Raw genomic sequence first — 72089 nt, forward strand, 5'->3', positions numbered from 1 at the left:
CAACCACCCCTCCATGAGGAATTCTATAAGCTTAACCTTCACATAGCTCCTCATGGTTCCCTTTCTACCTTGGTGGCAAAACCTAACCTTAAGGATCAAATCATAGAGGCTCAGAAGCATGATATGGGAATTTCCCGAATCAAGTAGAATATTTCCAAGGGAGTTGCTGGCTGTTTCTCTATGGATGAACGAGGTGTTGTTTACTTTGGAAACCGTTTGGTGGTTCCCAAATGTCAACAGATGCAACAACTGATCCTTAAGGAGGCCCATGAATCCCCTCTCACGATTCATCCCGGTAGTACCAAGATGTATCAGGACCTACGCCAGAGGTTCTGGTGGACTAGGATGAAGAGAGAAATCGCTCAGTATATTGCCAACTGTGACGTTTGTCGTCACGTTAAGGCAGAGCATCAAAGACCTGCTGGCACCCTTCAACCTTTAGCTATTCCTGAGTGGAAATGGGACAAAGCTGGTATGGACTTCATCACCGGCTTTCCCAGGACCAAGAAAGGAAATAATGCTATCTTCGTAGTCATTGACTGTCTTTCCAAAGTGACTCACTTCCTACCTGTTCAAGAGAGTATCACTGCTAGTCAGCTCGCTGACTTATATATCTCCTGAATAGTGTCACTCCATGGTGTTTCACTAGAGATCAATTCAGACCGTGGCAGTCTTTTCACCTCTCATTTCTGGGAAAGTTTCCAAACTGCCATGGGCACCCATCTTTCCTTCAGTACCGCTTTCCACCCTCAATCAAGTGGTTAGGTGGAAAGGATCAACCAAATTCTTGAAGACATGCTTAGAGCTTGCGTTATCTCATTCGGGATGGATTGGGAGAAATGTCTCCCCTTTGCCGAGTTTGCTTATAACAATAGCTACCAATCCAGTCTTAAGAAAGCACCCTTCGAGATTCTGTATGGACGAAGATGTCGAACACCTTTGAACTGGTCAGAAACCGGTGAAAGACAAGTCTTTGGGCCGGATATGATCCAGGAGGCAGAAGAGCAAGTTCGCATCATTCGTGAGAATTTGAAAACAGCCCAATCTCGTCAAAAGAGCCAGTATGACCGCCATCATAAGGAAGTGGCTTATGAAGTTGGCGACAAGGCTTACCTTCGGGTTACTCCTTTGAAGGGTACCCATCGTTTCGATATCAAGGGCAAGTTGGCTCCTCATTACATCGGTCCTTTTCGCATTCTCGCTAAACGAGGAGAGGTTGCCTACCAGTTGGAACTACCCCCACATCTTTCTCGAGTTCATGATGTCTTCCACGTCTCTCAACTCAGGCGTTGCTTCGCGGATTCCATCCGCGGAGTGGACCACGAAACGCTTGATCTCCAAGATAACCTCACTTATCGAGAGTACCCCGTTCGCATTCTGGATCAAGCAGAGCGTGTCGCTCGACGTCATAACATCAAGTTTCTCAAGGTTCAGTGGTCTCATCATGCCGAGAGAGAAGCTACTTGGGAGCGAGAAGATCGTCTTCGACTTGAGTACCCCGCTTTCTTTCCGCCAACTCCTGAATCTCGGGACGAGATTTTTTTGAGTGGGGGCGGGTTGTCACATCCCTAGTGCTGGTATGACCTAGGCTTGCTTTGCGCATCATGTTTAAATTTCAAATGAAGTTAAAATGGGAATGTTTCAAACCCTAGCACCAAAACAAATTCAAATAGGTTCAAATTAAAAATAGAATTTCAATGAACCCAAAATGCTTTAAAAAAATGTTCATGGTCTTTGGATAATGTTGGGAAAAACAACCAGAGGTGATGCACATTTTTGCTACACATGTTGGATATTTGAATCAATGCATAAATATTTGATTTGGAGCTGTTTAAATTATATAAATATTTTAATGGCTCCAAAAATGTTGGGAATTGGTGAGGGCCTCTGGAATAATATATCTAGATGCCACAAATATTTTCAGCATTTATGGAAATGTTTTAACATTTCTTTTAGATGCAAAACAGAAGACAGAAAAGAAAAACAAAAAAAAATAGAAAACCCTTACCTGGCGCTCACCTGGCAGCCCATTTGGCCGGCCCAGCCCACCAGGGGTAGGGAGGTCGTCTTCCTCCCGCCAGTCGGATGCACGGCGCGTGCCCGACACGCGCACGACCGCCGCACGCCACCTCATGCTTCCCGCCGCTGCCTCGACGCCCAGGACGACGCCACGCAGTCTCCCCGACCCCCCTCTCACTTCCTCTCGCTCCTCCCCCTCCTCTTTCCTCTCCCCGCAGCACACCTGAACCCGCTCGTCGCCACCGACGCCGTTCACCACAGCCACCGTGCCCCTCTGGGCCTCTCATCTTGTCCCAGAGCTCCGCCTCGCCGCCTACTACATCCTTAATGAGCCAGGCGACCCGGGAAGCTCTGCATCAACGCCATCTCCATCTTCTTCATCGTCGGCCACCAAAGCTCGCCGGCGTGGATTCGCGAGATCCAGACCCTCCCCGGCCTCGCTGTTGACTCTGCTGGATTCGCCGTGAGCCCCTGTTTCTTCCCCCTCTCTTCCCGTGCTCGTCCGCGCCTTCTAGCCACCGTGGCCATCGGAGCCGATTGCTCCTCACCGCCGGCCATGTCGCCACCGCGGCTACGGCCGTGCAAGCACGCGTCCAAGCTTACCACTGAGCTCACCGCACCCCCACGAGTCCAACGCGCCTAACCACAGCCCCCTAGCGCCCTGCAGTGCCTAACCCGCATCAACCGAGCTCCGGCCGCCGCCGTGAGCCCTGCTCCGGTGAGCTCCGTCCACCCCACGGCCTCCCACCTGCTTCGTTAGATGCGCGCGAGCGCCAGCCACCCTCAGCACCCATCCGCGCGTCGAACGGACGCCGGAGCAACGTTTCCGGCGAGCGTCCGCCGTGCGGTTTGGTCGCCGCCGGCCAACTCCGGCGGGCACCAACGTGGCTGTCATTAGCGCTAATCCCGCAGCCTAATCCACCCCACCAGCCCCTGACAGTGGGCCCCAGGCCAAGTCAAACCCTGGTCAGTGCGGGTTTGACCCGGGCTTAACCACTGTGTCACTGACGTGTGGCCCCCACACGTCAGGTTTGACCTTGTCAGCCCTGCTGATGCCTCTGTGATGTCACGCTGACATAGTAATTGATTTTCTGGATTTTAAATAATTCAGAGAATTTCAGAAAATAGTTAAAACTTCTAAAAATCATAGAAATTCAACCGTAACTCGAAATGAAATAATTTATATATGAAAAATTATCAGAAAAATCCAATCTATCCATTTATGCTACTTTCATGCATGATCAACCAACTAATACCCACTATATAAGTGAAAACGTAATAATGGCATGTTATATACTTAATTTGGGGTTTGCATATGAACCCTTGGTTCATATGGACTTCAACCAAATTGATGCTAGATGCATTAGGGCAAATCATACCATCTTTGAAATTTCATCTTCATGCATCATATTGTTGCATATGGTTGTTTATTGATTGCCGGCACTGTCCCTTCTTGATAGATTCTACTCCGGAAGGTGTCCCGAGTATCTATCTGAGGAGCAGTGCTTCTTCGTGGATCTATTAGGCAAGCAAACCCCCTTGAGCATCTCGATAAATCCCACTCTCTCGCTCCTGCTCCTTTTACTGCATTAGGACAACAACGATTCAAACTGCTACTTTCTGCTGTGGTAGCTGAACCCATTCCTCTGCATGACCTGTCATTGCCACAGTAAATAGTTGAAACCCACTAGCATGAGTAGGAGTTGCTTGAGCCTTGATGTGCCTGCTCATCCATGCTTGTTTTCTTTATGCCAGCTATGCTTAGACTTGTGTCAGGTCTGATTCATCGGGAATGAATCGGAGTGGTGAACATGTCCTACCGACAAAGGCTAAGTGTGTGAACACGTTTTGGTGAAGGTAGCGATGAGAGGCCATGTAGGAGTACATGGTGGGTTGTCTCATTGGAACCGTCCCTAAGCACTGAGTTCTGTTTATGTTATCCAAGTCCAGTTACTACCACACATTGGGTTCCAGTTATCCGGCTCCTCTCGGCTTATTAATCCACTTAATCTCTGTCCAGGAGTTGCAACTAGTCTCTGGCGTTTGTAGGTAGTGCTATTTGTCTACCAGGTGGTGTCTGACGGGACGGGCTTGCGACAGACTAGGCACCGTGGCACAGTGTACCAAGTGGCACCCGGATGGTGGGCTTGGGAACCCTGCACACATCGTTTGGGGCCGTGAGCGAGACCCCGGCCGGATCTCCTTGCGGATGGAACCCGAATAGGCGATAAACCTGGACGAGAGACTTGTGTGGTTAGTCAGGTCGTGGCCGACACCCTCGCCCGGCTTCCGCTGAAGGTTGCCGAGGTACATGACGTGTACAGGGCTATAAGTGGCGAGAGCGTGTGTGAAGAAGTACACCCTAGCAGGGTCAATATTATCTATTCGAATAGCCGTTTTCCTCGGATATGGAAACATGGAGGACTTATGTAGTACATAGACAACTTGAAGTGGATACTCTAAAATCCGCAAGATAAGCGTGAGTGCTATGGATGGCCATCTCGTAGGGAGAAGGGAAAGGATCCATAGTGGAGTATTGATATGGTGAATATGTGGACTCATGTGCGTCTTCTCACCTCAAAGAAGTTTCTGATACTCGTAGTATAGGTTTGCCACTGAGTCAAAGTTGGCTTGCTGCTGTAAAAACTCCACCACCCCCTTTGTTGATAATGTTGCATGTGTAGATAGTTCTGATGTAAGACTTGCTGAGTACCTTTGTACTCACGTTTGCTTATTTATGTTTTGCAGTTGGTTACACTAGTGACTTCGACGAGTAGCTTGTATCCCAGCTACGATCTTGTACCCTTGGGAGGGGTGTTTAGTCAGGCTTCTTATTCTTCTTCTTTTGTAGTTGTCTGTACTCAGACATGTAATGCTTCCGTTGATTGTATGCTCTGAATGATGGGTCATGAAACACCTGTTTGTATTGAATGCTATGTGGCTCTTCTGGGCCTTTATCTATATGAGTTTGAGTTATGTTGTGATGCCATTTTGTACAGCACATACTTGCATGTTATGCGTACGTGTAACGTGTATCGCTATGTGTGGGATCCGACAACCTAGTTGTTTACGTCTGGTAGTCTCTCTTATGGGGAAATGTAGTCTTGTGCTTCCATGAGCCATAGTAGTCTGCTACAGCCCGGTTCACCGAAGTCCTGCTAGCCCAGCACTACTACTCCGGAACACTTGACTGACCGGCATGTGATTCACTTCGTTCCTGTGTCTGTACCTTCAGGGAAATGTCACGCAGTGACATCCGGAGTCTTGCCTAGCCTGCTACAGCCCGGGTTCCCAGAGTCCTGTTAGCCCAGTGCCTAGCCTGCTACAGCCTGGGTTCCTGGAGTCCTGTTAGCCCAGTGCTACAGCCCGGATTCATACGATGTTGACCGACATGCTCGAGGTAGATTCATGTATGCCTGTCCCTGTAAGTTAGTGCTACTTTGGGTTCACGACTAGTCAAGTCGGCCCGGGTTCTCCGTCATATGGATGCTAGAGACACTATCATATACGTGAGCTAAAAGGCTCAAACGGTCCTGGGCCAGGTAAGGTGTCACCCGTGGGAATACCGTGCGTGAGGCCGCAAAGTGATATGAAGTGTTACATGCTAGATCAGTGTGACTTAGAATCGGGTCCCGACATCCATCGAGGCCGTGCCACAAGGAAAACGAGGAAGAGTAGAACACGGTAGGTCGCCGCCGCTCGGGTCCAAGTAAGGCCACCGCTGCTACCCTCCGGTTGCTGGCACTGAGCTGTACATCATGGAGAAATTCTATGATTACACGATGATTGAAGAGCTCTCTGTGGTTGAGCAAGCTCATGAGATACTGTCATTTTCTAGAGAACTTGAGCACTTCAGTTGTATGCTACCGGACAAGTTTGTTGCCGGAGGTGTCATCACTAAGCTTCCTCCTTCATTGATCTCATTGGCACTCTTGATGTGGAAGAAAAGGAGAGAGAAAAGGACACATGTGCTTAAGGAATTGAGGGTGGATCTAGTGCTAATCTGGTACAGAAGAAGAACTTCCAGCCCCACAAGTTCAAGAACAAGGGCAAGTTTGATGGTAAACCATAGTTTGATGGGAAGAGCAAGGTTGTGCAACACACGAACTTCAAGAAGAAGAATGACAAGAAGAGAGGTGTTTGCCATGTGGGGATCCTGAACATTGGGTTCCTAGTTACCCTAATCGCTATGACAAGCTAGGCGGGTTGACCACTGACGGCCGGTTAGCTTCTTGGCGGCGACGTGGAGTCGGAGAGCTAGGTTGGAGAAGGACGCTGCTTCTACTTAACTGCTGGTGTAGTTGGCTGACTGACACGTGGGCCCAACAGGCATCTAGGCCACATGTTAGTTAAGCAACTGCACCTGTAGTTAAGTCACTGAAGCTTCTGTCCGGCTCAGCTAGACACAGGTGGGTAGCTTCAATTAATTAATTATACATCCAGCGCACCCCTTTTTAGTTGAAGAATGTATGCAATGCAATGAAATCCGACATGTTTATATGAAATCCGACCGTGTATGAATGAATTTATTTCGATTAGTTCGAATTCTTGTATCACTGGCATTGGATGAACATGCAAAACAATACATACTAGCATTATTGCCACGGTGATCACCTCGTTTGCAGCAGTTTCACATGTACTCCCTCCGGTCCTTTCTAGTCTGCATACAAGTTTTGTCTGCAGTCAAAGTATCTCTACTTTGACCAATCTTATAGAAAAAAGTATGCAATTTCACAATGTGCGAAGTAAAAAGGAACAGAAGGAGTACAAAGAGTTTGAGAAGCTTTTTAGCGTTCATGTACATTGCAATCAAACACACAAGCCTCGCAATTCATAGAGAACATTCATAACAATCGATGCTTATGCATCTCAGTGATTCACATGTCAGAGCCAATATTTACTTCACAACTAAATAATAAAGAAAAAATGGATCGACACTGCTGACAGCAAAGGGCGTCCCATTCGAAAATATCAAATGCATGTCTTCTTGCTAAAATCAATGAGCAAAATTTGACAAGGTTGTCACATTCCAAAATATCAAATGCCTACGATTGTTGAATGGGTAGGGTTTGCCATCAGTTCAAACATTGACATGGCACCTCGTGCTAAATAAACCAGTTCTTCTTCTTGTGTAGTTCCACCAAAATCAACCAAATTCACTCAGCACCTCCTTTCTTGTGGTGGAAATGAATGATTCGATGTATCCATGAACATTTTGTGCAGTTCCCATTGAAATCAAGCTAAGCACCCTTGTTTGCACAAATACAAAAAAAGTGATTAGTATAAAGCAAACTGTACTATGAATTGATAGTTTAAACAGGCACCTATATGGTCCATGTAGAGCACACTTTTAGAAAAATGGAACTCACCGGAAAGAATCCTAGATCAACATTGTACTCACGCATCAAACAAGAAAATGGAGATTTGTCGGTCCTTCTAAGCTGAAGTTAGTTTGGTCTTGTGGGGGGTAATGTAACCATCCTTCAACTGCTCCTTTTGATGAGAAGATAGACAGGGCTTCTTCATCCTAGCATAATCGAAACTAGTCACTTCACCTACTCCATATTCTTCTTCAGAGGAGAATTATCCCATTGTGCAAAGACAAGAGGACAACTAAATGCTAGCATCCCTGTTTGCTCAAAAAAGGAAAGGAAATATTTAAAACAACACAGATGAAGCACTTCTCAAGGACAATACCACTTTTTGATGACAGTATCTAAGCACTAGCACAACACCAATAGAGATGACAAAGCTCAATCATATGGATGAATTCAGTGGGCGAGTACCAACCTTTGTCGGGAGGCTTATTGTGTAGAGCATATATATGAAGCACTTCTTTGGAACCATCTGTTGCTATCTACTGTGGTGGGCATGCTTACTATATACTCCTCGATTAGTTTAATGTTTCCAACATCTTCTTGTGCAGTTCCACTAAAATATATGGTTTCTTCAAAGAAGATCCCTGTTTGCACAAGTAGAGATAATTACATATTACATTAAGAGTGGCAAAACAATTGCTCGTTCTAGCCATAGAAATAAATTAAGATGCAAAACAATATCATTACTTGTGTCATCACAGTTTCAGTGCTTCATTACAGCACTGGGAGTTGATTTTTGTTTTTGTTCTGCTTGTTCTTCCCCTTCATCACTTGGTTTAATAACAGACAAGCTTCTCCTTCAACGTAAGATTTGGCCTATCAATTAGGTTGCACAAGTATAGCACTAAACAATGAAATTAATTTTCTGATGAAAGTGACAAAATATAGGCCAACAGTTGTGAAATATGCTTATATTACCTCAATGGGATAATTACGGTGCACATACAGATTGGAAGTCTTGTCTCCATTTGTGCAGTTCACTAAAATCAAGCAACATTACTAGACAAGTAGCACAACATATTAAAGCACACTGCAGAATCATGTGAAAGAAGGCTAGTACTGACCTCTCATGATGGGAATTCAAACAACTCACAAGAAGTAGATCTGAACCAAATTTGCCAACATGGCTAGGAAGTAAGATCTCCTCTTGTGCAGTTCCACTAAGATCAAGCAATCAAGCAACATTGTCGGTGTGACATTTTGGTTGAACTACACAAAACACTCTTAAAACAAAAGTGTTTTGTGCAGTGCAACAAAAGGTCACAATGGCAATGAGGTGAAGTAGATAACCCTGTTTACACAGAGGTGCAAAGGAAACAACTAGTGGTCAGTAACGGTGGATGACACAGAAGCCAACAAAAAGAAGCATCTACCTTATCTAAATGGGAAAGAAAGCAAGACAGTAGCATTTCTCAAACGGTGGCATTGACTAATACTAACATGTAATTTGCTTTTAACTATGGAATTGCATCAATTTTCCAGCGGCATTATTAGAGGGTGTTTGTTTAGAGGGAAATTTTGGTGGAGGGACTAAAAAAACTCCGTGTCAGTCCCATACAAACCAAACAGGAGGGACTTTTAGGGACTAAAAGTGGGCATTTTGGACTAAAGAAAGAAGACCCCGAGGGAGAGTCTTTTTGGGACTTTTTCCAATAGTTTCCCTGCCACGCATCGCACCTTGTCTCTATTAGTTCATTACTAGGGGTAAGATGGTCTTTTAGCATGTCATTTAGTAACCTTTAGTCCATGTTTAGTCCCTGGAACCAAGCACGTAGGCACTAGTATAAAAGGGGGCTTTGGTTCGGCCAGAAAACAGCATTAATACCGGTTGCATTACGAACCGAGACTAATGTGAGCATTAGTCCTGGTTCAAGCAGCGAGGGCACGGTACAGGCATTACTCCCGGTTCAAATGGGACCTTTAGTCCCGGTTCGTGCCATGAACCGGTAGTAAATGGTGCGATGCCCATTAGTACCGGTTCATGGCACGAACCGGTACTAAAGGGCACGATACATGCATTACTCCCGGTTCAAATGGGACCTTTAGTCCTGGTTCGTGCCACGAACCGGTAGTAAATGGTGCGATGCCCATTAGTACCGGTTCATGGCACAAACCGGTACTAAAGGTCTAACCTTTAGTAATTGGTTCGTGCCACGAACCGGTACTAATGGGGTTGAGACCTTTAGTACCGGTTCGTGCCACGAACCGGTACTAATGGTGCAATTTTCAAATCCTACCCCCCCCCCCTCGTGTATTGCCTTGTTAGTTTTGTAAAAAGCAAAAGAAAATGATAAAAAGTTCAAAAGTTAAAATCCTTCAAGATTTAGTTATGTTGCAACATCCACTAGTTAGGAAATTTTGAAACTTAAATTTGGACATGTTTTGCAAAAAGTGTATGGAAAATGTAAAACGGCTATAACTTTTGCATATGATGTCAGAAAAAACGTATAATATATCAAAATGTTCGGCACAAAAATCCTCATTCGATTTTGACAGCGTATGGCCTATTTGCAAAAATTTTAGAATCCTCAAATTCCAAAAGGAAAAAAAGTTATGCTCAAATTTCAGTTTTTTTTAATTTTTGTTAAATCTGGTCAAACTATGGTCAAACTACTTATTCAAGAAGTATTAGTGTTACTAAATAATTATTCAAGAATATTGGTGTTACTAAATAATTATTTAAGTTTTTTTGAATTTTGGTTAAATCTGGTCAAACTGTGGTCAAACTGTGGTCAAATTACTTATTCAAGAAATATTAGTGTTACTAAATAACTATTGTTTTTTAGAACAATAGTTTCAAACTCAAATAGTGAAATGTGTGACTTCATGCTCAAGCTAAACTCCTGAGGGTTAATAGGATTGACATCTTACTATTGTCAGGAAAACAACAAGTGCAGACTTGGAAACGAGGGAGAATAGAACCCAGAAGTTAAGCGTGCTCAGGCTGGGGGAGTGGGAGGATGGGAGACCGTTCAGGAAGTTAGATGATTTGGAATGATGAGGGGTGATTAGAGATTGAATTGAGTAGTGATGATGGGTGATTAGAGATTAGAGGTTAAAATAATTCAGAAATTGGAAAATCCGGAAAAAAATTCAAAAAAAAATCAGAAAAAATTCAAAAAATCCTTTAGTACCGGTTGGTGTTACCAACCGGGACTAAAAGGTGGACCTGCAGGCAGCAGCCATGTGGACGGCCTTTAGTCCCGGTTCGTATAAGAACCGGGACTAAAGGGGGGACCTTTAGTAATGACCCTTTAGTCCCGGTTGCAGAACCGGGACTAAAGGCCCTCTAAAACCGGTACAAAAGGCCCTTTTTCTACTAGTGAGGGACTAGGGAGTTTTTAACCAAACAGGGCCTTAGATTTACAACAACTAAAGAGTTGCACGGGACAGTGGATGCACCAGCACCATGTGCATCTAACGATGTACTGGGGTGATGCACAGTCTGTTGCAACAAAGAACAAACATGCAAGGAGCATATTTGTGTTGGTCCCAGTTTTGTTATCTTTAGACACCTTTCCCTATGTGAGCGCAACAAATCTAGTCCTGCTCAAACTCTACAGCCTTGTCCCCCAAAACAAAAGATCAGTTCATTACAGATGTGCGTACTATGTTTGTCATTGTTTTCCCTAGTCGACCAACGTAGGTGCTCGATAGCTAGTCTATTCTAGTACTTTCCCCCTTCCCTTCCTCTTTGTACCACGTCTTAGATTCATGCGATACAACTTTCCCTACTATTTTCCCACTTCCTTTCCTTTTTGAACCACGTCCTAGATTCATGCTATACAACTTCCCCCACTACTTTCCCCCATTCCTTTCCTCTTTAAACCACGTCCTAGATTCATGGTATACAACTTTCCCCACAACTTTCCTGTTTGATCCAACACCTAGATTCGAGTGTAGAAGCGGAAAAAGCCCACATGCAGCTAGAGCAATGCATGTGGAATAAGTAAATTATACCTTATGGTTCTTGGGGTGTGGTTCGGTGGGCCATCGAAGGCTGTTTGGCCCACACTATGTACGGCGGCGAAGATGAAGTGGTCGGAGGCCCTCCCGCGCCGCCGCTGGGTGAAAGTGAACAGCTGCGCCGGTAGTGGATTCCCTCCCTCACCGACGGCGACAGCGTTAAGCCTCCTTTCCTTCCCAGCGGATGGATCCTGCCATCTCTTGACCAGCAGTGAGGGGATAGAGAGAGAGAGGCCAACGAAGTATTGTTTAGACCTGGAGAGAGTGAGAGAGTGTGAAGAGAGCAACTACAAGCAGACCAGCAGTGAGGGGAGAGAGAGAGGCCAACGAAGTCTTGTTTAGATCTGGAGAGGGTGAGAGAGTGTGAAGAGAGCAACTACTAGCGCTGAGGCTCCAGCGTGTATATATATACTGGAGAGAGTGTGAAGAGTGAAAACCCTATAAAGCAAGCGCCGAGGCTGCAGCTGATCGTATAGCTCCGTATCCATCCATTTTGAGCAGTCAAAGAATCCTCCTGGCATGAATTATGCTCAAGTGTAGTCACCCGAGACCTCAAGTTTGATGAGCGAACAAGCTAACCAGCTACACAATCCTCCCGTTATGTTCAACGAGAGGAAAATAACCTTTTACACATTCCTGCATTCGTGTGACAAGCATGCCGTGTTTTTTTGTGTGGGAGTCATTGGGATTTAAATCATAATCGTGTCATGTGGCTTTGGTGGTAAGACTATCCACAGTGGTGCAGAAATAATGCAACCTTAGTCACCTTACCTCTCTCCACGTAGTACGTTGGGTCCCACCAGTTAGAGGGTGAAACAAACAAATGAATAAGAAAAATTAAAAGCGCCAGCGGTGTATCTTACCTCACACATCTTGTTACTGCTCGGGAACATTGTCCAATTGATCCCTCTGTTCACTCACGTACTATTTTAAGTGAATCCTTATGATAACATGCACACAATTTTGGGCACTTGTATTCGACCTAAGTCAGTGTGCCACCGTATCTCGTATGACTCCCTCCGTCTAGGTGTAATAAGTCACATTAGAAGGTGCAGCGGGACCAAGGTGCAAGTAGATTGGAGGAGATGGAGAAACTTGACCGGTCATTCCTCCAATCAAAGCCCGGATTTCTGTCTCTAAATGCAACAATTAATCCAAACAACTAAGAGATGCCATTTTAGCTACCATGCAGGGCCACGTATTAACTCGCATGCAAGCCGACTTTGATTTCTTGACTAATCAATGCGTAGTTGCGCTCCATGAATTGGGTTTCCGGGGGAGATAACAAGGCAGAGTAAGGAGCGTTTGGTTACATTGCTTAGGCTGGTCATAGTGGTGAGTAACCTGGACTAGTAACATGCATATGTTACTAGTCTATGTTACTACAACGCGAAGTTTGCCGTCGAAAGCGAGCCGATCTAGCTCTCCTGAGCTAGCAAGGTTTTTCTAGCCCACCCAAGCTAGCTGGCCAACAAAAGCTAACATATTTTAATAGTTCCAAATGACTAACCTTTCCCGGCTATGCTGTAAGCTGTTCTTGCCAAGGATCCAAACGCTCCCTAAGTAACAACGCACGCTAGCAACGAGGCCAGGAGGTGATTGAGATGCGAAGTTAATGGACGACGCCTAAACATTTTGGGAATATCTAATTTCCGTAAGATGACTTAACACCTAGACGGAGGGAGAACTACTCCTCAGTCCAGGTTTGATGGAATATACGTCACCTCTTCGCTTCTTGTATGTACTCCAGTTGTATCTCACTTCCTGTGGCTTCGCACTCGCACGATTTTTCTATTCTATGAACCTGTGTGTGCGTGTGCATGTGTGTGTGTGTGTGTGTGTGTGTTTAACAACATGTGTGTGTTAGACAGAGCGACAGATCGACCTACTCCTACAAAGAGATGGTGTGTAGTATACGATTTTAGCCGCGAGAGTCGGTGCATCCTCTCGTTTCCGGGCGTCCGATAGGGATAGGCGGACAGCTGCCATGCCCGCTCCTGACCAGCCTAGCCCACCCAAAGCCCCTCCATCGCCCGCGCGCTTCCCGCTCGAAACGGTCAGCGCCTCTCCACAGTATCGTTGCCGCATTCATGCCCAGGCAGAGCGGATGCGACCTCTCACTGGCGCTTGCATTAAAGGGAGAAGCAGATTCAAGAGTGATGGTTGCTTCATCCGTCCAACTTACTGCTGGGTCTATGTGATTTGACGGCTCAATGGTCATTATTACTGAGGTGCTAGGACTGCTGGATTTCCCGCGCTTTCGGCAAAAGGAGGTACTACTAGATTACAGTTTTCTCCATTCTTACGGCGGAGGAGTGCAAGAGCAATGAAAACACGCAAGCTCAGTGCCCACCTCACACTATCACCATATTTTCTGGACATCATGCGGCACCTAACTCTTTACATAGTACTCCCTCCATTCCTAAATATAAGTCTTTGTAGAGATTCCTCTAGGTGGACTACATATGGAACAAAATGAATGAATCTACACTCAAAATGCATCTATATACATCCGTATGTGGTTCATGGTGAAATTTCTACAAAGACTTATATTTAGGAATGGAGGAAGTACTAGTATAGTACGTACTGTAATTTATCACTAAGGTACTACAATGCTATGAAGCTTCCAGCTTCTGTTACATGTATCTTGCGTCCAAGGTTGCCCATTGCAACATTTCATCAAATACAAAGGAGACTAACATGCATGCTACTGCATCTCAATGATTGACAGATCATAGCAACTATGTACTCCCTCCGTTCCAAAATAAGTGTCTCAACTTTATGCAGGGGGTGTTTGTTTCCAAGGACTTTTTAGTGTAGGGACTAGAAAAAGTCCCTCTTAGACTTTTTAACAAAACAAGAGGGACTAAAACTTGCTTTTTGGGACTTAATGAAGAAGACTCCCTGCACCCATTGCCCCGCCACCCCATGGTGTTGTTTGGTTGTTATTTTTCTGTACACAGGGGGTAACATGGTCATTCAATAATCTCTAGGGAATGACTAGGGACTTTTTAGTCCCTGAAAACAAACAGGGAGGGACTTTTTAAGGAGTAGGGACTTTTTAGTTGGGACTAGAAAATGTCCTAGGACTTATGAACCAAATAGGGCCTCAATATGGATTACACATGGAGCAAAATGAGTGAATCTACACTCTAAAATACATCTATATACATCAGTGTTTGGAGTATGTACTAGTAGTTAATATTGAAATCTACTAAAGGACATATATATATATACCAAACAATATGATAACCTGTCTAACCAAGGTAGTAGGGACGAGGAGTAAACGGAGGGAGCAGTAAAATTTTCTCCTCGTCCCGCGAGCCACCGCGCGCGTGGGCGAGGGAGCAGGCATAAGGCGTACAGTACTACTACTAGTAAGCAAGATTCACCTCATCGTGCGAGCCACCGCGCCCGTGGGCGGGGGAGACGGCGTACTAAGCAAGCTTCTCCTCATTATGCGAGTTGACGGGACACATCAAAAGTACTCCAGTGTATAGAGCCTTGCCTCTAAGGTATGCCCCACATGGTTTGCGTCTTTTCTAACATAACGGGTCAAGTCGCAATTTCTTTGTTCACCCGTGGTAGACGATCCTCCCTCCATCTAGTGGACAACCAGCACATGTGTCAAATTACCATGTCGGCTGCCTTTTCATACAGAAATGAGCTCCACCGTGTACCCGCGCGGGTGTGGTTGTGAAAGAGACGGAAGTACGTGCACCGTGCGTGCACCTCTTCTCTTCGTGCACGTCCCCCACCTATGTGGGGTGTGTGTGAGAGATACAAACCTAGACAAATGGCGTGTGCGTTCGTAAGTGTTTTTTGTTTTGGGGGGAGGTTGGTTTCATGAATGTATTTGTGGGAATATGTGTCGATGACATCTCAAACAAAATTTTGCATGCAATGTGTGTGAAATGGAGGCCTATCCATATCATATATAGAGGGCAGGGCGATCCACGAGAAGAGAGGGAGGGGTCATAGATATCGATAGAGTCGAAGAGAGGATCAAGTGGGTGGGTGCGAGATCGATGAAGAGAGCCATCGAAATTGTGTGTGTGCAAGTCAAAGATATAGGGCGACTGACCTACCAGAACGTCAGAGGGCACAGGTCAAGTTTGTGTGTGGCAGGGAGACATGACTAGAGCGCTCGATGTATCGATGTGTGTGTGTGTTGGAGGGGGTGGAGGGAGGGTTAGGCAGAGGCCTAACTATAAAGGTAGAACGACTCGTATATGTGTTGAGAAGGAGAGACCCAACTATGTCTTGAGGGAGATCGGTCGACATCCATACATAACTGAAGGATGGGACAGAGAGAGAGAGAGGAGAGAGAGAGGGAGGGAGAGGGGTAGAGTGCTGGATGGGTGATGGAGTTGCTTCTCGAAGATGGTGGGAGAGGCCTACTAGACAAACTGAGGGTGGAACTGCAATATTATCAATAAGAGTGGGGATATGTTTCTGTGTGTGCCTGTGCGTGATATATCTGTCGGGACGCATCCATGGATGATGAAGGGGAACCATGTGTTTGGTAAGATAACCTAACTAGATTGGTAGATCAATTGTTGTTTGTCGGAGGAAGGGAGAGACATAACTAATGAGGTAGATTGATCGATGCATGGGGAAATACGTGTTATAAGGACCTAGCTAGCTATATGTATAGTGGGAGATCGGTCTGTGTACGTCCATTTGGTAGAGGCAAATAAGTCCCGGCGAGACGGATAGACAGAGAGAATGGAGCTAGGAGGTAGTGCGAGAGGCCCAGCTACTAGCTAGCTAGGGGGAGGAGTCTGCGGTTGTGAGATCGATGAAAAGAGGGGCGAGAGTTTACACGTGTGTGGGACCGTATGAGAGACACGAGGCAAGGACACATAAAGGAGGAGATTGAAGGTGCGTGTGTATGTTGTAGTCATACATCGATATGCGTCCGTTGCATGGCAATCCTTAATCAGTCACATCGATATCTATTAATGGGCATCTCCATAGCCCGTTGATACGCCTAGTTGATGTGAGACTATCTTCTCCTTTTTGTCTTCTCCACAACCACCATTCTATTCCACACATAGTGTTATGTCCATGGCTCATGCTCATGTATTGCGTGAAGATTGAAAAAGTTGGAGAACATCAAAAGTATGAAACAATTGCTTGGCTTGTCATCGGGGTTGTGCATGATTTAAATATTTTGTGTGGTGAAGATAGAGCATAGCCAGACTATATGATTTTGTAGGGATAACTTTCTTTGGCCATGTTATTTTGAGAAAACATGATTGCTTAGTTAGTATGCTTGAAGTATTATTATTTTTATGTCAATATTAAACTTTTATCTTGAATCTTTCGAATCTGAATATTCATACCACAAATAAGAGAAATATGTTAGAAAGCATTCCACATCAAAAATTCTTTTTTATCATTTACCTACTCGAGGACGAGCAGGAATTAAGCTTGGGTATGCTTGATACGTCTCCAACATATCTATAATTTTTGATTGCTCCATGCTATTATATTATCTGTTTTGGATGTTAATGGGCTTTATTTTACACTTTTATATCATTTTTGGGACTAACCTATTAACCGGAGGCCCAGCACAAATTGCTGTTTTATTTTGCCTATTTCAGTGTTTCGCAGAAAAGGAATATCAAACAAAGTCCAAACGGAATGAAACCTTCGGGAACGTTATTTTCTCAACAAACGTGATCCAGGAGACTTGGAGTGGGCATCAAGAAACAATCGAGGAGGCCACGAGGCAGGGGGGCGTGCCTATCCCCTTGGGCGCGCCCTCCACCCTCGTGGGCCCCTCGTTGCTCCACCGACCTACTTCTTCCTCCTATATATATCCATGTACCCCCCAAACATCCAGGAGCACCACGAAAACCTAATTCCACGTACCCCCCAAACATCCAGGAGTAAACCTTCTGTACCCGAGAGATCCCATCTTGGGGCCTTTTCCGGAGCTCCGTCGGAGGGGGCATTGATCACGGAGGGCCTTTACATTAACTCCATGGCTTCTTCGGTGATGTGTGAGTAGTTTACTTCAGACATTCGGGTCCATAGTTATTAGCTAGATGGCTTGTTCTCTCTCTTTGGATCTCAATACAAAGTTCTCCTCGATTCTCTTGGAGATCTATTCGATGTAATCTTCTTTTGTGGTGTGTTTGTCGAAATTTGATGAATTGTGGGTTTTATGATCCAGATTATCTATGAACAATATTTGATTCTTCTCTGAATTCTTTTATGTATGATTGGTTTATCTTTGCAAGTCTCTTCAAATTATCAGTTTGGTTGGGCCTACTAGATTGAACTTTCTTCCAATTGGAGAAGTGCTTAGCTTTGGGTTCAATCTTGCGGTGCTCGATCCTAGTGACAGAAAGGGAAGCGACACGTATTGTATTGTTGCCATCGAGGACACAAAGATGGGGTTTATATCATATTGCATGAGTTTATCCATCTACATCATGTCATCTTACTTAAAGCATTACTCTGTTCTTATGAACTTAATACTCTAGATGCATGCTGCAGAGCGGTCGATGTGTGGAGTAATAGTAGTAGATGCATAATCGTTTCGGTCTACTTGTCACGGACGTGATGCCTATGTACATGATCATACCTAGATATTCTCATAACTATGCTCAATTCTATCAATTGCTCGACAGTAATTCGTTTACCCACCGTAATACTTATGCTCTTGAGAGAAGCCACTAGTGAAACCTATGGCCCCCGGGTCTATCTTCCATCATATTAATCTTCCAACACCTAGCTATTTCTAATGCCATTTATTTTACTTTGCATCTTTATTTCTCTTTATCATAAAAATACCAAAAAATATTATCTTATCATATCTATCAGATCTCACTCTCGTAAGTGACCGTGAAGGGATTGACAACCCCTTTATCGCGTTGGTTGCGAGTTTCTTATTTGTTTGTGTAGGTGCATGGGACTCGAGCGTGATCTCATACTAGATTGATACCTTGGTTCTCAAAAACTGAGGGAAATACTTACGCTACTTTATTGCATCACCCTTTCCTCGTCAAGGGAAAACCAACGCAATGCTCAAGAGGTAGCATGTTCTTCCAATTCTTGTGAACAAAACACCCATATTGGCAGAAATCCTGTGTTTTTAAATTCTTTGTTTTGCACGTGCATTCATATTCTATTCATGTCTATTTCCTATCCCTGCATTGTTAGAATCCTCAAATTCAAACAAGCCCTTACACAATTACTTCTGTTATAGATATGTGTCAAAGAAAACCTTGTGTGGTCTGTCCTGCTCCTGTGGTGCTGTGTTCCACCTCAACTCAGCTGCTCCGACGATAGAAGGGTTCACCACAGCAGGGATTCGCTCTCCAGACTATCTTTCGCCACCTCTGATCTTCTTCCACGCCACCGGCAGCCACAACAACTTCATTACCATTATCAACTGAGCAGATGACCTTGAGGACTACACGGGTCCGCAAGAGAGGTCGCACTCTTCTGTGTCTGCTTACGTTATAAATCGCTTAAGATGATGACATGCTACTTTATCATTGTGTTCACCTATTAGACTCCGAGTCAGGTCCAAACTTATGCTGAAACTTGAGTTTTTAAATGGTTGTGGGGTACATATTGGGGCAGAAATCAGTACTATCTATCTACTATCTGGTTAATCTCGGGTGTCAACTATAAGTTTCATGTTGGGTGCAAACAAACATTAAAGGAGCCATTATCTGTATTTTTTAACTAAAGCTATTATCTGTGTGCTATCATTGGTTTTGGGTCTATCCACAGTTTGCTACCTTCACTCTGGATTTGTGCATGCACTCCTTACATAATCTCACTATGTTTTATTCCTATGCATGTCAGTTATTGTACACAATGGAACTGAACATGTAGAGCAAAAGAGACGAGCCTTGCGTGGCAATAAAATTTCATGCAGACGTCGGTCCATGGTGGGCGCAAAGGCAGCCCCCCTCCACCAATTTCGGATCATAATCAAGAGGAAGATAATGGTTCTAAGGGGGATTCAGAAGCAGAAGACCACTCCTATTTACCCCATGAGGTCTTCACTCTAACTTGGCATGCTGATGTTGGTAATATCATGCATATAGTGCCTTGCATTGCTTACTGTATACATCAAAGATGTCATCTGCTTAGTTTAGACATGCTTTGTTTCAATGCCATCTGTTTAGTTTCTTTGTCGTATATGTGAATCATGCAATGCCATCTTGTTTAGACAGGCATCATATATGTGAATTTTGCAATGCCACCCTCGTTAGCCAGTCATCTTATATGTGAATTATATCATGACATCATTTTTTATTATGTGTTAAATTTGTCAACAATTTTAGTACATTCAATTACTCTTCCTGTGCATCAGCCATTCGGCACGGTCATGGAAAAAATCTGGAGTGGAAACAAGGTCTTCAGAGCAGACAATGATATCTGATGAAGCGCATGTCTTGCCGGTTACAGATAGCTCCTCAGAGGAGGATTCAGAGACAGATGACCAGTCCTATTGCCCCCCCCCGAGGTGCATGCTCTAACTTGGCAGGGTTATGTTGCTCATATCGTGCGTATGGTATCTTGCATTGATATGTCATTTGCTTAGTTTAGACATGCTTTGTGTGAATGCCACCTATTTAGTGTCTAATTAACATGTATGTGAATTATGCAATGCCATCTCAAGACATTATATATGTGAATTATGCAATGCTATCTTGTTGCAAGGCATTATATATGTGAATTATGCAATGCCATGCTGTTTAGCCAAGCGTCATATATCTGAATTATAGCATGCCGCCCTTTTTTGTATTTCTCATTGTTTTTGTCGATAATGTTTGTATATTCAACTAGTCTTCCTGTGCATCAGCCATTTGAATTGGTGATGGAGAAATCTGCAGTGAAAACAAGGTCTTCAGAGTAGACAATGCTACCTGTTGAAGTAGATATCTTGCTGGTCACATATAGCTCTTCAGAGGAGGATTCAGAGGCATATGACGAGTCCTATTATCCCCCTGAGGTGTATGCTCAAACTTGGTAGGGTTATATTACTCATATCATGCATATGTTGTATTGCAATGCTTAGTTTTTATATCATATACACAATATTGAATGCCATCTACTTAGTTGACACATCTTATATGTGACTGCCCTCTGCTCACTTCCTTAGTATATAAATCATATATTTGAATTATATCATGCCATGATCTTTACATAGACAGCATGTATCTGAATTATGGCATGCCAACCCATTTTCTAAAGATATAATATAGTTATATCATCTCATCCTGTTTACATAGTCATCATATTTTGAATTATGTCATTCTATCCGTGAATTATATCATTCCATCATGTTTCCATCGACGGCATGTTTGTGATTTATGGCATGCCAACCACTTTAATAGACACATCGTATAGTTATATCATGTCATCCTGTTTACATAGTCATCATATTTTGAAGTATGTCATTCTATCCTGTTTAGTTAGCCATCATACATGTGAAATTGTGTCATGCTATCATGTTTAATTAGCCATCATATATGTGAAATTATATCCTGCTATTTTGTTTGGTTAGACCACATAAATGTGAATTATTTCATGCCCTGTTTTCTTCCCTACTATCCATTGCATCTGTCTATCTTACAATGTCTGTACATTCAATTACTTTTCTTGTTTATCAGCCATTTCAATTGGAGGGGGTGACGACAGTATTTGTGAGAGTAAAAACAAGGTCTTCAGAAAAGATCGTGCTACCTGTCGATGGAGATAGAACCATGGTTGTACTTAACCAAAAACCAGCCCCACCACACATAACCCAGACTCACGCAGATTGTACCCCTACCCAGTTGGACAGAGAACCAGCTACACCTCTTCTAACCCCAACCCCAGCAGATAGTAACCCAGTTCCCATTGACACAGCACCGTCTCCACCACAAAGCACCCAAACACGAGCAGTTAGTAAGGCAACTGCAGTGCCCAAAGCATGAGGACCACCACTCCGAACCCCAAGTCAACGCTTAAAGCAGAAGAAGAACTGTTCTCAGGTCAGATTCTGTAGCTATGGTTCAAACTAGTTTGCTCTTGCATCAGTGTATTTACTCATACCAACTAATTTCAAATTTGAAGGATGCAATTGAATCTCGAATGGTGCAACAGGTATGTTTTATACCTGTTTCTTTAACGTGTTTGCTGTTGTAACTTGCTCTATGTTGAGTTCAGTTTCAATTGAATAAACAATTATGTTCTCATGCCATGCACATTACAAGTGTTGTTATTGCTGTGTAGTTTCCCACACTTTATATTCTGTCTATGCTGCTTTGTCTTAAATAGATATGATTCGAACTATATCTATCTTGATTTGGCAACATAAACTAGAATGATATAGACCATACAGTGACCATACTACATAGATATATGTTTGCTTCATGCTGTTATCCTATCCACCTTACTACTGAACTGGTTTACCAAAATGAGTTTCATATACTACATTGTAAACTAGTGATGTGTTTGTTTGTTTCTCTTTTAGAATGCAGATAAAATATTGGAGAAGAGTACCCCGTTTTGCAATGGTAAAGGAAGTAATGCAGATAAGGTTCAAGATAGTGAGACATCCCTGTTGGTCTCCAAGAAAGCTGATAGAAACTATATTGAAGACACTGAGACAACCCCAAAGTCCTGTCTTGATGTAGTGTTCGAGTTACTGGCTACTAATGCTGGCACCAGCTCTTCGAACTCGCTGCCTGAATCAGTTCGGCTTCTTGAGTCTCAACTTGAAGTTGAAAGACATCAATCAGATGTTATGCGACAGGAAGCCAAAGGACTGAGGAAGTCCCTGCAGAATTCAGATGCATACTTTCTGGCGCAACAACAAGTGCTGGAGGATTTAAGCGCCAAAACAAGAGGAAGTTAATAAGCTTGCTAAGCATCTTGCCAGCATTATGGGTACCCAGGATATTGTTTCTTGAGCACTTCTGAAGTGGTTTCAGTTTTGGACTTGTTTTGCTGCGGCGTTTATATGCTGCTTTGTTCCCTATATTTGCACTGATGGCGAACTTTGATGCCAAGTGGATGTAATATGTGTAATAGCCGTGATAGCCTAGCGTAAGTTGCTTGCTAATTTATTTCCTTATTGTCTTGTTTATTTGTTTTCTTGTAATCAGTGCAGTTCGTTTTCCTCGGTTTGCTAGTGGCCGCAATAACCTATTTTTTAAAACTAGGCCACAATAACCATGGGCTACATATTTTGTAGCGACCAGACCTCAACCAGTCTGATCTTTGCGCTCCAGTGTCATCCCTGGATCAGTAATGCTGACACCACACAGTACTTGAAGGATTTATAACAGACTAGCAATCACACACTTATTACATCGAGTGTCTCAAAAGAAAACTTATTACAATAAATATGGCTTAAGGCCATCTAATAACGATAACAGCGGAAGGCTTGGAAGATAAGTGAGTCCATCAACTCCAACGGCATCACTGAGTATAGAACCACGACCTAAAGGCACCTTACTCGTCGTCTGAAAAGTCTGCAACATGAACATTGCAGCCCGAAATGGGTCAGCACATGGAATATGCTGGCAAGGTAACACATAGTGAATAATGGAAGAATAAGACTATAGTACATGCATATTTGGCTGGTGGAAAGCTCTATGGTTACAGTTTTGTGTAAAGCCAATTTTTCCCTACTACAAAGGAATAAATTTTATTTAACTATCATGGTAGTTGTTAAACATTGAGAGTGTAGACACCCTCTCAATCCCAATTAAGCATCAGCATTAACCCAACAAAATTAATTAGAGTAACATGATGAGATTCACATGATAATCCAAGTACTAGATACTCAAGATGTCCATAACCGGGGACATGGCTAACCATGATTAGTTTATACACTCTACAGAGTTTTGCACACTTTTCCCCACAAGACTCGATCTCCTCCGTTGGGATTCTCGCACTACATGGTGCTTGAGAAACGGATGACCGAGACATAGTCTTTCAGAAGCGCTTGCACCTTATGAACGGGTAGACCGTACCAACCTACATCCCCTACATCTACTAGTCTACCATTGTAAGAGTTCGCACGACTTAGTCAACTATGCTAGAGCCCATAGTAGCTTGTGGCTGCACACGGAAGTTTCTAGTATGAATAATCTCATGATCCCTTTGAGCCTGGGTGGCGGTCCAAAAGAAAAACAGGCAATTGCTGGAAGACCCAGGTGCCTCAATTCACCCAGATGTGTGTTTAAGTTGCCACCTTAGATAAACCATTAATTTAACAATCTCACATCTGTCATGGATACACTCACCCAATCCACGTCTACTAGCATAGCATAGCGATAAGCAACGTAGAAGTAACTCCCAAAGGTTTGATAATAAAACAGGTAATAGGTACTATCTCATGTACTTCCCAAAACCCACAATTTAATTAGATCCTAAACATGCAATGTGTGAGGATTGATCTAATGCAATAAAAACTGGGTAATAGGAACCATGATCAAAGTGTTACTTGCCTTGCTGATGATCCGTGAAACCTAGGGATTCGAGGTAGCAAGCTGCGCAATCCGGGTACTCTATCGCAAACAAACATGCATACAATAAGTACACATCTAATGCACAGGTAAAACTCACATAAGAGATCTAACTAGATAGTTCAACTTAAGAACTCCGGTTGGCAAAAAGAATCAAATCGAACGAAGCAACGAAAGACAAACGGCAAAAGAAACAAACTCCGTTTACTAATCTGAATCTAGGTCAAATTTTACTGAGACAAAAACTTGTTTGAGTTGGTTAAACGGAAAGAGGGTTTCGAGATGAAACTCCAGGCGCTTGAATCGCCTGATTCCGATAAACGAGCGAAAAGTTATACTAGAACGAAAATCGGATCAGAAATCGCGGTCAGAAATAATCGCGGAAAATCCGAGAAAAAGAGAAACGATGAACAAAATAATGAATGAACGTTCGTTTTCTGGAACTTAACGATGAACGCGTTCGTTAAAATGAACGAACGAGCGAATGCTTGCTAAATAAATATACCGGAAAAAAACCGATCTATTTAAAAAAATGAAAAGTAGGGTTTTCTAAAAAAACAAATCGGTTTTTTTCTCAGAAAACCGGGCGGCGGCGGCTACCTCAGCTCGGACTCCGGCGAGGCGGTCGGCGGGGCTGCGTGGGCGGGGCGGCGGCTCCTGGCGGCGGCGCGGCGCAAGGCGGCGGCGCGGCGCAAGGCGGCGGCAAGCGGCGGGGGCGGCGTCGGCGGCAGGGCTGCGTGGGCAGGGCGGCGCGGCTCGGCTCGGCTCCAGGGGGCCCCTGGTGGCTATTTAAAGGGGGAAGGGGGGCGGCGGCCTGGCTTGGGGAGGGGGTCGGGCGACACGGGCGGCTCCGGCTCGGACTCTGAGTCCGGCGGCAGCACGGCGCAGCAGGCGGTGGCTCCTGGCGGGCCGGCCTGGCTCGGCTGGGCCTTTGGCCCAGTCGGGCGCCGGTTTTTTATACTTTTTTCAAATAATTTCGCCGGACTAAAAAAATTCTAGAAAAAAATAAATACAAATCTAAAATTGCCAAAACAAATTTTCACCGTCTAAATAAAATATTTAGAACATGATGAACATTTTGTTGGCCCTAAATGCAATTTTTTGAAAACATGCAATTTTTCTAAATTCAAAAAACAACGAAAAACTCTGAAATAAACCTTATTTGATTTTATTATTAAATCCTCAATATTTCTTTATTTTGGGAAAGTCATTTTATTCCCTCTCTCATATTTTTTTGTAATAGAAATAATTAAAGATAAAATAAATAAAATCAAATGATCCTACTTTTCAATATTTGAGAAAACTCAAATATGAAAATAACGAAATCCTCAACTCTCTTCGAGGGTCCTTGAGTTGTGTGAAATTTCTAGGATCAACCAAAATGCAATAAATATGATATGCATTGATGATCTAGTGTATAACATTCCAAATTGGAAATTTGGGATGTTACAAACCTACCCCCATTAAGATGAATCTCGCCCTCAAGATTCGGGTTGGCTAGAAAATAGGGGAGGGTGGTCCTTCAGCAGATCTTCCACTCGCTCCTAGGTGGCTTCATCCTCCGTGTGGTGGCTCCACTAAACTTTGCAAAACTTGATAACCTTGCTGCGGGTTACTCGGCTGGCATACTCAAGAATCTTAACTGGTTTCTCCTCATAGGTCAAATCACTGTCCAACTGAATCGCTTCCAGTGACACTGTATCCCTAAGAGGTATATCAGCCATCTCCGCATGGCACTTCTTCAACTGGGAAACATGGAATACATCGTGAACTCCTGACAATCCTTCGGGCAATTCCAACTTGTAAGCTACTTCTCCCATACGCTCCAAAACTTTGTATGCTCATACAAAATGTGGCGCTAACTTTCCCTCAACTCCAAAGCGCTTAACTCCTCGAAGTTGAGATACTCGAAGATAGACTCGGTCTCCGACTTCGTAGACTGTCTCCTTGCGTTTCAAATCTGCGTAGCTCTTCTGCCTGGACTGGGCTACCTTGAGCCTATCACGAATCAATTTCACCTTCTGTTCAGATTCCTTAATCAGATCCGGTCCAAACAACTGGCGGTCTCCAACTTCATCCCACAACAATGGGGTCCTGCACCTCCTTCCGTACAAGGCTTCAAAAGGGGCCATCTTCAAACTGGATTGATAACTGTTGTTGTAAGAGAACTCTGCATATGGTAAATTGTCGTCCCAACTAGATCCATAATCTAGTGCATAAGCTCTCAGCATATCCTCCAAAATCTGATTGACTCTTTCGGTCTGTCCATCTGTCTGTGGATGGAAAGTTGTACTGAACTCTAGCCTGGTACCTAAAGTTTCGTGCAACTGATTCTAGAACTTTGAGGTAAACTGGGTTCCTCTATCTGATACAATGCTCTTTGGAACTCCATGCAGACATACGATCCTGGTCATGTATATCTTTGCCAGCTTAGCACTGGTGTAGGTAGTCTTCACTGGGATGAAATGAGCTAACTTCGTTAAACGATCTACTACTACCCAAATCGAGTCATAGCCTGAATGAGTTCTGGGTAAACCCGTAATAAAATCCATGCCTAACTTATCCCACTTCCATTCGGGTATTGGCAATGGCTGTAACAATCCTACTGGCTTCTGATGCTCTGCCTTTACTCTCTGACATACATCACAAACTGCTACATACTCCGCAATATCCTTCTTCATTCCGGTCCACCAGAAAATATCCTTCAAATCCAAGCACGTCTTGGTATTTCCTGGGTCAATCGGATATGGTGAATCATGGGCCTCTTGCAGTATCAACTTCCTGATCTCCGGGTCATTGGGCACGTAAACCCAGTCTTCAAACCATAGGGTATCGTGCTCATCCTCACGAAATCCCTTAGCTTTTTCTTTGCTCATTTTCTCCTTTATAGAAGCAATCTCCTTGTCAGTCTTCTGGGCTTCTCTGATCTTATCCATCAAAGTAGATTGACTCTCTAATGCTGCTACATAGCCTCTCGGAACTATCTCCAAACAAAGCTCACGAAGATTTTCGGCTAACTGCCTTGGTAAATCTCCCGTCATTAGGGTATTGACATGGCTTTTACGGCTCAACGCGTTGGCTACTACGTTAGCCTTTCTGGGGTGATAATGCAATCTCATATCATAATCCTTGATGAGCTCCAACCATCTCCTTTGCCTGAGATTCAACTCCTTCTGCATGAAAATATACTTCAAACTCTTGTGATCCGTGTACACTTCACAATGGTTTCCAATGAGAAAATCTCTCCAAGTTTTTAATGCATGCACTATGGCTGCTAACTCCAAATCATGTGTGGCATAATTCAACTCATGAGGCTTAAGCTGTCGTGAGCATATGAAACAACTCTTCCCTCCTGCATAAGCACTGCTCCAAGTCCTCGACGTGAAGCATCGCAATAAACCTCATAATCCTTGTTCTGATCCGGCAAAATCAACACAGGTGATGTAACCAAACGTTTCTTCAACTCCTGGAAACTGGCCTCACATTCCTCAGTCCATTTGAACTTGGTATCCTTCTTCAACAACTCCATCATAGGCTTCACAATCTTTGAGAAATTTTCAATAAATCTCCGGTAGTATCCTGCGAGTCCCAGAAAACTCCGGATCTCTCCAACTGTTGTTGGGGCTTCCCAATTTGTCACAGTGTCAACCTTGGTGGGATCTACTCCTATACCTTCTCCGGATATAACGTGTCCAAGGAATCCAACTTCCTTCAACCAAAATTCACATTTGCTAAACTTGGCATATAGCTGATGTTCTTTGAGCTTTCCAAGTACCAAACGCAAATGCTCCTTATGCTCCTCTTCATTCTTCGAGTAAACCAGGATATCACAAATGAACACTACAACAAACTTATCCAAAAACTCCATAAATACTTTGTTCATCGTGTTCATAAAATAGGCTGGTGCGTTAGTCAGACCAAATGACATAACGGTATACTCATACAGCCCATAGCTGGTGGTAAAATACGTCTTAGGTATATCCTGTTTTCGAATCTTCAACTGATGGTATCCTGATCGCAGATCGATCTTGGAAAATACCTTAGCTCCTTGCAATCGATCAAACAGATCATTAATCATCGGTAGTGGGTACTTGTTCTTGATGGTTACTTCATTCAATCCTCGATAATTAACAACCATCCTTCTTCTCCACTAAAAGTACCGGCGATCCCCAAGGTGAAGAACTTGGGCCAATATAACCCTTATCCAGTAACTCCTTATTCTGCTTCTTAATTTCCTCCAAATCCTTTGCGGGCATCCTATATGGTCTCTTAGATATTGGTCCTGTGCCTGGCAAAAGCTCAATCAAGAACTCAATATCTCTATCCAGTGGCATACCTAGCAATTCCTCTGGAAACACATCAGGGAAATCCTTCACTACTGGTACTTCCTCCTGCACAACTCCTGTTAAGCAATTTACTTGAGTCCTCTTCGGCACATGCAGGGATACATACTTTATCCTTCTTCCTTCTGGCGTTATAAGCAAAATTGACTTACTGGCGCATTCAATGTTCCCTTCATACTTCGATAACCAATCCATGCCTAATATCGCATCCAATCCTTGAGATTCCAATATTAGGTCCGAGGGAAATACATAGTTACCAGTCCTTCATGGTAACCGATCACACCATAGACTAGCCATATACTCTGCTCCAGGCGAGGTTACTAACATGGGTGACCTAAGGGCTTGGGTTGGCAGTTTATACTTATCCACAAATCCCCTTGAGATGTATGAATGCGATGCACCAGTATCAAAAAGAACAAGTGCAGTAAATTAATTAACCAAAAACTTACCTATTACTGCATCGGGCTGGGCTTCAACATCCTCCACGTTAACGTGGTTCACCTGTCCCCTGTTGAAAGGGTTCGGCTTCTTCCCAGAGCTTCCATTGCCATTTCCATTCTGGGCTTCAGGACATTCATTGGCATAATGTCCGATCTTCTGGCACTTAAAGCAAGTGACTTGGCTCAGGTCTCTCTTGGCTGGGGTTGATGGGTTGGTATGGTTCTAGCCGTTGCTTCCTCCATTCCCATTACCATTCTTGGGGCCATTATGATTGTGCGAGCTTCCTCCCCCATGGGTATGCTGAAAAGCTCCTCCCGGTCTAGGGGTAAAGCGCGGCTTCGGCTAAGCTCCAGAATTGTACTTCCCTTGTCCATACTTCCTCTTGCGGTTCTCAATTTGCTGCTGCTTCCCTTCAATCATAAGAGCACGATCTACCAACTCCTGGTAGTTGTTGAAGGTTGCTACCATCAACTGCATGCTCAACTCATCATTCAGTCCTTCCAGAAACTTCTCCTGCTGAGCTGCATCCGTAGCAACGTCATTTGGGGCATAACGTGCTAGCTTACTAAAGTCCTCCACATACTGGCCAACTGTCCGCGCTCCTTGGCACAAGTTGTGAAACTCACGCTTCTTCATGGCCATAGCTCCTGCTAAAACACGGGCAGTATGGAAAGCCTGCTGGAACTGGTCCCATGTGACAGTGTCGATAGGGAAAGTGGCTGTGAAATTCTCCCACCATGATGTTGCGGGTCCGTCAAGCTGATGTGCGACAAACTTCACCTTTTCCGCATTTGTGCATCCTGCCGTGATCAACTCCCTTGCTGTCTTGCGGAGCCAATCATCTGCTACTATAGGCTCGGTGCTACTGGAAAACACTGGTGGGTTCAGCCTAAGAAAATGGGCTAAGTGGTTAACAGGTGGTGGTGGTGGTGGTGGGTTGTTGTTGTTGTTGTTCCCCTGATTCGGATTCTGGACTAGCAACTGCATCAACGTATTCTGCTACTGGATCAACTGAGTGAGCTCCGGTGGGAAGGTAAATCCGGGGTCACGTCGGAGGCATTGAAAGTGCGTTATATCGACTAGAGGGGGGGTGAATAGGCGATTTTTATGAAAGTCTTCAAAACGTGGAAGTTATGAAGACAAACGATAAAGATAAACCTATTACCCTGCAGCGGAAGGTAGACTACACTAGGCAAGCCATAGTCAAGTATTCAATAGAGTGAAAGCACAATGACTAATGGCAGCAATGTAGTAAGGATCAGGTAGGAAGATATTGTGAAGCCACACAGAACACGCAGTCACTCAGTGAAGACAAAAGATAGTGCGAACATACAATGACTTCACAAGGAGTAACAGTAAGTAAAGGTAAGGGAAGATGAAACCAGTGACTTGCTGAAGACAATGATTTGTTGGACGAGTTCCAGTTGTTGTGACAACTGTACGTCTGGTTAGGGCGGCTAGGTATTTAAACCTTAGGACACACAGTCCCGGACACCCAGTCCTGAACACGCAGCTCAGGACACCCAGTCCTCACCGTATTCCCCTTGAGCTAAGGTTACACAGACCTCGCCCAATCACTCTGGTAAGTCCTCAAGGTAGAATCCCAAACCTTCACAGACTTCGTTCACCGGCAATCCACAATGTCTCTTGGATGCTCAGAACGCGACGCCTAACCGGCTGGAGGATGCACAGTCCTCAAGTGTAATAAGTCCTCAGATCACACAGACAAGAAGACTTATGTGATGCCTAATTCTCTTTGGCTCTGGGTGGTTAGGGCTTTATCCTCGCAAGGAATTCTCTCTCAAAGGCTTCGAGGTGGGTTGCTCTCAAACGACAAAAGCCGTACTCTGAATCTGAGCAGCCAACCGTTTATGGTTATAGGGGGTGGGCTATTTATAGCCACTTGGCAACCCGACCTGATTTGTCCGAAATGACCCTGGGTCACTAAGGAACTGACACGTGTTCCAACGGTCAGATTTCAAACTCACACGGCAACTTTACTTGGGCTGCAAGCAAAGCTGACTTGTCCGACTCTGGACAAGATTCGCTCTCATAGTCTTCACTCGAAGACATAGGTTTTGGTTAGGCATCACTTCAGTCATTCTGACTGGTTCTCTTGGACCCCACTTAATAGTACGGTGGTTCCTATGACTCAATACAGAAGAAGGAGAACTACGAAAGATCTAAGTCTTCGAGCTCCATAGGCTTCATGTGTTGTCTTCTCTTGTCATAGTCTTCAATGTGAATATCTTCATATACCACCTTTGACTTCAATGTCTTCATACATTTTTAGGGATCATCTCTGGTAGGAAAACCGAATCAATGAGGGACTTCTACCTGTGTTATCCTGCAATTCTCACAAACACATTAGTCCCTCAACTAGGTTTGTCATCAATACTCCAAAACCATCTAGGGGTGGCACTAGATGCACTTACAATCTCCCCCTTTTTGGTGATTGATGACAAACTAGTTGAAGTTTTCAACGGGGAATATAATCTGTGAAATTGTAAAGGATAAGGAATTGTCTTCATAAGTTGCAAGGGCTCCCCCTGAAGATGTGCATATAAGTAATTTGCTTTTGTAATGCAAATGCACATGGCAGGTTGTACTTATGGAGATCCACTTCAACTTATGATGACAATCCACTATGCATGTGAAGGTATATGAAGATAATGACATGCATAATGGAAAATGGACGTCTGCAGAATGATCTAAGTGCGGAATTTATCGCCGCACATGCGGAATTTATCTTCGCAACATAAGGTGGCAGATAAGTAGCAGATGACCATCGAGTTTAAGGTGTTACAACTCAAAGAACCAAATGTAGAAAAACGAGAGTTGTAAGCACGAAGCAAAATATAAAGCACCCGCCCATATAAACCCGCTTAAAGACTATCAACCTCATATGCTTCTCCCCCTTTTGTCAGTAAGGACCAAAAAGGTTTGAAGACATAGAGCATCTACTCGTTCCCATGAGGAGTAGGTGAAGCAGCAGGGTCATTGGTGGTGTTTGGCGGTGCTGAAGAGCTTGGAGCAGAGTCGAAGCGTGCTGTTGGAGGTGGCGGTGAAGTAGCATCGTCTTCATCCTCGATCACTCTGGCAGTCACAGTTGCAGCAGAGAAAGAGAACTCAGAGTCTTCAAGGGATGGAGTTCGTCGCAGCACAGCCCTTCGAGGAGGTGTGGAGTCAAACTTGAATCGCTCAGTGAAGCCATCCTCTTGAAGATCATCTTCAGAACACATCAGCGTTAGCCCTTTCCATGTGCAGCGAGAGGTTTCATGGGCAACAAAAGCATTCTTGGTGGCAAGATTGCGAATGCGATTAACATCCACCAAGAGGCTTTGCATCTGACGCTTCAGCCAGTCATCATGCCTATCCTGTTTCTGATGAAGAGCCACAAGAAGCTCTCGGTCGTTGAGAACACGAGTGCGCTTCTTGGGTCGTGGAGCAGTTGTACTATCAGTGGCTTCAGTGGGAGCAGGATGTGGTGCACGTGTAGTGCCAGCCAAAGGATACACACGAGTGACTGCTTCAACTCCTTCAATGTTCTGAGAGAAACTCTGATGCTCTGCATTCTGAAGACTTAGAGGTTCCTTGGCAGGCTCAGGATAGATGGCTTCAATAGAGATATCCACATCAGGCAGAAAAATCCGATGATTGCGAGCAGATGGCTGATATGAGATAGCGGAGTGAAGTTTGATTATTCGCATTACCCATGGGGCGTAGAACTTCAAGCCAAACAGATCAGAGCTTGATGCAGCAAGTTGGCGAATGAAGAAGTCCTGTGCATTGAAGCATTTTCCATGAAGAATATAGAAGACCAAAGTCTTCATTGCACCCTCAAGCTTGGCATATGGAGAGTGCCCTTTGATGGGCCAGAGAGTTCGCCTGATGATGGGATAAATGGTTCTTGGCAGATACTCAAGGTCTTCAACAAAGAACTCCGTGGGATAAGCAGCATCTTGGGGCAATGGCTTCATCATACTGAGCATCTGACTCATATCAGGTTTAGGCTTCTGAAAGATGCTCCCAATAGCTTCACTATGAAGCTGACAGCCATGCTCGTAGAGATCGCCAGGAGTGGGCAAACCAATGAGCTCAATGATGTCAAAGGCTTTGGCTTCGTGATGAACATTTCCTGTCATCCACTCCAGGACCCAAGTCTTCGGATCTCTGCTATACCCGCGGATGTGAAGTGTGGCATAGAATTGGAGCAGCAACTCTTCATTCCAATGCTCTTGGTCAGTAACGAACGACAGCAGTCCAACTTCCTTGAAGCAATCCAGAGCTTCTTCCAGACAGGGCGGACCAGCTATAGCTTCAATGTCAAGGCGCTTGTGTGGGAAGATGCAACCTTGGTTGTAAAGAATGCATGAGTAATAGCTTCGCTGTGGATAGCTCCAGAACCGATCAGATGATATCCTTTCCCTTGAGTAAGGGTTCCTGGAGCTATTGAAGAATGTGTTGTCTGCTTTGAAGCCATTGATATTGAAGGAGCCAGGTGCTGATGCAGGACCTGGGAACCTTGGCAATCTTGGGATTGGCTTCTGTACCTGAGGCCTGTGCTCAACATGATAGTCGAACTGGGGACCGGCAGCAGACTCAGGAACAGAAGTGGTGGGATCAGTGGCTTCGCTGTCTTCTGATGCTTTTGTTGGGGAGGGTTCCACATTAGCTTCATTGGTGGTGGTGGCAGCCACAAGATTTTCAATCACGTTCTCCTTGAGAACTGCTTCTTGGTGGGACAGGGGAGTGGCAGCTTGTGGGACTTCTTCTTCATCGGCTGATGCAGCCGGAATGTCTTCAGCAGCTTTAGCTTCAGACTCAGAGACTGGAGGCCTTGGTCCTTTGCGAAGCCTGCGTAACGTTGGCAATGCTTGTGGAATTGGAGTTGGCTGGGCCTCAAAGTCATCTTCCTCTTGTGGGCGATCAGCCCATGAAGCATCCTGAGCGATTGGCGTCAGAGGACGACCAATGCTGATGAGTTCGCTGTTCTCGAGCTGAGGAAGGACTGCACCATCTTCTACATGGTCATGGTGACCAATGTCTTCAGCAGCGATGGGATCAGCTGCTGGAAAGTCTTCAGCTTCATGAGCCTCTGTGAAAGCAGGCTCATGGATTGTCAGTTGGCGTTCAGCGTCAGGATGAACCATTGAAATGGGTTCAACAATCAAAGGCTCTGTGGGAGCAGCCCAATCTTTCTTGGTCTTCCTCTTCTTCTTGGAGGGGGCGGTAGGAGAGGCTTCAGGATGTTTCCTCTTCCTGGCTTCAGCCTCAGCAGTCCTCGTCTTCTTGAGCTCTGAAGCGGTTGACCGGCTTTTTGGCTTCGAGCCAGTCATTCTAGTTGGGAAGACAATGTGAACTGCTTCCTGCCTTGGTGCGACGGGTTCAGCCGTGGCGGGCTTCTTCTTCTTCTTTGCGGCCATCCTGGGGTCGATGCCAGGACGCCCAAGGGCCTTGCGCTTCTCAGCCTCATTGTAGGCTTCCACACATCTGTCAGCTAGAACCTTCATGCGCTCACGTGAACCCTGAGCTTCTGCACGTTTCTTTAGAAAGGCTTCCTTGAGCTCGTGCATCATAATCTTGAAGTTCTTCACTTCTTGCACGCTGAGCTTTGCCATATGCTTCTTGAACTGAGCCTTTTCATAGTCAATCTTTTGCTTCAGTTCAACAATGCGCTGGGCAACAGCTAGCTCTGAGTCAATGGCGCCTTGGAAGGCGACACTGAGGCCAATGGGTAGTTGTAGATCTTCAAAGCTGATGTTTGGCGTGTCAAACCACTCGTCAATGAAGTTGTGAATGATGGTTACATCAAAGAGAGGCAGATCATTGAATATTTCTGCTTCTTCTTTGCTCTTGATGAGTTGCTCAAGAACGTCATCTGCAAGATCTTCATCACTTGACAGATCAATGGCATCATTGCGCAGAATGGCAGCAGCAGTTAGCTCTTGGCCGGTGTGTGGCAGAGGCATCTTGACCTTCTAGGGCTTGGAGATGCGTGATAAATCTTCAGACTGCACACTATCTTCAGGAGGTGCAGTTGCCAGTGGCTTCGCCCGTGAGATTTTTGGTGAAGGGGCATGCTTTGAAGCTTTAGGCTTCTTCAACTTCTTTGGCTTCAGCGCTGCAGGCGCTTCATCTGATTCAGCTTCAGCTGCAGGCTCATTCACTGCAGTCCCTTGAACCAAGATATGGGTGATGAGGCCCTCAAGGTTGTAGAAAGGACCGATGACATTGGGTTCTGCTTCGCGAGTTCCATCGGCACGGGGAGTAGAGGGACCAGGGTTGAAATCTAACCCCAAAGTTTTCTTGTTCTGCTTCGCTGAGTTCTGGGCAAACTGGAAGTTGCGCTTGAACAGATTGCTGTCACGACACCATAGTAGTGACGATGGGTGTGCATCAGCAGGCTGTGGCCCACAGACCATGCAGGGATAGAAGCCTTTTTCAATGGCTTCATCTCTAGACCTGGGTAGAAGATTCTTGTATAGGATGTCTCCCCACGGTCTCTTGATGGCATTTTTCTCAGCATATTCCTGGGTTACAAATCGGTATTTGAACCATTGTTCTGCCCAATATCTTCGAATCCATTGGATTCGGGTCTTGCGTTGATTGTAATCCTCTTCAGGATCTGTCTTGTATAGTTCTGAGAGGTCATCTGGCAAATCTCTAGATGTTTCTCCATGACGCTTTATGCCACCCTTCCTTGCTGATTTCTCTGAAGCCATGAACTTTAGACTGAAAGGCTTCAACACGTTCAAGGGCTTCAAAGGTTTTCGCTTGCTGGACAAACAGGAACTGGCTTTGGGAGAATTTATGTGATGCTGTAAGAATTCTGCAAATGAATGCAGACTATGAGAACCAAAGGATTCTCCCACGAACATGTACCTATGACAGCATTAAGGTGCGAGGGAAGGGGAAGAGGTCATATGCATTCTCAGAAGATTTTGAAGATAAATCAGTTTAGAAGACATTGACCTCATCGTGCGAAGACATTCACTCATAGATAAGGAGTTGGTTCCAGATTTGTACGAATCCACAGATCAGTACAAGTGAGGAATCAAACTACTTTGTGAAGCATAAGTGAATATACTAGGCATGTTATGAGATGCAGTATGAGTGAGATCTAACTTGTGTGAATAGAAACTGCTTGTGGTAGAAAGTGACAAAGCCATAGGATCAACGGTGCTGTAAAAAGGAAGTTTTATTTACCACACTAAGAACTGCTAGACGGAGTGGAAGATGAGGTCGAGCAGTTCGATCTTCCGTGCCCTAACTTGGCGACGGAGGACACCTACGGCGACGGCGGAGAGGACGATGTCCACGGTCGGCGTGAAGACGGCGTCGGAGAGGTTGCGGCAGCGAAGCGCTTCATCGCCGACGTCGTCGAGGGATAGCGGTGGCGCTAGGGTTCGTGCGAGAGTGGAAGAAGAGATAATGACCGCTGTGAAGTGTGTATTTATAGGTACAGGGGCGGCACTGCGTTATTACACAGGTGCCCCTGGCGATTTGCATCTGAGGAACACGTGGCCATTATGCAGAATTTTGGGGTTTGTTCCACGTCCCACACACGCCTGGATTGTCGGGTGGTCGTTCCTACTTCTCCGGGTTTCATGTGGAGGAATGAGCATTGAAAACGGACTTAACGGTTGTCTCTATATCTTCTGCTGACAAGGACGCATAGAAGACATTCGATAGTTTCAATAGAATGCATATGATTTGGAGAGATAGAATTTGAGATAGAAAGCATTGAGAGGTTAGGGTCCGATAACATTCACTTAGTTCAAAAGATTCAACAAGAAGACATAGCTATAAGTTAATGCTGTAGAGGACAGAACACTAGTATATATATATATATATCTATATAATCAACATAGTGAAGATAATCATGAAGATATGTTGAGATTGAAGCCAAACCAAATGTGAAGACATAGCAAATGTAACGCCTTGAGTGAAACACTTCAAAATAGAGCATTTGGTGGTGGCGTTACCCACCGTATAGGAAGTATTAGACCCAGACACGGCGCACAATTATCATGGCGCTCCGAAGTCAAATTCCTCATTAATGTATTCACACTTAGAATGTATGTCTTCATTGATTGAAGATATACTTTACTTCATGTGTTGCACATCTAAGTCATCAATATGCATAGGGGTTAGGATGTGTGCCTGATCACAGGACATTTGAGGATTCCAGGATATTTAGCTCACACCGTAACTTGCAAAATCTCTTCTCATCCAAGGGCTTGGTGAAGATATCTGCCAATTGCTCTTCAGTGTTGACGTGTATGATATCAATATCTTCCTTCACAACATGATCTCTGAGAAAGTGATGACGAATTTCAATGTGCTTTGTCTTCGAGTGCTGAACTGGGTTGTTGGCAATCTTGATGGCGCTTTCGTTGTCGCAGTAGAGTGGCACTTGCTTCAGATGAATGCCATAGTCTTTGAGCGTTTGCTTCATCCACAGAAGCTGAGTGCAGCAAGATCCAGCAGCAATGTATTCAGATTCAGCAGTGGAGAGAGATACACAGTTCTGCTTCTTTGAAGACCAATATACAAGTGATCGTCCCAGAAAGTGACATGTGCCTGATGTAGACTTGCGATCAACTTCGTCACCAGCATAATCAGCATCTGAGAATCCAACCAGATCAAACTCTGAGCCCTTTGGATACCATAATCCTAGAGTTGGGGTGTGAGCCAAATATCGAAGAATTCGCTTCACAGCTAAGTGATGCGACTCCTTTGGTGCCGCTTGAAATCGAGCACACATGCAAACACTAAGCATAATATCTGGCCTAGATGCACATAGATAAAGTAAAGAACCAATCATGGAGCGGTATACCTTTTGATCAAACTCTTTACCATTGTCGTCGGGACCCAGATGATGTTTGGCTGGCATTGGTGTCGTGAAGCCTTTGCAGTCTTGCATACCAAACTTCTTCAGGCAATCTTTGAGATACTTCTCTTGAGATATGAAGATGTCGTTGCGTTGTTGTCGTATTTGAAGACCGAGGAAGAACTTCAGCTCTCCCATCATGGACATCTGATATTGCTCTTGCATCATATATCCAAACTCTTCACTGTACTTCTGATTGGTGCAGCCGAAGATAATGTCATCCACATATATTTGGCACACAAACAGTTCACCATCATATGTCTTTGTGAAGAGAGTGGGGTCTAGGGAACCAGGTATGAAGCCTTTGCTCTTCAAGAAGTATTTGAGTGTGTCATACCAGGCCCGAGGGGCTTGTTTGAGGCCATACAGTGCCTTGTTGAGCTTGTATACCATGTCAGGATGTTTTGGATCTTCAAAGCCAGGCGGTTGTGCAACATACACATCTTCTTCAATCTTGCCATTGAGAAAAGCACTCTTCACATCCATTTGATATAGAAGTATGTTATGATGATTGGCATAGGCCAGTAGTATGCGTATGGCTTCAAGTCTAGCCACAGGAACAAATGTTTCATCGAAGTCAATGCCTTCCACTTGAGTATATCCTTGAGCAACGAGATGAGCTTTGTTTCTGACAACTTGACCATGCTCATCTTGCTTGTTGCGGTATATCCATTTGGTGCCTATTATATTGTGCTTCCGTGGATCAGGATGCTTAACCAGTTCCCATACATTATTCTCAAACTGTTGAAGCTCTTCTTGCATAGCTTGAATCCATTCAGGTTCCATGAAGGCTTCTTCAACTTTCTTGGGTTCTGTTATTGAGACGAATGCGAAGTGTCCACAGAAATTTGCTAGCTGAGTTGCCCTTGAACGAGTGAGTGGACCGGGTGCATTGATGCTATCAATTATTCTTTCAATCTGCACTTCATTGGCAACGCGAGGATGTACATGGCGAATATTTTGCTCTTGTTGATCATTGTCATTGTTAGAAGGAATGTCTTCAGGCTGAGCATTGTCTTCATGTTGATCAGGTGCTGAGATGATAAGTTCTTCTTCAGGATGAGCTTCAGAAGGTATAATTTCTCCAGTTCCCATTAGCTTGATTGAGTCACTGGATGGAACTTCATCTAGCACATTTGGCAGTTGCTCTCTTTGTGAACCGTTGGTCTCATCGAACCGCACATCCACTATTTCAACCACTTTGTAATGAAAGAGATTGAAGACTCTGTAGGAGTGCGAATCCTTTCCATATCCAAGCATAAAACCCTCATGTGCTTTTGGTGCAAACTTTGAGGTGTGATGTGGGTCCTTGATCCAGCACCTGGCGCCAAATACTATGAAATAATTGACATTTGGCTTCTTGCTAGTAAGGATTTCATAAGATGTCTTGTTCAGAAGCTTGTGAAGATAAACACGATTGATTGTATGGCATGCAGTGTCAATGGCTTCAGGCCAGAATTTTCTTGGAGTCTTGTATTCATCTAGCATCGTTCTGGCCATCTCAACGAGTGTTCTATTCTTGCGTTCGACGACGCCATTCTGCTGTGGCATGTACGGAGCCGAGAATTCATGTGTGATGCCCAAGGTATCAAGATATGTATCAAGGCCAGTGTTCTTGAATTCAGTTCCATTGTCACTTCTGATTTTCTTTATCTTGGCGCCATAGTTGTTCATTGCTCGATTGGCAAAGCGTCTGAAGACATCCTGCACTTCAGTCTTGTAAAGGATTATGTGCACCCAAGTATATCTAGAATAATCATCAACAATGACAAAGCCATAGAGACAAGCAGTATTAGTAAGAGTTGAGTAATGAGTGGGACCGAAAAGATCCATGTGAAGCAGTTCGAAGGGTCAAGTAGTGGTCATGATTGTCTTCGAGGGATGTTTGACCCTCGTCATCTTTCCTGCCTCACAGGCACCGCATAAGTGATCTTTCTTGAACTTGACGCCCTCGATGCCTATGACATGCTTCTTCTTTGCCAGGGTGTGGAGGTTCCTCATGCCAGCATGCCCAAGCCTCCAATGCCAGAGCCAGCATTCTGAAGCTTTTGCTAGAAGACATACGGCAAGCTGTGGTCCTGCTGAGAAATCTACCACATACAAATCATCCTTTCGATACCCTTCAAATACTAGAGACTTGTCAGATTCCATTAGAACAAGGCAATGATATTTTCCAAATATTACGATCATGTTTAAATCGCAAAGCATTGAGACAGACATTAAGTTGAAGCCAAGGGATTCAACAAGCATGACTTTATCCATGTGTTGATCCCTTGAGATTGCAACTCTACCTAGACCCAATACCTTACTTTTACAAGTGTCAGCAAATGTGATGTGGCTCTTGTCGGATGGACGTAAGGTTGAGTCCATAAGAAGACTTCTTTTGCCAGTCATGTGATTTGTACACCCACTATCAATAATCCATTCTGAAGATGCTGGTGTCGTACCCTACAGTGCAGTTAGGGGGATAGGCTTCACCAAGAGCATTGTGAAGCAAAAACATTTGACGAACCAGTGGGTTATGAAAGCTTAGGTCCATATTAGGACTAATAGGGAGAGTAGCAAGTGATTTAGGAACGAAGTACATAGTAAGACCATTCGGGCATTTGATCTTGCGCCCTACAAGATGTTTAAGGTCCCCACCAATAGCGTCAGACGATTTTGGTTTTCTGCTGGAGACCTTTCCCTGCAAAAGAGAGTTAAGCTTTCTTAGCCACCCACATCTTCAAGGGTGGCATAGAAGCAATAAGTCTAAGTGCAGCATCTGAGAACTTTGGCTTTGGAGCCCTAGCAAACAGTCTTGCAGGCCGACAATAGTACTCATAAGAATAAGCAGAATAGTTCTTGGTCTTATGAACATGGCGGTTTGATGAACCGCCCTCATATTCATATGCCTGAGTATGGTTTCCCTGCAAAACATTTGCGTTAGTGCGACTCAGGTGAGTCCTCTGTCTGTATGAAGCCTTTGGACCGTATGAAGCCTTTGGTCTGAGGTTTGTCTTCTTCACGTGAGGTGTCATGATGACATTCACAGGAAGACTCTCCAGACACCTTTTCAGAACCCAGATCTTCTTCATAGGCGGTCCATTCCTGCAGTTAGTACCAATGTACCTGGCAAACACTTTACCATTCTGATTCTTAAACAGTTTATAGTTTGCATCAAGGACTTCATCAATGATAATTGGGTTAGCACAAGTGAAGCTAGATAGATTGGATGGATCTGCTAAAGGTTTCTTTTCAGCAACCCACGTGGTTTTGGGGTACTGCTCAGGTTTCCAGTAAGAACCATCAGCATTTATTTTCCTTACGAACCCAACACCCTCTTTCCTCGGGTTTCGGTTCAGAATCTGCTTTTTGAGGACATCACATAGTGTCTGATGCCCTTTAAGACTTTTGTACATCCCTATTTCAAGCAATGTCTTCAACCTAGCATTCTCATCAGCAATAGTAGTGGTATCCTCAGTAGAGGGGTTAGTTACCACATCAACAGTTGAAGATATTGCAACAGTAGTAGAAGTAGAACATTCAGCAACAGAAGTAGCATTATCACGCTCAATGCATTTAAGACATGGTGGTTCAAATCCTTCCTGAGCGGAACTGATCTGTTTGGCGCGAAGTGACTCGTTTTCCTTTTGAAGATCTTCATGAGCCGCTCTCAATTTCTCAAGATCTTGCTTCCTTTGAAGATAATCATAGGAAAGCTTTTCATGAGTTGCTGAGAGAGTTTCATGACAACTTTGAAGTTCCTGATACTTAACGTGAAGATTTTTTATGTCTTCAATTAAGGATTCAGATCGAGTCATTTCAGCACCTAACAGATCATCGCTTCTGTCTAACAGTTTTTGAATATGTTCCATAGCTTTCTGTTGTTCAGTTGCAATTTTAGCAAGTGTTTTGTAGCTGGGTTTTGAACCACAATCAGAGTCATCGTCACTGGATGTTTGATAGTGAGTAGTGCGTGTGTTTACCTTGGCACTGCGTGCCATGAAGCAGTAGGTAGAAGCGGAGTAGTCCTTGTCATTTGCATCGGTGTCGGTGATGAAGTCATTGTCTTCAGTGTTGAATCGGACTCCTCCTCAGACTCCACCTCCGCCTCCTCAGAAGTGGACTCCTCCTCTGAATCCATTTCCTTGCCAACAAACGCACGTGCCTTGCAAGATGAGCTCTTCTTGTGTGATGAAGACTTTGAGGAAGACTTGGAATAAGACTTTGAGTATTTCTTCTTCTTCTTGTCGTCAGAGTCATATTCCTTGCTCTTCTTCTTCTTTTTGTTCTCATTGTCCTACTGTGGACACTCAGAGATGAAGTGGCCAGGTTTCTTGCACTTGTGACATGTTTTCTTCTTGTAGTCGTGAGCAGAAGCTTCATCATTCCTTGAGCTTGATGGGGAAGACTTTCTGAAACCTTTCTTCTTGGTGAATTTTTGGAACTTCTTCACAAGCATAGCAAGTTCCCTTCCAATGTCTTTAGGATCATCCGAACTGCTGTCAGATTCTTCTTCAGATGAGGAGACAGCTTTTTCCTTCAAGGCACGAGTTCGCCCATAGTTTGGACTGTAGATATCTCTTTTCTCAGAAAGCTGAAACTCATGTGTGTTGAGCCTCTCAAGTATGTCAGACGGATCGAGTGTCTTGAAATCAGGACGTTCTTGAATCATCAGGGCTAGGGTGTCAAACGAACTATCAAGTGATCTCAGTAGTGTCTTGACGACTTCATGTTTGGTGATCTCAATAGCGCCGAGGGCTTGAAGCTCATTTGTGATGTCAGTGAGTCGGTCAAATGTGAGCTGGACATTCTCATTGTCATTTCCCTAGAAGCGGTTGAAGAGGTTGCGAAGGACACTGATTCTCTGATCTCTCTAGGTTGAGACGCCTTCATTGACCTTGGAGAGCCAGTCCTAGACCAGCTTAGATGTTTTCAAAGCACTCACACGGCCATACTGTCCTTTGGTCAGATGACCACAGATGATATTGCAAATGATAGTGCAAACATACAATGACTTCACAAGGAGTAACAGTAAGTAAAGGTAAGGGAAGATGAAACCAGTGACTCGCTGAAGACAATGATTTGTTGGACCAGTTCCAGTTGCTATGACAACTGTACGTCTGGTAAGGGCGGCTAGGTATTTAAACCTTAGGACACACAGTCCCGGACACCCAGTCCTGAACACGCAGCTCAGGACACCCAGTCCTCACCGTATTCCCCTTGAGCTCAGGTCACACAGACCTCGTCCAATCACTTTGGTAAGTCCTCAAGGTAGACACCCAAACCTTCACAGACTTCGTTCACCGGCAATCCACAATGTCTCTTGGATGCTCAGAACGCGACGCCTAACCGGCTGGAGGATGCATAGTCCTCAAGTGTAATAAGTCTTCAGATCACACAGACAAGAAGACTTAAGTGATGCCTAATTCTCTTTGGCTCTGGGTGGTTAGGGCTTTATCCTCGCAAGGAATTCTCTCTCAAAGGCTTCGAGGTGGGTTGCTCTCAAACGACAAAAGCCGTACTCTGAATCTGAGCAGCCAACCGTTTATGGTTGTAGGGGGTGGGCTATTTATAGCCACTTGGCAACCCGACCTGATTTTTCCGAAATGACCCTGGGTCACTAAGGAAGTGACACGTTTTCCAACGGTCAGATTTCAAACTCACACGGCAACTTTACTTGGGCTGCAAGCAAAGCTGACTTGTCCGACTCTGGACAAGATTCGCTCTCATAGTCTTCACTCAAAGACATAGGTTTTGGTTAGGCATCACTTCAGTCATTCTGACTGGTTCTTATGACTCAATACAGAAGAAGGAGAACTACAAAAGATCTAAGTCTTCGAGCTCCATAGGCTTCATGTGGTGTCTTCTCTTGTCATAGTCTTCAATGTGAATATCTTCATATACCACCTTTGACTTCAATGTCTTCATACATTTTTAGGGGTCATCTCTGGTAGGAAAACCGAATCAATGAGGGACTTCTACCTGTGTTATCCTGCAATTCTCACAAACACATTAGTCCCTCAACTAGGTTTGTCATCAATACTCCAAAACCAACTAGGGGTGGCACTAGATGCACTTACAGGCATCTGATGGGTTTAGAAAAGATGAGATTTAAGAATAGAGTGGGGTCCAAAGAGAAACACTACCCTTATGCACATGAGGCAAAAGCAAACAATTCACTTCATTCAATCAAGCAAGGGCACACAATCGGTCTAACTATCGCAAAAGTGCTCGGACTACTATATTTACATGGTGGACTACTACTACTATTGGGTGGTCTACTAGAAATATTCTTCGGTTGCAGACTCCATGATATCTGCTCCAGATTCATCAACATAGTCATCATCGCTATCATCTGGATCCGAGTCGGTGTCGTTGATGATGATGTAGTCTTCCGGGCGAATCTCCTTGGGTTCTTCGTCTTCTTCTACTGGTGTAGGGCCTCCCATGAATATTCCGATCTTCTTGATCAGGTCGTCATTCTTCTCCACTAGTACTTCGATTTTCTCTTCGTAATCTTCACGTGTAGCCTTGAGTTCTTCCTCCAGTTCCTTGATTCTTGTTCTTGACTTCTTTAGATCTATCATGTCCGCGCACATCTGGTTCTCCTAACGTCGAATGTGCTGGTTCAACTCCTGGATAAAAGCTGCAATGGATCTATCCTTCTTGGTGTTGATCATCTCCTAGTGCTCATCTTGGCGCCCACAAATCTAGTAAATAGTACCCTTGAGATCATTGCGGTAAACTTCTCCAATACGTCCCATGGTGATGTGAGCTGCCATGCTCTTTCCTAGACTCCAGGTTGGTGCATCAAAGGAAAACTCTATGGGCTCGATGACTGGCATGAACGTCCTTCCTGGAACTTGAACTTGAATCATCCAGCGCTCCTCTTCAGGTAAAGTGGCGTTGTAGGTTACGGTGAAGCTTGGTACTCCGATGTTTAGATATCTAGTGACTTCCTTCAGGTGACGTCCAAAGGGTGTATCTTCATCCAGTTGCGTGAACTTGTTCCTTGCATCTGCCATCCTAAAAGAGTAGGAAAAGATGAGGAGTCAGAATGAGAAGAGTGAGTAGTGATCTAGGGCTTTTCGCTTAGTGGTCGTGTCCTACAGTCAGGTGTACTCTGATACCATCTTGTAGCGACCAGACCTCAACTAGTCTGATCTCTGTGCTCCGGTGTCATCCCTGGATCAGTAATGCTGACACCACACAGTACTTGAAGGATTTAAAACAAGTAGCAATCACACACTTATTACATTGAGTATCTCAAAAGAGAACTTATTACAATAAATATGGCTTAAGGCCATCTAATAACGATAACATCGGAAGGCTTGGAAGGTAAGTGAGTCCATCAACTCCAACGACATCACTGAGTATAGAACCACGACCTAAAGGCACCTTACTCGTCGTCTGAAAAGTCTGCAACATGAACGTTGCAGCCTGAAACGGGTCAGCACATGGAATATGCTGGCAAGGTAACACATAGAGAATAATGGAAGAATAAGACAATACTAGATGCATATTTGGCTGGTGGAAAGCTCTATGGTTACAGTTTTGCGTAAAGCCAATTGTTCCCTACTGCAAAGGAATAAATTTAATTTAACTATCATGGTAGTTGTTAAACATTGAGAGTGTAGACACCCTTTCAATCCCAATTAAGCATCATCATTAACCCAACAAAATTATAAGAGTAACATGATGAGATTCACATGATAATCCAAGTACTAGATACTCAAGATGTCCATAACCGGGGACACGGCTAACCATGATTAGTTTATACACTCTGCAGAGGTTTGCGCACTTTTCCCCACAAGACTCGATCTCCTCCGTTGGGATTCTCGCACTACATGGTGTTTGAGAAACGGATGACCGAGACATAGTCTTTCAGAAGCGCTTGCACCTTACGAATGGGTAGACCATACCAACCTACATCCCCTACATCTGCTAGTCTACCACTGTAAGAGTTCGCACACGGAAGTTTGTGGCTGCACACGGAAGTTTCTAGTATGAATAATCTCATGATCCCTTTGAGCCTGGGTGGCGGTCCAAAAGAAAAACAGGCAATCGCTGGAATACCCAGGTGCCTTAATCCACCAAGATGTGTCTTTAAGTTGCCACCTTAGATAAACCATTAATTTAGCAATCTCACATCTGTCATGGATACACTCACCCAATCCACGTCTACTAGTACAACATAGCGATAAGCAACATAGAAGTAACTCCCAAAGGTTTGATAATAGAACAGGTAATAGGTACTACCCCATCTACTTCCCAAAACCCACAATTTAATTAGATCCTAAACATGCAATGTGTGAGGATTGACCTAATGCAATAAAAAATGGGTAATAGGAAGCATGATCAAAGTGTTACTTGCCTTGCTGATGATCCGTGAAACCTAGGGATTCGAAGTAGCAAGCGGCGCAATCCGGGTACTCTATCGAAAACAAACAAGCATACAATAAGTACTCATCTAATGCACATGTAAAACTCAAATAAGAGATCTAACCAGATAGTTCAACTTAAGAACTCCGGTTGGCAAAAAGAATCAAATCGAATGAAGCAACGAAAGACAAACAGCAAAAGAAACAAACTCCGTTTACTAATCTGTATCTAGGTAAAATTTTACTGAGGCAAAAACTTGTTTGAGTTGGTTAAACAGAAAGAGGGTTTCGAGACGAAACTCCAGGCACTTGAATCGCCTGATTCCGATAAACGAGCAAAAAGTTATACTAGAACGAAAACCGGATCAGAAATCGCGATCAGAAATAATTGCGGAAAATCCGAGAAAAAGAGAAACGACGAACAGAATAGCGAACGAACGTTCGTTTTCTGGAACTTAACGATGAACGCGTTCGTTAAAACAAACGAACGAGCGAACGCTCGCTAAATAAATAAACCGAAAAAACCGATCTATTTAAAAAAACGAAAACTAGGGTTTTCTAAAAATAACGAAACGGTTTTTTTCTCAGAAAACCAGGCGGCGGGGGGTACCTCGGCTCGGACTCCGGCGAGGCGGGCAGCGGGGCTGCGTGGGAGGGGCGGCGGCTCCTGGCTGCAGCGGCGGCGCAAGGTGGCGGCGCGATGCAAGGCTGCGGTAGGCGGCGCGGGCGGCGTCGGCGGCGGGGCTGCGTGGGCGGGGCGGCACGGCTCGGCTCAGCTCCAGGGGGGCGGGTGGCTATTTAAAGGGGGAAGGGGGGCGGCCTGGCTTGGGAAGGGGGTTAGGTGGCGCGGGTGGCTCTGGCTCGGACTCTGAGTCCGGCGGCAGCACGGCGCAGGAGGCGGCGGCTCCTGGCGGGCCGGCTTGCCTCGGCTGGGCCTTTGGCCTAGTCGTGCGCGGGTTTTAAAAAAAATTATTTCACTGGACTAAAAAAAATTCTAGGAAAAAATAAATAAAAATCTAAAATTGCCAAAACAAATTTTCACTGTCTAAATAAAATATTTAGAACAGGATGAACATTTTCTTGGCCCTAAGTGCAATTTTTTGAAAACGTGTAATTTTTCCTAAATTCAAAAAAAAGCATCGAGAAACTCCGAAATAAAACTTATTTTATTTTATTATTAAATCCTCAATATTTCTTTATTTTGGGAAATTCATTTTATTCCCTCTCTCATATTTTCTTTGTAATAGAAATAATTGAAGATAAAATAAATAAAATCAAATGATCCTATTTTTCAAAATTTGAGAAAACTCAAATATGAAAATAACGAAATCCCCAACTCTCTCCAAGGGTCCTTGAGTTGCGTGAAATTTCTAGGATCAACCAGAATGCAATAAATATGATATGCATTGATGATCTATTGTATAACATTCCAAATTGGAAATTTGGGATGTTACATATTTACTTTAGTTAACATGGGCCTCCTACGGACCGTAGAAACAATGGGCCTTCTACGGGCCATAGAAACAATGGGCCTTATACGGGCCGTAGACACAATGGGCCTTCTATAGGCCGTATCATCAATGGGCCTTCTCCAGGCCATATGATCGGCTGGCCAAACATGGGCCAATAACAGACCACATTATGGTGGTAAATGGGCTAGAGTTGAAATCGTCCATTCATGGGCCGACCATAACGGGCCATCGTTAATCGGTCGTATTTGAGGATGCTATGAAAATGGCCCAACGTATTAACGGGCCGACTGTAACCACCGACTGAATTTGGCCCACAAGCAGAAAATGACTGTAACGGGCCGTAAGTAAACGAATGCTGGAAATTAGCCCAATAATAAATGGGCCCTGAGAAGGCCGAAAGATAACATGGGCTGGAAACGGCCCAACGGAATAATGGGCCGTTAATGGGTATAAAGTGATACATTGTTCATTACGAGCTAGTTTCAGCACGTGCCATTAATGGGTATAAAGTGATACACTATTCATTACGGGCCATTAATGGGCCGAGAGTTACTAAGGGCCTCATATGGGCCGAAAGACATCATGGGCCATACATGGGATGGAAGTTAAAACGGGCTGGAATTATATCGGACGACCCAGATGACGCTACTGGGCCTAATTCGGATAGGCCGTAAACGGGCCCTAGGTTAGCGGGTTGTAAATGGGCTATATGCGAACATGCCATTAATAGGCTTGCCGTGGGCCGGCCCGCCACCTTTTGACCAAGTTAAATGGGCCGGCCTTTTCACAGGAATGGGCATCTATTGGGCTGTGCCATGTGTCAACGTATCATAGGCACTTTGGGTCCGATGAGTGGATGTCATCTGTCCCAACGGTGAGCCGACACGTGTTTCCTCCAGCCAATGATGATTTTACATGTGGAAAATCCCCATTGGTCGGGGCTGTTAATGGGTTATCGGATCCAAAACCGGACCCGATAGCTTAACGGCGTTCTGTTACGGTGGATGCCACGTGTCGGTCACCCTTTGATGAAAGAACTTCTGTGACGCATGATTTGTCGTCATGGAAGTGGACACTTCCGTGATGATAATATTGGTAATGTCATGGAACACTTCTAAGACAGCACAGGTATGACTATCTTGATTCTGTCATAAAATGTCATGGTTGTACATGCATGACAGAAAATGTGACCTACTGTGATAAACAAGTATCATCACGGAAGTGTATTTTTTTGTTGTGAGTATAATTCATCCATGGTACTCGAATTCTTTCCCCAAACTCACTTTGATTACCATACATAAGATATTGGTCAATATGGACACTTACTACAATGTGACATGATAATACGGTTAATGGTGTATTGGATTAGGTGGTATTCACCACATCATCTCCCGACCAGCTGGATCGGGCCGGGAACCCCCCATGGCTGTGTTGGGAAACATTGCATGGAAAAAAATCTATGACACGTAATGATCTATCCATGGAGATGCATAGTAATGAGGGGGAGAGTGTGTCTACATACCCTCATAGACCTAAAGCGGAAGCGTTTGACAACACGGTTGACGTAGTCGAACTTCTTCTAGCTCCGATAGATCAAGTACCGAACGTACGACACCTCCAAGTTATGCACACATTCAACTTGGTAACGTCCCTCGCCTTCTTGATCCAGCAAGTTGACGAGGTAGTAGATGAGTTGCGTCGGCACGACGGCGTGGTAATGGTGATGGTGACATGATCCGCGCAGGGCTTCGCCTAAGCACTACGAAGATATAACTGTGGGAGTAAACAATGGAGGGGGGGCACCACACATGGCTAGGCAATTGTCTGGGGTGTGCTAGGGGTGCCCCCCACATATATATAGGTGGGAGGGAGAGGGGAGGCAGCCAGGGTGCGCTCCAAGTAGGATCCGAATCCTACTTGGGGTTTCCCCAAGTGGCGCCCCCTACCTTATTTGATCGGAGAAGAAAGGGAAGGGGAAGAGAGAAAGGAAGGGGGGGTCTGAACCCCCTTTTCCTTCTCCCAATTCAGCCTCCTACCATAGGGGGTGCGCTACCCCTTGTGGGCTGGTGTGCTCCCCTCTCATGTCCCATATGGGCCATATATTCCCCCGGGGGTTCTGGTAACCCCTCTGGTACACCGATAAATACCGATACACTCCGGAACACTTCCGGTGTCCGAATACTATCGTCCAATATATCAATCATTACCTCTCGACCATTTCGAGACTCCTCGTCATGTACTTGATCTCATCCGGGACTACAAACAACATTTGGTCACCAAATCACATAACTCATATAATACAATATTGTCATCGAATGTTAAGCGTGCAGACCCTACGGGTTCGATAACTATGTAGACATGACCGAGACACCTCTCCGGTCAATAACCAATAGCGGAACCTGCATGCCCATATTGGCTCCTACATATTCTACAAAGATCTTTATCGGTCGAACCGTTATGACAGCAAACGTAATTCCCTTTGTCCATTGGTATGGTATTTTCCCGAGATTCGATCGTAGGTAACTTCATACTGTCGGTGTCCGGGGAACAGGGGTGCCCAGACTTGCCTGCCTGCGGCCCAGAGCGTGACTCCACCAACGGCCTAGTACGACCCATCTTCAGCAGCAGCAAGTTAAGACCCTCGAGAGGGGCTGAGCCTCGCGAGGCGGACGACAACAAGACCTCCTTGAGGGCAGCCTCACTAGGCTGGCTCCTGAGGAGCGGAGATATCTATGTAAGGAGCACCTCGCGAGGTTCGCATGATGTGAGCCATGATGACCAAGGCCAAGAGGGCGCCAGCGGGCGTAGCGTACCAGTTTCCTCTTTGGTGCTAAGGAGGCATGTGCAGGCGTGGGGTCCCGAGGAATCGGGCAAAGGTCTCCATATCGGTGCAACAAGACCAATGCCAGCAGGACGGCATGACAGAGGTAATCGTGGAGACCACATCAGCATCACCACCAGAGCCTTTGGCAGGCGAAGACCACCTTTTGTCAGGATAGCTTGTACTAGTTGTCACCCTTCAAACTTGGCTGTTGTGGGATCCCTTCCCGCCTAACATTTGGGAAGAGGACCAAGGCCACTATAAATAGGACTTAGCCACCACCATAGAGGGGCATCTGGGATCAGATTCATTCCACCCTAACAAGCTCACCAGTTCATCGAGCCCAAGAACACCTCACCTCCTGAGGCTGTTCATCCATCGTATTAGTTCATCCTCAGCCCCTTCAGGGAATCCACCCACAAACTGGAGTAGGGTATTACACCGCAAGGTGGCCGGATTCAGTATAAACCCTTGCGTCTCTTGTTCCTTGGGTTCAGCGAGCTAGGCTGTGGAATCGTTGAGTGTGTGAGTCAGGAAGAGAGTGTTCTTCTGTGCACCCCAGAGTTCGAACTTCACAAGGGTTTGTCGGAACACTTAATCCGACATTTGGCACGCCGGGTAGGGGTGTGCCGGAGCTCCGCCTCTTTGCTCGCTCCACCCGTCCGCTTGTTTCGTCTCTCCTTTCGACCCTCATGGCAGGCGTCGCCCCATCGGCTAGATCGACGGGCGCGCACAGAGGCGCCATGGGCCTCTAGGCCTTCACCCCGGCCCTACGACAGGTCTAGTGGCCATGCAAGTTCAAGCGGGATATGCCGCCTCTCTATGATGGTGCGGCGGATCCAACAGCCTTCCTGCTGGTATACGAGGAGGCCATTCGGGAAGCTGGAGAAGATGACAGGGTCATGGCCAACTGGTTTCCCATGGCCCTATCCGGCATGCTGCGCGCCTGGCTGCTCAGCCTGCCAGGATACTCGGTGGCCTCTTGGGAAGCGCTGCGTTGTCTCTTCGTCGCGCACTTCGCGGCACCAGCGCCACTCGCCATTGCTGCCATCCTCGGCGGCTCGCAGGCACCACCCTCGGATCGCCACGTCAAGCAGTTCTTCCACCAAATGGGCGGCGCCTTTGTGCAGCATGGACCTCCCCCGGGATGGGCGGCACCCAACGCCGACCTCACCTTTGACTCGGGGGACCATCCGGCGGCCATCGCTGGCTCGGGCGCGCTCCCGATGCTTTGCACACACACCATCTACAACGTGGCGGTAACCAAGACCCTCATCGACGGCGGGGCTAGCCTCCACATGCTCTCCGTGGAAGCTTTCGGCTTGTTCCACGTACCGCAAGGCCGGCTCCATCACACCAAGCCCTTCTCCGGAGTTGGCAGCGGTTACACCAGCCCCCTAGGACAGATCCGCCTCCCCGTCACCTTCAGCACCTGCAACAACTACCGCACCAAGCTCATTGACTTCGACATCGCTTACATCAGCCTCCCGTACAACGCCATCCTTGGGTACCCAGCCCTGGCTCAGTTCATGGCCGCAACTCATCCTACATACAACCTCATGAAGATGCTGGGGAGCAACGGAGTCCTCACCGTGGCTGGAGAAAACAATGAGGCTCTGATGGCCCTTGTCGGTGTCAAAACCGGCGGATCTCGGGTAGGGGGTCCCGAACTGTGCGTCTAGGCTGGATGGTAATAGGAGGCTGGGAACACGATGTTTTACCCAAGTTCGGGCCCTCTTGATGGAGGTAAAACCCTACATCCTGCTTGATTAATATTGATGATATGGGTAGTACAAGAGTAGATCTACCACGAGATCAAGGAGGCTAAACCCTAGAAGCTAGCCTATGGTATGATTGTTGTATATGGAGTTGATTATTCTATCGACTAGCCTGGCCCTGGTTTATATAATGCACCAGAGGCCTAGGTTAACAAGAGTCCTAGCCGAATACGCCGGTGGGGAGAAGTCCTTGTCTTGATCGCCATGTCTTGTAGAATCTTCCATGTATTCGGCAGCTGTCCGAACTGGCCCATGAGTATACGACCACGGGGGTCCTCGGCCCAATCTATCAGATCGGGAGATGACGTGTTGAGTACCCCCTAGTCGAGGACACCGTTAGTAGCCCCCTGAACCGGTGTTCAAGTTAGGGACGCTCCTCGATTCTTCCGAACCAGTCTTCATCTTCGGTTGACGGTCTTGAAAACTGGTTCAACAAATCTTCTCATCTTCGATCTTGAGGATCGCCGAAATGCATTCGGCGAGTTTACACGTCGGGTATCTGAGGAGCCCCTTTAAGTTTCCGACCATTATCAATGCCTAGTTATTTTTATGCCACACCTCGGGTTTGAAGTTGTTCCCGGGAGGCAGTGTCCTCTTGTGTCCGAGCTCTAACGCCGGACTGCATTCGAGGTATCTTTTGCGGCCGAGCACCAATGCCGGACCGCTTCCGAGCTCCAACGCCGGAATGTATCCGAGCTCCAACGCCGGACCATGTCCAAGCTCCAACGCCGGACAGTGTCCCAGCTCCAACGCCGGACTATATCCGAGGTGTCATATCACCTTGGTTCAAAAAAGTTGAAGGAGTTTAGCCGAGCTTAATGCCGGAAATGCCCTCTATGGAGCCAGCCACTAGCGCCCGAGCTTTATGCCGGACTGCTTCCGAGGTGGTGCACCACCCCGACTGTGGGCCGATTTTTTGTCAATATTTTTTATTATTGCAATTTATTCTCTGCCGAGATATATGGCCAGTAGCCCTCAAGGTGTGTATCGGTCTAAAACCCGAGATGCACATGAAGGATGACGTAACACCGCTGATCCAAATAGCCGCTGAGACTCAGGTTGATTTGCCAAATCGGTCTGAGGATCAAGTCCTAGCTCGGCAGAATACTTCGGGACAGAAAAAGCGGCGTGCTCAGTCCTCGAGACTCGAGTTGGGTGCGGCCGACCAACCTGAGGATCAAAATCTCCTTGGAAACTGTATTGCACTTGAAATTTTCTGCATTGAACAGGCAATGCAGTAGCCCCCGAGACACTGGTTGGGTGGCAACACCAGATCAGGGGATCGATGTGCCCCTTTAATATTTGTAAATAATGAGCCCAGTAGCCCCCGAGCCTTAATGCGGGCACGGGTGGCCGAATTAAGGATCGATATCCATAGTAAAATCACAAATTATGTGTAATGACTCTATGTATCCAAGTACCTTACGTCATTAATGCTCGGATCCGCATTGTACAAAACTTTGTTGACCGACCATCGGCTTCCACCTCCTCGGCCAGTAGCCGAGGAGTGTTTGTCCTACTTTATAAAACCTTTATGAGGGCAAAGATTTACAACAAACAAGGCAATCTAGCCATACGGTTTTATTAGCAAAGGTACGTAGAGAGTTATATTACTGTTTAACAGAAGAAATGTCTTCCAAAGAAAATAGTCCCGCTATCGGTTCCTTTCTTTGGGTTGTCATGCTAAGCATGATCATTAAACCTCAGCTCTAATGTAAGAGCAAAATATCGAGGATTTAGTTTGGGAGGCCAGTTAATAGCCCTCGGTAGTGTTCGGCGACAGTCGGGGTCAAGCCGTAAACACTTCGTCCAATGTTATGAACGGCCCATCATTTAACATAGTCATCGGATCGCTGACCAGTTTACGCTTATTGTGACAGTCAGTTTTCGGCTTTCTCCACTAAGGTGCTTAACCATGTGAGCTGGAAGCACAATCGCAGTGGTTCTCCCTTTGCACGCCTAGCCGAACAAAACGGAACGTAAGAAGCAAGTGCAGGAGCCGGGCAACCCAACTATTGACCGAAGACACAATTCGAAACCGATGCATATATAGCAATATCTGAGAATGTTTTTGCCGAATCCCTAAAGGTGTCCGGCATTGCACTGCGAGACTAATGCTGGAAAAGAACAAATAGTTTAAAAGTGCCAAAAAGCTTGGAAAACCAAGAAACGTCAGTAAAAACATGACGTCCGAACAAGATCAAGTGTTCGGTGCCAATCCGAAAATTGGTCTTAGAAAAAAGAAGTGCTTCTGTCGTCCTTTAACATGACACATCCTATCTCAAGACTTCGAGCGGGTCAGCCTATGGCTTCAACCTCCTATCCCGAGGGCGGAGTACTTCTCATTAGGCCAGTTTAGCAAACTAAACTCTAGCGGCTTTGAGAGAGAAATTAGGCTCCCCGGCTAGTGACCGCACACTCGCGTCGAAAAAAGGAGTGATAAATAATAATAATAGAACTTTGCAATGACTGAGAAGAAGAACACTTATTATAAAACGGCTCAAATAAACTTAAGAGCCCCCAAGTGACTTGGGTAGAAGAATGATTGCATGTACCGAAGTACTTATATCATATCTATGTTCAACCAAACTTTAAACGCGTCTTAACCGACCGTCGGCTTCTCCCTCTTCGGTTAAGGACCGAAAAGTGTTATGTACTCCATTGGTAGAGAATATCGATGGTGTTTCCAATAACCAGGCAATCAGGCCATAAGGCTGTAACAGACAAAGCGCGCTAAGGGAACTTATGCTATATTACTGCGAAGAGCAAGAAGCATCTTCGAAGAAAATAGTACCCCCACCGATACCTTTCTTCAGTGCTCATTGTTATTATGAGAATTGTGCAATAGATTTTTTGTACTCATGAGTTCCGTTGTGTGCCGACCATCATTGAATAACTATAAGAGTGCTAGCTTTCGGCTTCACCCAGTCTGAGGTCCGGCTGGGGTGACCCGATCGTGACAATCGCAGAGGTGCTCCCTTTAATCCCTAGCCGAACAATCAGGAACGTAGGGGTAAACACAGGAGCGAGGCAACCCAGCTTGCAAATCGCTTAAGTCAATATGGTGCATATTGTGGCATAATACACGAACAAGGAACGAAGCCGTACAAGTATAAGCATATGCAACAGGGAAAGCTTCATAAAGGAAGCCCCCAAGTAAACGGGGTATTTGAATTTATGCGTCACAAACAAAGTTTGGACAAGGAAATTTTTTAGAAGCAACTTTTTTCCAAAAAAGTATAATGCTTGGTCGAACCGAACGCAAGTTAGAAATTAAAGCTTTGAGCATGAAAGCGACTTAGCTGGTTAATGTGTTCGGTATTGATGACGCGGTCCGAGCTTGATGCGGGGCAAGGTTCCATCCCTCAAGCCGGTCACGAGGTGGTGGAGCGGAGAGCTTGACACGCCGAAGTGGTGACATAGTACGATCAATGCAGACTGGCAGAGTGACGCCGAAGTCCCCGGATCATTTTCCTGTGCACAAAAAATAGTGCAAACCGGAGATAATAGTAATAATGATAATTAAAAAAATCGTTGCATAATAAATAATTTATGCAAAGTGAGTACTAAAAGAAATATGGCCTGGCGCCGAAGTCAATGTCGATGCAGGGCGTCGGCGTGATGCGGTAAAGGCGTGGCAAAGCCTGAATTCGAAGGTCGGTCCGAGCTCCGAGTGCGGCGTTCGCCGGACTATGTACGGAAACTGACCAAACCACCATGCGACTATCGTTAATGCGGCCACCATTTAATAGACCTGTGTACATATGACGGACAAACCAGAGTAATAATTCCTTGGGAAAAATGAACCCAAACAAGCAAAAAATACTGGGATTAATAGCACCTGGTTTATTTGTTGTAGCAATCCAAAGGAAGGTGATTCCTAAAATTGGGACCCGCTCCGCACACCCATTGTCTGATGTGAGATAAAACGACGGCATGGCAATGCTGGTAAAGGTTGACTTGCCGAGGCAAAGCCCTCGGCCCAGCTAACGTGACGCCGAAGTGTCCGGAGTAGGTTGATGAAGAGATGGCGAAGCCCCCGGTCCAGCCGAGATGTCGAAGCCTCGATGTCAGCCGATGAGTCGAAGTAGGTTGGCGTGATGGACACCAGCTTGAAGAAGCAATAGTGCGGCCCTGTCGATGCAGGTCGTGACGTGGTCGATACCGGCTTGATGAAGCGACCGTGCGGCGATGCCGGTATGCCCCCTCCGTGTAATCCGTGGGGCGGCGATGTTGGTGATGATTTATCCTTCGCGATGCCGGGCTCCTGTTTGGCTTGCTGAGATGATGATCCGAAGAAGTTGAGCTCGGCTCAACAAAGTGACGCCGTGTCTAGCGCAGGTCGGCAGCCGTGGAGTAATATTGCCGGACTGGTTTGACACCAGCATGATGTTGAAGATCATGTTCAAAAGATCTTATAGTTAGTGGGATGTGTTCGGGAACAAAACACAATACTCCATACAAAACTTCCTTCAAAAGGGATGTCTGAAATCCTGTTCATAAAAAAGATGAACTCGGATCGGATTCGTTTTCGCGCAGAAAACAGATCCGGAAAGTGATGCACTAATCGGAAGGTTCCCGGAGGTTGGACGGTCGGATCGAGCCGAAATTTTGAGAGGTGGTAGATATAGGAATTCCGCAGCCGATCAACGGTTGGATCTTCCAAAGGACGTCCGAGCTAGAAGCTGGACACCACGCCCTAAACTCATCCAAATTCCCGTCCAGATTTGACAGGGCTCCGGTATATCATGGATTGCCAGAGATTCCTCCATCGGAACTCGACGAAATTTTCCAGGGTTGTTGTAGACTCAATTCCGCACAATTCCACCAAAGCGATCGTCAAAGTGATACTCGAGAATGTGGTGGTGGCAGATATGAGTTTGCTGTCCAGAAAAACAGCACGGTCGCTTGAGGGCAATGTTGACGTTGAGCCCCCGAGCTCCATAGATGATTCCTCCGTGATCTTGATAGAGATCGGAGTTGATGTTTGATGAAGGCCCTTGTCCGGACATGGTGATCTGAACATGGGGCACAATTCTTGGTCGAACCAAGGTGACCAGTCGAGCTGGTGACGAAGATGCCGAAGTCGCAGTTGATCTGCAGGCGAGCCATCGATCCTTTTGTCGATCACACAGCGGAACTCTCAATGAAAGCACCAATGTCGGTGTCAAAACCGGCGGATATCGGGTAGGGGGTCCCGAACTGTGCGTCTAGGCCGGATGGTAACAGGAGGCTGGGAACACGATGTTTTACCCAGGTTCGGGCCCTCTTCATGGAGGTAAAACCCTACGTCCTGCTTGATTAATATTGATGATATGGGTAGTACAAGAGTAGATCTACCACGAGATCAAGGAGGCTAAACCCTAGAAGCTAGCCTATGGTATGATTGTTGTATATGGAGTTGATTATTCTATCGACTAGCCTGGCCCTGGTTTATATAATGCACCAGAGGCCTAGGTTAACAAGAGTCCTAGCCGAATACGCCGGTGGGGAGAAGTCCTTTTCTTGATCGCCAAGTCTTGTAGAATCTTCCATGTATGCGGCAGCTGTCCGAACTGGCCCATGAGTATACGGCCACGGGGGTCCTCGGCCCAATCTATCAGATCGGGAGATGACGTGTTGAGTACCCCCTAGTCCAGGACACCGTCAGCCCTCAAGCTCGCCTTCGGGGTGGCGGCGTGCCCTGCGTGCCCTGCGTGCGAAGCAGCAACTGAGACCGAAGGGGCTGCGCCAGCGAAGAAGAAGCAATTGTTATTCCAAGATCGGTCCAGGACGAAGCAGGTGTCGGTCGATGAGGATGGGGCCTCAGGAGCCACCTTCGCCATGGGCGCCAACCTCGACCCGGACCAAGAATAGGCACTTGTGAAATTCATGCGCGTGAACAAGGAGGTATTTGCCTGGGAGCAAAAGCAGCTGGTGGGGGTCCCGATGGGAGTAATCGAACACCACTTAAGGGTGTGCCCCAATGTGCGCCCAATGAAGCATAAGGCGCGGCAACAGTCCCCAGAGAAGTAGTCCTTCATCGTCTAGGTAACCCGCAAGCTACAGGCGGCGGGGGTCATCCGCGAAGTCTGGTACCCGAAGTGGCTGGCAAACCCCGTTGTTGTGCCCAAGAAGGGCGGGAAAGAACACATGTGCATCGACTTCACCAACCTCAACAAGGCCTGCCATCAAGACCTGTTCTTGCTTCCGCGCATCGATCAGATTGTCGACTCCACCACCGAGTGCGACCTATTATGTTTCCTAGATGCCTTCTCGGGTTACCACCCGATTAAGATGGCGGTGGGGGATGTAGAGAAGACGACATTCTTAACCCCGTGCGGGGTGTACTGCTAAACCTACATGCCCTTCGAGCTGCGTAACGCTGGGGCGAACTTCCAGCGGCTGATGCACATCGCTCTAGGCCAACAGCTCAGGAGGAATGTTGAGTCCTACGTCGACAACATTGTGATAAAATCTCGGGAGGCTAGGACCCTCATTCAGGATCTGGAGGAGACTTTTGCCAGCCCGCGCAAGGTGGATCTGCGACACAACCCGGAGAAATGCATGTTCGGCGTCCCCTTCGGCAAGCTGCTGGGTTTCCTCATATCGCACAAGGGGATCGAGGCGAACCCAGAGGAGGTCAAAGCAATAGAAGACATGATCCTGCCGCAGACTCTCAAGGAAATTCAAAAACTTGCGGGCTGCGTAACCTCACTGGGGCACTTCATCTCCAAGCTGGGAGAGCGCGCCCTCCCGTTCTTCAAGCTGATGAAGAAGAAGGGCCCGTTCGAGTGGACTACGGAGGCTAACATGGCGTTTAAATACCTCAAGAGATACCTAACCAGCCACCAGTGATGGTGGCGCCTCGTCCCCACGAGCCCCTAGTGCTTTACCTGGCGGCCACACCTCATTCCGCTAGCGCAGCGCTGGTGGCCATCTGGGAGGAGCGCCAGGCCAAGAGCCTGCCACCCGACGTCGCGCATCCAGTCAGGATGGTGCAGCACGAAGACGGTGCCCCTGAAGCCACAACAGAGCCAGCAGACAAACCGGGCACCACAAGACGGTGCACCTAAGGCCGCGGTAGCCCCGATAGGCGACCGAACTCCTCAGGTCCCCCAGCCTCAGGAAGCGCCCCAACCTCAGGAAATCATAGACTCCCCCAACACTTCCGCCCTCATCGAGCAACCGGTGTACTTCGTCAGCACAGTGTCGCGAGATGCGCGGTCCTGCTACCACATGCTGCAGAAGCTTCTGCTCACGCTCCTCATGGCCTCGTGCAATTTACACAACTACTTTCAAGGCCAGCCCATCAAGGTCGTCTCAGCTTACCTGCTGGAGAGGGTACTCCGAAGCCCCAACGCAGTGGGGAGGGTCACTGATTGCATCGAGCTGCAGGCCTTCCAGCTGGAGTTCAGCACCACTAGGGTCATCAAGGGAGCTGTGCTCGACGACTTCATGTCGGAATGGCTGACGCTCCAGGGCCCAAAGAATGCGAGGATCGGTCTCTCCCGCCTGCGTGCGAAGCACCAGACGGCTGGGTCATGTACTTCGACGGCGCCTTCGCGCACCAGGGCATGGGGGCTGGAGCTGTACTCATCTCGCCAACCCAGGACAAGCTGTACTACGTCGTGGAGCTCTGCTTCCAGCGGGGTGAGAAGGTCTCCAACAACATCATGGAGTATGAAGGTTTGATCGCCGGCCTCAAGGCTGTGGCGGCCTTGGGAGTGAAGTGCCTCACCATCATTGGCAAGTCTCAGCTCCTCCTCAACTTCTCCAACAAGGTGTACGAGCCAAAGGACGAGCACATGGAGGCATATCTCGTGGAGGTACACAAAATGGAGAAGAGATTCTTGGGCCTAGAACTGCAGCATGTGCCCTGCGGCACGAATAATGAAGTGCTACCTCTTGAGCACTGCGTTGGTTTTCCCTTGAAGAGCAACAGGTGATGCAGCGAAGTAGCGTAAGTATTTCCCTCAGTTTTTGATAACCAAGGTATCAATCCAGTAGGAGGCCACGCATGAGTTCCTCGCACCTACAGAAACAAATAAATCCTCGCAACCAACGGGATAAGGGGTTGTCAATCCCTACACAGTCACTTACGAGAGTGAGATATGATAGATATGATAAGATAATATTTTTGGTATTCTTTATGCTAAAGATGCAAAGTAAAATAAAAGGCAATAAAAATAACTAAACATTGGAAGATTAATATGATGGAAAATAGACCCGGGGGGCATAGGTTTCACTAGTGGCTTCTCTCAAGAGCATAATTATTTACGGTAGGTGAACAAATTACTGTTGAGCAATTGGCAGAATTGAGCATAGTTATGAGAATATCTAGGTATGATCATGTATATAGGCATCACGTTCGAGACAAGTAGACCGACTCCTGCCTGCATCTACTACTATTACTCCACACATCGACCCCTATCCAACATGCATCTAGAGTATTAAGTTCAAGAGAACAGAGTTACGCTTTAAGCAAGATGACATAATGTAGAGGGATAAAATCATGCAATATGATATAAACCCAATCTTGTTATCCTCGATGGCAACAATACAATACGTGCCTTGCTGCCCCTACTGTCACTGGGAAAGGACACCACAAGATTGAGCCCAAAGCTAAGAACTTCTCCCGTTGCAAGAAAGATCAATCTAGTAGGCCAAACCAAACTGATAATTCGAAGAGACTTGCAAAGATAACCAATCATAAATATTCAGAGAAGATTCAAATATTGTTCATAGATAAACTTGATCATAAACCCACAATTCATCGATCTCAACAAACACACTGCAAAAGAAGATTACATCAAATAGATCTCCACAAGAGAGGGTGAGAACTTTGTATTGAGATCCAAAAGGAGGGAAAAAGCCATCTAGCTAGTAACTATGGACCCGAAGGTCTGAGGTAAACTACTCACACTTCATCGGAGGGGCTATGGTGTTGATGTAGAAGCCCTCCGTGATCGATGCCTCCTCCGGCAGAGCTCCAAAACAGGCCCCAAGATGGGATCTCGTGGATACAGAAAGTTACAGCAGTGGAATTAGGGTTTTCGCTCTGTTTATGTTAGTTTGGGGGTATGTAGGTATATATAGGAGGAAGGAGTACGTCGGTGGAGCAAAGGGGGGCCCACAATGGTGGAGGGCGCGCCCAGGGGGGTAGCCGCGCCCCTACCTCGTGGCCTCCTGGTTGATGTCTTGACGTAGGGTCCAAGTCCTCTGGATCACGTTTGTTCCGAAAATCACGTTCCCGAAGGTTTCATTCCGTTTGGACTCCATTTGATATTCTTTTTCTGCGGAAGTCTGAAATAGGCAAAAAAACAGCAATTCTGGGCTGGGCCTCCGGTTAATAGGTTAGTCCCAAAAATAATATAAAAGTGTATAATAAAGCCCAATAATGTCCAAAACAGAATATAATATAGCATGGAACAATCAAAAATTATAGATACGTTGGAGACGTATCAAGCATCCCCAAGCTTAATTCCTGCTCGTCCTCGAGTAGGTAAATGATAAAAACAGAATTTTTGATGTGGAATGCTACTTGGCATAATTTCAACGTAATTATTCTTAATTGTGGTATGAATATTCATATCCGAAACTTTCAAGATAAAAGTTCAATATTGACATAAAAATAATAATACTTCAAGCATACTAACTAAGCAATTATGTCCTCTCAAAATAACATGGCCAAAGAAAGTTCATCCCTACAAAATCATATATTTTAGTCATGCTCCATTTTCGTCACACAAGAATGCTCTCATCATGCACAACCCCGATGACAAGGCAAGCAATTGTTTCATACTTTAGTAATCTCAAACTTTTTCAACCTTCACGCAATACATGAGCATGAGCCATGGATATAGCACTGTGGGTGGAATAGAATATAATGATGGGGGTTATCTGGAGAAGACAAAAAAAAGGGAGAAAGTCTCACATCAACGAGGCTAATCAATGAGCTATGGAGATGCCCATCAATTGATGTTAATGCAAGGAGTAGGGATTGCGATGCAACAGATGCACTAGAGCTATAAATATATGAAAGCTCAAGAAAAGAAACTAAGTGGGTGTGCATACAACTTGCTAGCTCACGAAGACCTAGGGCATTTGAGGAAGCCCATTGTTGGAATATACAAGCCAAGTTCTATAATGAAAAGTTCCCACTAGTATATGAAAGTGACAAAAGATTCTCTATCATGAAGATTATTGTGCTACTTTGAAGCACAAGTGTGGTAAAAAGGATAGTAACATTGTCCCTTCTCTCTTTTTCTCTCATTTTTTGGGCCTTCTCTTTTTTATGGCCTTTATCTTTTTTTTCCTCACTTGAGACAATGCTCTAGAAAATGATGATCATCAGACTTCTATTTATTTACAACTCAATGATTACAACTCGATACTAGAACAAAGTATGACTCTATATGAATGCCTCCGGCGGTGTACCGGGATATGCAATGAACCAAGAGTGACATGTATGAAAGGATTATGAATGGTGGCTTTGCCACAAATACTATGTCAACTACATGATCATGCAAAGCAATATGACAATGATGAACGTGTCATGATAAATGGAACGGTGGAAAGTTGCATGGCAATATATCTCGGAATGGCTACGGGAATGCCATAATAGGTAGGTATGCTGGCTGTTTTGAGGAAGATATAAGGAGGTTTATGTGTGAAAGAGCGTATAATAACACGGGGTTTGGATACACCGGCGAAGTTTGCACCAACTCTCAATGTGAGAAAGGGCAATGCACGGTACCGAAGAGGCTAGCAATGATGGAAAGGTGAGAGTGCGTATAATCCATGGACTCAACATTAGTCATAAAGAACTCACATACTTATTGCAAAAACCTACAAGTCATCAAAGATCAAGCACTACGCGCATGCTCCTAGGGGGATAGATTGGTAGGAAAAGACCATCGCTCGTCCCCGACCGCCACTCATAAGGAGGACAATCAAAGAACACCACATGTTTCAAATTTGTTACATAACGTTTACCATACGTGCATGCTACGGGACTTGCAAACTTCAACACAAGTATTTATAAAATTCACAACTACTCAACTAGCACAACTTTGATATCACTACCTCCATGTCTCGAAACAATCATCAAGCATCAAACTTCTCTTAGTATTCAACACACTCATAAGAAAGTTTTTACTAGTCTTGAATACCTATCATATTAGGATTATTTAAGTAAATTACCATGCTATTTAAGACTCTCAAAATAATCTAAGTGAAGCATGAGAGAATAATAGTTTCTATAAAACAAATCCACCGACGTGCTCTAAAAGATATAAGTGAAGCACTACAGCAAAAACTATATAACTCAAAGGATATAAGTGAAGCACATAGAATATTCTAATAATTTCCGTATCATGTGTGTCTCTCTCAAAAGGTGTGTACAACAAGGATGATTGTGGTAAACTAAAAAGAAAAGACTCAAATCATACAAGACTCTCCAAGAAAAACACATATCATGTGGTGAATAAAATATAGCTCCAAGTAAAGTTACCGATGGAAGTAGACGAAAGAGGGGATGCCTTCCGGGGCATCCCCAAGCTTTGGCTTTTAGGTGTCCTTAGATTATCTTGGGGTGCCATGGGCATCCCCAAGCTTAGGCTCTTGCCACTCCTTGTTCCATAATCCATCAAATCTTTCACCCAAAACTTGAAAACTTCACGACACAAAACTTAAAGTAGAAAATCTCATGAGCTCCGTTAGCGAAAGAAAAAAAAACACCACTTCAAGGTACTGTAATGAACTCATTCTTTATTTATATTGGTGTTAAACCTACTGTATTCCAGCTTCTCTATGGTTTATAAACTATTTTACTAGCCATAGATTCATTAAAATAAGGAAAGAACACACGAAAAACAGAATCTGTCAAAAACAGAACAATCTATAGTAATCTATAGCTAACGCAAGATCTGGAACCCCAAAAATTCTAAAATAAATTTCTGGACGTGAGGAATTTATCTATTAATCATCTGCAAAAATAATTAACTAAATATCACTTTCCAAATACAAATGGCAGCAATTCTCGTGATTGCTAAAGTTTCTGTTTTTTACAGCAAGATTAAAAAGACTTTCCCCAAGTCTTCCCAACGGTTCTACTTGGCACAAACACTAATTAAACACAAAAAAGCTACCAAAATGCAGGCTAGATAAATTATTTATTACTAAACAGAAGGAAAAAACAAGGAATAAAAATAAAATTTGGTTGCCTCCCAATAAGCGCTATCGTTTAACGCCCCTAGCTAGGCATAAAAAGCAAGGATAGATCTAGGTATTGCCATCTTTGGTAGGCAATCCATAAGTGGCTCTCATGATAGATTCATAAGGTAATTTAATTTTGTTTCTATGGTAGTGTTCGATGCCTTTCCTTAATGGAAATTGGAATCTAATATTCCCTTCCATCATATCAATAATTGCACCAATCGTTCTAAGGAAAGGTCTACCAAGAATAATAGGACATGAAGGATTGCAATCTCGGTCAAGAACAATAAAATCTACAGGCACATAATTCCTATTTTCAACAATAAGAACATCATTAATTCTTCCCGTATGTTTTTAATAGTGGAATCCGCAAGGTGCAAGTTTAAAGAGCAATCATCAAAATCACGGAAACCTAGAAAATCACACAAAGTCTTTGGAATCGTCGAAACACTAGCACCCAAATCACAAAAAGCATAGCATCCATGATCTTTAATTTTAATTTTAGTAGTAGGTTCCCACTCATCATAAAGTTTTCTAGGGATAGAAACTTCCAACTCAAGTTTTTCTTCATAAGATTGCATCAAAGCATCAATGATATGTTTAGTAAAAGCTTTATTTTGACTATAAGCATGAGGAGAATTTAGCACGGATTGCAAGAAGGAAATACAATCTATCAAAGAGAAATTATCATAATTAAATTCCTTGAAATCCAAAATAGTGGGTTCATTAATATTTAAAGTTTTGACTTCTTCAATCCCACTTTTAACAATTTTAGCATCAAGATCTAAACACTCCGAATTTTTGGAATGCCTTCTAGCTAAAGGTAGATCATATTCAGTTCCATCATTATCAATATTCATATTTCAAAAGAAAGATTTAATAGGTGACACATCATTAACTTTTAGATCTTCATCTTTATTATCATGGAAACTAGAAGAACACGCTTTTATAAAGCAATCTTTCTTAGCATGCACCCTAGCGGTTCTTTCTTTGCACTCATCAATGGAAATTCTCATGGCTTTGAGATACTCATTGATATCATGCTTAGGTGGAATATATCTAAGTTTCAAAGAATCAACATCAAGAGAAATTCTATCAATGTTCCTAGCCAACTCATCAATCTTAAGCAATTTTTTTTCAATCAAAGCATTGAATTTCTTTTGTGAAGTAATAAATTATTTAATATTACTTTCAAAATCAGAGGGCATATTATTAAAATTTCCATAAGAATTGTTGTAGGAATTACCATAATTATTAGGGGATTACTAGGTTATGGCCTAGGATTAAAGTTTCCTCTATATGCGTTGTTACCAAAAAATTTCCTACCAACAAAATTCACATCCATAGATTCATTATTATTCTCAATCAAAGTATACAAAGGCATATAATTAGGATCAGAAGAAACAATTTTATTAGCAAATAATTTCATAAGTTCATCCATCTTTCCACTCAAAACATTAATTTCTTCTATCGCATACACGTTTTTATTAGTAGATCTTTCAGTGTGCCATTGAGAATAATTAACCATAATATTATCTAGGAGTTTAGTAGCTTATCCTAAAGTGATTTCCATAAAAGTGCCTCCCGCGGCCGAATCTAAAAGATTTCTAGAAGCAAAATTCAATCCGGCATAAAATTTTTGTATAATCATCCACAAATTCAAACCATGCATAGGGCAATTACATATCATTAATTTCATCCTCTCCCAAGCTTGTGCAACATGTTCATGATCAAGTTGCTTAAAATTTGTAATATCGTTTCTAAGAGAGATAATGCTAGCGGGAGGAAAATACTTAGAGATAAAAGCATCTTTGCACTTATTCCAAGAATCAATACTATTTTTAGGCAAAGACAAAAACCAAGCTTTAGCACGATCTCTAATCGAAAAAGCAAATAGCCTCAATTTAACAATATCATTATCCACATCTTTCTTCTTTTGCATATCACACAAATCAACAAAGCTATTTAGATGGGTAGCGGCATCTTCACTAGGAAGGTCGGCGAATTGATCTTTCATGACAAGATTCAACAAAGCAACATTGATTTCACAAGATTCAGTATCGGTAAGAGGAGCAATCAGAGTGCTAAGGAAATCATTGTTGTTGGTATTGGTGAAGTTACACAATTTAGTATTATCTTGAGCCATCATGACAAGCAAGCAATCCAACACACTAGCAAACAAGAGGCGGGCAAAAATAGGCAAATAGAGAAAGAGAGGCAGGATGGACAGAGAGAGGGCGAATAAAACGGCAAGGGTGAAGTGGGGGAGAGGAAAACTAGAGGCAAATTGAAAATAATGTAATGCGCGAGATAAGGGTTTGTAATGGGTACTTGGTGTGTTGACTTCTGCGTAGCCCTCCCCGACAACGGCGCCAGAAATCCTTCTTGCTACCTCTTGAGCATTGTGTTGGTTTTCCCTTGAAGAGGAATGGGTGATGCAGCAAAGTAGCATAAGTATTTCCCTCAGTTTTTGAGAACCAAGGTATCAATCCAGTAAGAGGCCACACACGAGTCCCTCGCACCTACACAAAAAAATAAATCCTCGCAACCAACGCGATAAGGGGTTGTCAATCCCTACACGGTCACTTATGAGAGTGAGATTTGATAGATATGATAAGATAATATTTTTGGTATTTTTATGATAAAGATGCAATGTAAAATAAAAGGCTATAAAAATAACTAAGCATTGGAAGATTAATATGATGGAAAATAGACCCGGGGGCCATAGGTTTCACTAGTGGCTTCTCTCAAGAGCATAAGTATTTACGGTGGGTGAACAAATTACTGTTGAGAAATTGACAGAATTGAGCATAGTTATGAGAATATCTAGGTATGATCATGTATATAGGCATCACGTCCGAGACAAGTAGACGACTCCTGCTTGCATCTACTACTATTACTCCACACATCGAACGCTATCCAGCATGCATCTAGAGTATTAAGTTCAAGAGAATAGAGTAACGCTTTAAGCAAGATGACATGATGTAGAGGGATAAACTCATGCAATATGATATAAACCCCATCTTGTTATCCTCGATTGCAACAATACAATACGTGCCTTGCTGCCCCTACTGTCACTGGGAAAGGACACCGCAAGATTGAACCCAAAGCTAAGCACTTCTCCCGTTGCAAGAAAGATCAATCTAGTTTGCCAAACCAAACTGATAATTCGAAGAAACTTGCAAAGATAACCAATCATACATAAAAGAATTCAAAGAAGATTCAAATATTGTTCATAGATAAACTTGATCATAAACCCACAATTCATTGGTCTCAACAAACACACCGCAAAAGAAGATTACATCGAATAGATCTCCACAAGAGAGGGGGAGAACTTTGTATTGAGATCCAAAAAGAGAGAAGAAGCCATCTAGCTAGTAACTATGGACCAGAAGGTCTAAGGTAAACTACTCACACATCATCGGAGGGGCTATGGTGTTGATGTAGAAGCCCTCCGTGATCGATGCCTCCTCCGGCAGAGCTCCGGAATAGGCCCCAAGATGGGATCTCATGTATACAGAAAGTTACCGCTGTGGAATTAGGGTTTTGGCTCTATTTCTGGTACTTTGGGGGTACGTAGGTATATATAGGAGGAAGGAGTACGTCGGTGGAGCAACAGGGGGCCCACGAGGGTGGAGGGCACGCCCAGGGGGGGTAGGCGCGCCCCCCTACCTCGTGGCCTCCTGGTTGATGTCTTGATGTAGGGTCCAAGTCCTCTGGATCACGTTCGTTCCGAAAATCACGTTCCCGAAGGTTTCATTCCGTTTGGACTCCGTTTGATATTCTTTTTCTACGAAAATCTGAAATAGACAAAAAAAACAGCAATTCTGGGCTGGGCCTCCGGTTAATAGGTTAGTCCAAAAAGTAATATAAAAGTGTATAATAAAGCCTAATAATGTCCAAAACAGAATATAATATAGCATGGAACAATCAGAAATTATAGATACATAGGAGACGTATCAGGAAGCTGATGATATCGCCAAGAGGGCGTCAAGACATCAGCCCAGAAGCCCCGCATCTTCGAGGGGCGGCTCTTCAAGCCTTCAGCGGCCCCTCTAGTTGCGGAGCCTACGCCACCTCAGGAGGAGCTCCCCCGCCACCATCCTCAGGAGTTCCCGCCTGCGGCCCGACCTCAGGAGCTCGCATGCTCCTCGCGCTTGAACCCCAGGAGGTGTGCTTGATTGAAGAATTCAAGGCGTACTTCCTACAAGGGGCTCTGCCGGAGAAGGAGGAGGACGCGGAGTGCGTAGCTCGGCAGGCGACAGCCTACTGCATCTAGGACGGTGAGCTGTACCGAAAACAACCGAATGATGTTTCCTTGCGATGCATCTCCAGGGAGCAGGGGCATGAGCTATTAGCTGACATACACGGTGGAGACTGCGGGCATCACTCATTATCGCGCTCCTTGCTGGGTAAGGCGATCCGCAGCGGATTCTATTGGCCCACGACACTCAATGATGTAGCCGAGCTGGTGAAATCCTGTGAGGCCTGCCAGTTGCATGCCAAGCAAATACAGCAGCCTGCCCAGGGCCTCCAGACCATCCCACTCTCACGGCCGTTTGCAGTCTGGGGGCTGGACATCCTGGGTCCATTCCGTCGAGCACCCGGGGGCTACCACTACCTCTACGTCTCCATCGACTAGTTCACCAAGTGTGCAGAGGTGGAAGCCGTCCGCACCATCCCAGACGGCTCCACAGTTAAGTTCATCAAGGGCCTCATGAGCCGGTTCGGAGTCCGTAATCGCATCATCGCCGACAATGGCTCGCAGTTCACTAGCAATCTCTTCAAAAAATATTGTGCTAACCTTGGGACGCAGATATGCTACGCCTCAGTGGCACACCCCAGGAGCAACGGCCAAGCTGAGCGCGCCAATGCAGAGGTCTTGAGAGGCCAAAAGACAAGGACCTTCAAGAAGAAGCTGGAGGCCTGTGGCAGGGGCTCGCATGACGAGCTCCAGTCTGTGTTGTGGTTCATCCGCACCACCACCACCAAGCCAATAGGAAAGACCCCGTTCTTCCTCGTCTACGGAGCTGAAGCGGTTCTCCCTCATGAGGTCAAGCATCACTCCGCACGAGTCTTGCCGTTTGACGAGGCACGTTAGGACACCATGCGGGGGATGGACCTCGTGCTAGGGGAGGAACACCGCCGCTATGCCTCGCTACGTGCAGCAAGGTACCAGTAAGCGCTGCGGTGGTACCACTACTGCAACGTCTGCTCTAGTACGCTCGAGGTGGGCGATCTCGTCCTGAGGCGGGTGCTCTCCAGGGAAGGGCTGCATAAGCTCTCACCCATGTGGGAGGGCCCGTTTAGGATTTCCCGCGTCTCCAGGCCTTGCGTTGTGCGCCTGGAGACGCAGGACAGGATCCCATCCAGAACGCCTGGAATGTCTAGCAACTTCAGAAGTTCTACCCATGAAGCAAGGCCCAGTGCCTGTGAAGGTCTCCGCCCGTGACACTCCCACGTAATAATAAGTGGGGCAGTCCATGCCCCGGAGTCTCTGGAGTGCCACCATTGGGCCTCGGGGGCTCTGTCGTGGTTTTGTCATGGTAGATGTCCTTGTGAAAGGACTTAGTCGTGGAGCCATCACTAAAGGTTAGCTTAAAGGGGTTAAAGCGGATGAATTACGCGAGAGTTTTATACTAGTTCGGCCCCTTATGATGAAGGTAAAAGCCTACTCCAGTTGTGATGGAATTGCTAGGGTTTCGATGACCAGGGAGCGAATCCGCTTTGCCTGGTTCTCAAGTTGTTGTGTGTTGTCCCTAAACCGCCGCCGGGTCGCCCCTTTATATACATAGCTCGACGCCCGCCGGTTTATAGATTCCCGAGGACGGATCATCAATGTGTCCAACTTGGTGTCTATTCCCTCTATCTTACAATACAAGTTACATCATAATGTTGGTTTATGTCTACAGGCCTTAACCCGCCTTTGGGCCTTGGGCCTTCATCAAGCGCCATCATCCTTTGTCTTCTTGGGCTTCAAATAGTAATCATCATATAGTTAACCCGGCCACTCCTGGCTGGTTTATGTCCAGTAATAATATCCCCAACATTAGGCCCCAGATTGATTTGAACTTGTTCACGTCAATCTTCAACACTTAGAAAAATTCCTCCCCTTGCACCTTCACATAGATCTTGTAAACCGCCCTGACGTCAACCTCCGAATTTGTAGTAAACCGCCGTGACATCGCCTGTTCATTTAAAGCCGAAGATACTCCTTTTAATAATGAACATCCAACAATCGAGGCAACAATCTCATTATTTATCCATTTTTGGGGCTCCTTGATTCCCGCGCCTCTCGCTTATCTCTTTGTCCTTATAAATAGAGGTGGAGGATCCCCTTCTTTTCTTTCCGCTGCCTCTTCATCCCTTCTTCTTCCTCGCAACGTCTCTGCACCCGAGTGCCGCCGCCATCGTCAAGCCTCGCCTCTGCCTCACCATTGACCACTACAGCAAGTTGTTCGTACCAGAGAACCGCAATGCACCTCCGCTGCTTCTGCGGCCGCAGTAAATCCTTCCCTCCTTCCTCTCTAGATCCATTTTAGGGTTCCTACAGGTTCATGGCGTTCCTCTCTTGTTCTTCATCAGTCCCTTGATAGTAGACCTTAGGCTTGATACGCTCCGTGCAATAGCTCTAGTGCTCCCTTTCTTGGTTATCAGATCAAGCTTTTATATGCATAAAAACTTCGATCTGTACCTTAATGGACTGCTCCAGGACCAACCTTTTTTAGGTCTAAATATTTTTCTTTTCCTGACTTGTAGTAGATCCAAAACACGAACGTGATTCTACGAAACCTGTTTTTCTTCACTTTGCCATTTTTTGCTTCAGATCTGTACCTTCTTTACCTGCACGGGCGGTTTATCTCTGTAGAAAATAATCTGTCATATGCCATTAGTCCCCTTGTAAACCGTTCATCGCTTTACCACTTATAAACACTCTGTCGTAGGCGGTTTATAACTTCCTCCAGTTTATCAATTTTACATGCCTGAATTCCTTTTTCCTCAACCTGTTGTACCTTATGCATTGTCATTAATGATTCATAAACCGACATTATTCCTTTCCAGCTCTTCACTTGCAATGGCCAAACAATTCTATTCCTGAAACTAGGCCCCTTCCCGGGTTACTGAGGAGCAACTGAACGGATGTGTCAAAATTGGTACCTTGCCGAAGAAAAATGAAATCTGGTGGCGAGTTCCTGGTCTAGAAAATCCTCCTACCCCTAGAGAGGGTGAAGTAGTAGTGTTTGCTGATCATATGGGCCATGGATTTAAACCGCCTGGATCCAAGTTTTTCCGATATGTACTTGCCAGCTTTCAAATCCGCCCTCAAGATATTGGACCCAACTCTATATCCAATATCTGCAACTTTCAGGTGTTTTCTGAAGCCTATCTACAAGAAGAGCCGATTGTGGAGCTGTTTAGGGATTTCATCCACTTAAACCGTGACACTGAATTCGTAGACGGGCCCAATACTGAACTCGGTGGTGTCTCCATTGAGAAAAGGAAGGATGTTAGTTTTCCTCATGCCAAACTTCACAGTCACCCAAAGGAGTGGAATCAAACTTGGTTCTATTGCAAGGACACCTCTCCTGAAGATGAGAACCCTCTGTCGGGTTACCGTGCTCATCGGTTTGCCAATACTCATCCTCTTCTGCAACGACTAAGTGCCAAGGAACGGGCCTCGTATGCACCACAACTCGCCAAGCTTAGAGCTTTCATGGCCAACGGTTTAACAGGTGTGGACTTCGTTAGTTGCTCGATATCCTTGAGTATCTTGGCGTTAAGTCGCCACTCCGGTTTAATGTGCGAGTACACCGGTGACATAAAAGACTCCCAACGTCATATTGACATTCAGCTAACAGATGATGAAGTTACCGAGTCTGTCAAGAAAATGCTGAATGAATCAGAAGCTGTCTGTAG

Source organism: Triticum urartu, chromosome 6 (genome assembly GCF_003073215.2).
Source record: "Triticum urartu cultivar G1812 chromosome 6, Tu2.1, whole genome shotgun sequence".
In the NCBI taxonomy this organism is placed as follows: domain Eukaryota; kingdom Viridiplantae; phylum Streptophyta; class Magnoliopsida; order Poales; family Poaceae; genus Triticum; species Triticum urartu.